General features: G+C 36.1%; 1 protein-coding gene across 1 annotated transcript; it reads right to left on the minus strand.

Moving 5' to 3' along the window:
- Positions 1 to 24,914: 24,914 nt before the first annotated feature.
- LOC113309605 lies at positions 24,915 to 32,665 on the minus strand. The gene is made up of 8 exons (XM_026558057.1): positions 32,169 to 32,665; positions 31,435 to 31,803; positions 31,087 to 31,349; positions 29,593 to 29,734; positions 28,831 to 29,202; positions 28,555 to 28,686; positions 27,536 to 27,664; positions 24,915 to 27,428 (listed from the first exon to the last, which is right to left on the minus strand). The coding sequence occupies exons 1-8, from the start codon at positions 32,310 to 32,312 to the stop codon at positions 25,416 to 25,418; spliced, it is 3,564 nt and encodes a 1,187-aa protein (XP_026413842.1). The 5' UTR covers positions 32,313 to 32,665; the 3' UTR covers positions 24,915 to 25,415.
- Between the last annotated feature and the right edge of the window lie 39,424 nt (positions 32,666 to 72,089).

The raw sequence follows: 72,089 nt of genomic DNA on the forward strand, positions 1-72,089 counted from the left end.
TTAGAAAACTTCTGAGAGTTTGAAGGAACATCTCTTGGCTTCCTCACATTCTTTCTTTTTCTTTTTAAAGTTGGAAGCAATTGAGATTTCTCTTTTTCCTTAGTGATTGATGGCTTAACAATCATATTGACATCTTTTCATCAGAAGACATGATGCTTGGAGTTTCCATGAAAGTACGGTTTTGTGAGAGGAATTCACAATCAAAACTCAACAAGCAGTCTTAAGATATAAAGAGTATCAGAGAAGGAAAAAGGAATATAGGGTTTCGAAACCTTTAAATAGGTTCGTAGACGTTCAACTCACAACTCTATAAAGAGTAGAATTGTCGATAATAACCCTCTTCTTTTGACAAATAGGTTTTTTCCAATATCAACAGTGATATGAAGGAATTCCAAACAACACAAAGCTAGAAAACAAAAAAAAAAAAAATTTAAAGTCTGAGGTGTGCAAGATCTTGTCTCTTTTGAACAGGCACATGAAACAAGATGCACATTACAACACAATCAAGTTGTGCTATGGTGAACAACAATTTGTCCACCATGACCCTTTTGGTTGGAATTCGATGAACCCTGCCTTTCCATATGTTTAGACCATGTTTTCTTCTCTAATGGCCTAGTTCTACCTTTGGAAACTAATCTTTTCGAGGAAGATAAGATCTTACATACCTCAGTTGTTTTCTCCGCGAGTTTAAGCTTCGTGGCTAGACGATCTGCTCTTCGTTGAAGCTTGTTGACATATCTCATCTTGTGTTTTTACTTGAAACACTTCGAAAACTCATGTCCTTTAAAAGAACAATAGGAGCATGTCAACACAAAAGATGATTCAGGCACCTTTGAAATGCAAGCTGCTAGGCACAAGGTAAATCCTGAAACATTAAACGAAGGGTTTCCAACATAGGGTTCAATTGATTCTTCCATCTTGATTGGGCTCTCTTCTAAAAGATTATCAAGATTGATGTATGTATTGCTACAATTATCAAAATCAATATTTTCACATAGAAGAGCAACACTTGATTTTTTGTCTTCATCGGAATCATAGTTGTCAGACATCTCATCAAGTGTTGCAGCAAGACCTTTGTTCCCAGTGTATTTTCTACGATTTGGGCACTCGTTTGCAAAATGACCAAATCCTTTACACTTAAAGCACTGAGGCATATCCTCGTCATCAGTTTCATTTGTGTCCCTGTTTTTAGGAGGAATACAATTATGAGGTTTGACTGATGCTTTAGGATTATCTCTGGAGAACCATTTACTTCTCTTCAATAGAAGATCTCTAAACTGTCTTGTGATTATCGAGACCGATTTGTCAAGATCTTCATCTGATGAATCTGTCTCAGAGTGATCATCTTCAGAGATATACACATTTTTACTTTTGTCAAGTAATTTTGTGTCTTTTAGTGCTTTGAACGCAACATCTTTAGATTTGGATGAATGTTCGTGATCAAATATCTTAAGCTTCCCAGCCAGCGTATTTCTGGAGAGATTATCAAGGTTATTTCCCTCAACGATGGCATGCTTCTTAGAATCGCATCTAGATGGCAGCGATCTGAGAATTTTCATCACAATGTCCTTTTCAGGAATAGTCTTACCCAATGCAAAAGATGCATTAACAATTTCAGACACTTTGTGATTAAACTCATCAAATGAATCTTCATCTGCTATACGAAGGTTTTCCCAATCGAAATTAAGGTTTTGAAGCCTAGCTTCCTTTTCACTGGTATTTCCTTCGAATACGGTTTCTAAGATTTCCCATGCATCTTTAGACTTAGTGCAATTTGACACATGGTGCTGAAGATTTGGGGTAATGGCATGTATGATTGCATTCAAACCGTCGGAGTTTTGCTTCGCAGCAAGTATCTCAGCAGCATCGTATTCGCCAATATTTTTTGGAACATTAACGTTACCTACTGCAACAACGGGAGCATCATAGCCATTAACAACATATACCCATGATTGAAAATCACGTGCTTGAAGAAAAGCTCGCATAACAATTTTCCACCATACGTAATTAGAGCCATCGAAGACTGGTGGTACGTTAATATAGATAGCACCTCTGTCCATAGAGTCAGATCGCTATAACACAGACTTGTAAGGTCTTGAACGTGTTTTCCTGCTCTGATACCAATTGAAAAAGCGAGGGTCTAACAACCACACCCAATATTTCGATTAGCAATCTGTATGGACTAACTCCAATATACTTTCTAGAGAATCAACTACAGTCAGACTCAATCTAGAGAAAAGTATATCGAGGAGCTAATATCTCTCTCTTGATTTATTTTTACTCAAGCAAATAGAAATCTGCGAGTCTTTATCAAATACAAGGATAATAAACTTGGATGGTACCAAAGACCAATATCCAAGGATCAATCAATTTCCAATCAACAACCAAAGGTTGGATTTCACAATTGATCGATACAAACGCACAAATGCAGAAAAAACCCCGGGACCTAGTCCAGATTGAACACATACTGTATTAAGCCGCTACAGACACTAGCCTACTGCAAAATAACTTCGGTCTGGACTGTAGTTGAACCCTAATCAATATCACACTGATTCAAGGTACAGTTGCGCTCCTTACGTCTCTGATCCCAGCAGGATACTACGCACTTGATTCTCTTAGTTGATCTCACCCACAACCAAGAGTTGCTACGACCCAAAGTCGAAGACTTTAATAAACAAATCTGTATCACACAGAAAAGTCTACGATGATAGATAAATCTGTCTCCCACAGATAAACCTAAAAGTTTTGTTCTGTTTTTTGATAAAATCAAGGTGAACATGAACCAATCCATAACCCGGACTTATATTCCCGAAGAACAACCTAGAATTATCAATCAGCTCACAATAATCTAAATCATATGGTAGCGAAACTAGATATTGCGGAATCACAAACGATGAGACGAAGATGTTTGTGATTTCTTTTTATCTTGCCTTATCGGAGATATAATCTCAAGCCAATCTTACAATTGAACTCGTACGATAGAAAATGGCAAGATCAGATCGCTCAACTACAAGAGAAGCAGTTTCGTCTGGCTTCACAATCCCAATGAAGTCTTCAAGTCGTTATCGAATGAAGTGATTGTTAAGGCAAGCCAAATACTAGTTAGTTAACTAGCATTTCTTGTTAAGGAATTCGATTAGACTTGAATAACCGAAACCTCCACTTTGATAAGTCTAAATAAGATCAGAATTAACTTAGTTTCTTTTATCCGGAATCGAATTGGACTAAACAACTCATCCCGTAAACATATTATTTTGTCAAGCCATAAATAATTCATACAAACCAAAACAAATCAACTTGCATAATTATTCACCTCAACCGAAAGCAATTGAAACAACATAAACATTAAAGCACCGCAATTGCACCGTAAATTTTGTAAGCCTCAAATTCGCATCCAACTTCTCCAATATGATTGCATCTTCTTCTTCCAGGGAGAATTGATATCGAAATACCATTATGTTGTCATTCTTATGCAAAACAAAAGAATAACAACAACCAACCTTTACCAGAGAAAGGTTGAAAACCGGTTTTTAACTATTGCAAGCAAAAATTGAAAACCCATGAAACACATATGCTTTTATGCTAAACCAAACCGATTCAACATATTGTGACTTTTAACATATTGTTTCTATCAGAACCCCTCATGATCCTTTCATAAATCCTACCAACATGGGATAGAACTTAATCCTTTGATCCGGAGACATGATCAACCTCTTCCTTTAGCAGTTTCATGACCTTCTTTGGTATCCACTTCCTGGAATTTGTAGATTTCTGATCCTCCTTCCCTTTGTGATGAACTGTTAGAGAATTATTTCAAGAATCCTTTGATCTGTGATGATCATGTTTGTGTGTGTCTTCTTTAGATGGAGTTCTCGTGTTAAGCCTTGGGATGGGGATCGAGCATGATAAACGCCGATAGTCCTTAATTACATGACCTTTGTTTCCACAATAAAAACATCTTCTATCATGATTATAAGATGATGTGAAGATATCTAATGCGAGTAGTTCATCTCTTTATTTCCTGGGAATTCCATGTCCTTTTTATAGACAGGATCCTTCTTTTGAACACCCTTAAGGTTGGCATTCTTCTTTCTTCCTGGAGGATGGTACACTCCAGATTTCTTGGATTTTGGAAGGACGTATCCAACTGACTTTAAGATATTAATGAATACATATCATCCTTTAGCATGTTGACATGTTCGGTGACAGTCTTTATCTCAGTGCCATAAGAGACTTTTAAGACATTGTATTCATTTATTGTTGTTTTTCTTAATAGCTCGGTTTTCTTTTCTTGATCAATACTTTTCTTCAGCTTGGTTTTTAAGAAATTGATCTTTGAGGAGGAACTGATCTTGCAGGATTCTAAGTCCTTTCTCCGAAAGTGATTGTCTATGGACTGAGTCGAGACAATACAACTAATCGGTTCGCACTTCGTGTGATCATCTATGGATACGAGATCGAGACAATACAACAACGAAGTATGTTTACTTGATACAAAGGTTCGGACTTAACCAAACACAATAGGATTGCTTATCAAGTAAATAGGAATTAACGTTTGTGTAATTTACTTTAATTATAATAAAACAATTATAATGCGGAAATACAAAGTAAATGACACAGCAAGATTTTGTTAACTAGGAAAACCGGAAATGCAGAAAAACCCCGGGACCTTGTCCAGAATTGAATACTCTCAGAATTAAGCCGCTATACAAAATAAACCAACTTCGTACAGTTGAGACCAAGCAACTAAACCTATAGTTCACCTAGTTCCGTCTGTATTCCCACACCTCTAACTTATAAATAAGTCACGTACTTGGAACAATTCTTTTGGTTCGTATTCCAGACAATAAAGGAACAACAAATCTGTTTGGTATCAACTCTCTTCAACCAAGTGATATGAGTTGGACAAAGGTTCTTCTGTTTATCTTAACATAAACTCCTTCGTCGGGTTCTTAGATCTATCTTATGTTCAATTACGCAAAGTGATCATAAGATTTTGCAATCAATACCTTTAATCCCAAGGAATCGTATTTATGCCTATCGACTCAACTATTCTATCCAATCTACCACAAGGATAAACCGATTATAGTGAGATCATTTTTTTACCAAAACAAGTATTGTGCACACCAAAGATTTATATAACCAAGTCAGAAATCTTCTATCTCTTCTTTGTCTTCAAATCTTCTTAGATCTTCAATAAACACCTGCACACAACTACTTGAATCTCTTGTGATCAATCACACACAGAACGGAATCTGTTAACAATGGATTATCACAAGATTGTCTTTAGAACTAACAACAGTCTAAAGATCCGTGTCGAAACTTCGAACTAGTTTGAGTGAATCTTATATCAGAAGAGAAGATTCTCAAGCATAAACAAACTAGGTGCAATCAAAGTTCAACCACCGTTAGTCAATCAAATCAATCGAAAACAAAAGATAAACCACAATTATCTAGTTTCCCACCAACGGTACTCGTAGAGCTTCTCAATCCCAAAGAAGTCTTTAAATTGAGCGGCCGTAAGAGATTTCACCTAATTAGGTTACTCTCCTCTCTGAATAGGCGGCTTCACCAGTAACAGTACAACAGAGGAAGTTTACTGTCACGAAGGATTAGTTTGATAGAAATGCAAACTTCAAGTATTTATAGACAAGGAAGTTTGGACACCAAGGAATTTCCAAAACCGAAAAAATTCTCAAGATATTCAGTAATAATCTCCATATTCGATTTTCATAATTCCTGATAATGCTCTGTCCAAAAATATTGATCGAAAATCTCCTTGGAAAATCTTTAACTATCAAATGCACATTACTAATTCTTATTCTCCATATATAATTAAAAATCTTAATTAAAAGATTCTTAACTTATTTAATTTCGATCCTAGGATTTTCTTCCTTCTTAGATGTTAAGGAATATCTTTGAACAATAAAAGATACGCATAAATGCACGTGTTCAAAGTGTGTCGACATTCTTACTTTGTAAGTCCTCTTTCATACTTACACACTTGAAACCGATTTACCACGCTTTCAAACAGGTTTAGAATTGGTTCATCTGACTTTCAAGAGCTATGCGATTGATTAAGAACTCTCAATCACAAATCATGGGTTTAACGGTTCTGCCAAAACAAGTTTCGGTTCTACCTCCATGTGAGTATTGTGCATAGTCACACTAGCTTCCCAAAATTCTATTGACTAGGTACTAGGATCGGTTCCCCATATATATATGGTATCTAATTCATATGTGTTGCACATGTCCATAGGATCGGTTCCTCTTTGCCTAAAAACGTGTTGCACATGTCCATAGGATTGGTTCCCCTTTCTGCTATAAACCTTGCTGCACCCCATACAAGGATCGATTCTCCTTAGTGATGTGTTACACCTCTTACTAGGATCGGTTCCCCTTTACCCAGTATTAGGCCTTACAAACTACACAAACTCGATCATACAATCAGGTGATTACTTAAGATCTGTTTCACTAATAAAAGTCATACCAATACAAAAGTCAGGCCTCATGTGAATAATTTTACCAAGAACACAAATAAGTCATGAGCGGTTATACTAATCACACATATTAGTCGTTCATAAGATATGCAATGAAGAACAATCCCAATAACGCTTGGAGATTTCCTTTTCGATTCACAAACAAAGTTCATGAACTTACTTCCTTAAAACATATGTAAAAACATTGTTTCCTAAGATGAAATCCTCACCTCATACCCATACATAATCACAATTGCATTCAAACGATTATGTCGATGTCTTATCTACAAAGTTTAATGGTAAAGCAATAAACCTCGTATTGCATTCCTTAATGCTATGTTTATCTAGAGTGTTCATGCTTCGCAGTTTTGTTTTCAATATGCACGACTTGAAAGATACGTTAGGGAATGAAACAGTTCAAGTCAAATATCAATAACCTCAAGTGGAAGGATGATGTTGTGGTTATAGCTCCTTACTTCTTCACTTCTTCAAGTCTTCGCAATACTTGTAATGTCTCATATCCTAATACTTTCAAGATAACCTATATGAAGTTGACTCTAGTACATTTAATCAAGCGACTCTTAAAGGAGTTTTGGTTCACTAAAATATGACAACCAAACTTGACATACCAACGCTTGGTGGGTCCAACCGAGCTATGCTCTAACACCTAGAAACAAAATAGATAAGTAGACTACCTTATCAATGTTTTTATTTTTGATGTCAGATGAACCCCGCTTCTTCTTATCAATGATGACTTTTCACTAACCTACACCCCAAATTACACAAAACAAGAAAATTTGAGAAATAGACGTAAAACAATAACAAAATCTAGGTCATCATCCATCATAGTAATAATGCACACAAAACATATACTCGTAGTAGTATTAGGTGCAGAAAGAGACAGAGTAAAAATATGGACATACTACCATCTTTTCTTGTTCTGTTTTAGGTGTTGAATTCCATGACGCCAACTTTCTTTTGTTATCCGCTAACTTTCTGTAAGTAATCTTAAGATGCAAATAAAATATAAGCCAATGAGAGACAAATAAAGATAACTGCAGTACCATAGAGAGAGATGCTTCAAACAAACAAAAAAAGTAATACAGGGAGATAGGAAGAATTCTAATCCACTCACCTTCACCATTACTTTTTTTTCTTGTCAGACATTTTTTCCCTTTCTTTCTTTTCTATTACTTTCTTGATTCTTCGTACTTACTTTTCTTTTCTACTTTATTAGTTAGTTTTTGTATGCTCGTTTCAGACTGAATTCAAAAAAAAAAAATACACGAAAGAAATCAGACTGAATTCAAAAAACAAAGCATGAAAGAAAAAAAAAACAAAGCTAGGTAGTATTTTAATACAACTGACCCACTGACCAACGGTCATCTAGGGGGTCCACCTTATTTTATTTTTGAGAGGAACAAACCTAATTTGGTTAAGCCGTTGCTAGAAATGCTTTTGAGGGCAAAATCGTAGTTGATGTTCCTCTCCAATCCTCGTGGGGCCATTATTTGCACTACATTGTACCCCTATTTGTATTGAATAATTACGGTAGTTGGCATTTTGATTTAACTTCATTAAATTTGTATTGAATAATTTGGCTTACTTTGCTGTTAACTTCATTAAATTTCACTACATGCTTCCAGAGCAAAAAAAAAAAAAAAGAAAAAAACCGTCACCAAACTATAGAAAATAAAACAGCAAACCATAGAAACAAAATAGATAAGTAGACTACCTTATCAATGTTTTTATTTTTGATGTTAGATGAACCCCGCTTCTTCTTATCAATGATGACTTTTTCACTAACCTACACCCCAAATGACACAAAACAAGAAAATTTGAGAAAGAGACGTAAAACAATAACAAAATCTAGGTCATCATCCGTCATAGCAATAATGCACACAAAACATATACTCGTAGTAGTACTAGGTACAGAAAGAGACAGAGTAAAAATATGAACATACTACCATCTTTTTTTGTTCTGCTTTAGGTGTTGAATTCCATGGAGCCCACTTTTTTTTTGTTATCCGCTAACTTTCTGTCAGTAATCTTAAGATGCAAATAAAATATAGGCCAATGAGAGACAAATAAAGATAACTACTGTATCACAGAGAGAGATGCTTCAAACAAACAAAAAATTACTACAAAGAGAGGGAGAATTCTAATCCACTCACCTTCACCATTACTTTTTTTTTCTTGTCCGACATATTTTCCCTTTCTTTCTTTTATATTACTTTCTTGATTCTTCATACTTTCTTTTCTTTTCTACTCTATTAGTTAGTCTTTGTATGCTCGTTTCAGACTGAATTCAAAAAACAAAGCATGAAAGAAAAAAACAAACAAAGCTAAGTAGTATTTTAATACAACTGACCCACTGACTAACAGACATCTAGGTGGGTCCACCTTATTTTATTTTTGAGAGTAACAAACCCTAACTTGGTTAAGCCGTTGCTAGAAATGCTTTTGAGGGCAAAATCGTAGTTGTCGTTCCTCTCCAATCCTCGTGGTGCCATTATTTTCACTACATTGTATCCCTATTTATACTGAATAATTAGGGTAGTTGCGATTTTGATTTTTTTTATTATTTTTCGGAGAAACATTCAACTTTGTTTAAATAGGAATAGTCATAAATCCGTTACAGTAGAGGTAAAAGTGACAATAAATCATAGAAATATAAACATAGAAGCCTCTCCCTGGGTTTTAAAAAAAAAACTAGGAGCTCAAGAATACTCATGACTACATCAAAGACCTAGCAAAACTTAAATTTGATTACACATAATCAATCAATCAGGAAAAACTGAGATCGATATAAAAAACTACACCAAGAGAATTAGTCCAACATCCATAAAATTTCAAAATCAAATCATTTCAATTCTTCTCAGATTCTCACCCATTAAAAATAAAAATTGAGATCAAATTCAAATAATGACGAAACGAAAAACTTTCATCAATAAGATGAAATCGGAAACCATTCTCTATTGCTTCAAAAGAAAAAACAAGAACAAAAACTCTCTCTCTCACACTTTTAGCAGAACCACACAAAAACAAGAATTTGATCAATAATCTTGTGGTTGTAAACCATCTTCTACATGTGTTCTTCTCCTACGCGGGTCTCTCTCATCTGTGTCTGCCGCAAGAATATTTGTTGAACCATTAACTTTTTCTGGACTATTCTCGACTTCTACCGAAGACTTGACTTCAACTTTTGCAAACTCCATCTGATGATATTAATTTAATTGCTATGCCAAAAAAATATGTTTCTACACACCAGAAAATTATGAGAAGAAAAGGAAGTGAAAAAAAATACCAGTTCTTTAGGAACCCGGATCTGATGTTGGAACTCACACATAAGTTGGGTTACATCGCTGTTAACTTCATTATATTTCAGCACACGCTTCCAAAAAGAAAAGGAAAAAAAATCATCACCAAACTATAGAAAATAAAACAGCAAACCCAAACAAAAAAGAAAAAAGATAAGCAGACTACCTTATCAATGTTTTTGTTTTTTGATGTCAGAAGAACTCTGTTGTTTCTTATTAATGACTGTTTCACTAACCTACACCCCAAATGACACAAAACAAGAAAATTTGAGAAAAATACATAAAACAATAACAAAACCTAGGTCATCATCCATCACAGTAATAACGCACACGAAACAGTACTAGGTACAGATAGACAATAGAGGTAAAAGTGATAATAAATCATACAAGAGAAATAAAAATAACACATAATGCAATAGAAATATAGAAACATAGAAGCCTCTCCGTGGGTTAAAAAATATAACTAGGAGCTCAAGAATATGCATGACTACATCAAAGACCTAGCAAAACTTAAATTTGATTACACATGATCAATCAAACAAGAAAAACTGAGATTGATATAAAAAAAACACCAAGAGAATTAGTCCAACATCCATAAAATTTCAAAATCAAATCATGTCATTTCTTCTCCGATTCTCACCCATTAAAAAAAAATTGAGATCAAATCCAAATAATGATGAAACAAAAAACTTTCATCAACGATACGAAATCAGAAACCACTCTCTTTTGCTTCAAAAGAAAAAACAAGAAAAAAAACTCTCTCTCTCACTTTTATCATAACCACACAAAAACAAGAACTTGATCAATAATCTTGCGGTTGTAAACCAACTTATGCACGTGTTCTTCTCCTACGCGGGTCTCTCTCATCTGTGTCTGCCGCAGGAACATTTGTTGAACCATTAACTTTTTCTTAACTATTCTCAACTTCTACCGAAGACTTGACTACAGCTTTCGCAAACTCCACCTGATGATATTAATTTTATTACTATGTCAAAAAATATGTTTGTACACACCAGAAAATAATGAGAAGAAAAGGAAGTGAAAAAACAAATGCTAGTTCTTTGGGATGCCGGATCTGATGTTGGAACTCGTACATAATTTGTCTTACATCGCTGTTAACTTCATTAAATTTCAGCACACGCTTCCAAAAAGAAAGGAAAAAAATCATCACCAAACTATAGAAAATAAAACAGCAAACCCTAACAAAAAAAAAAGATAAGCAGATTACCTTATCAATGTTTTTGTTTTTGATGTCAGAAGAACTTCGTTGTTTATTATTATTGATTGTTTTACTGACCTACATCCCGAATGACACAAAACAAGAAAATTTGAGAAAGAGACATAAAACAATAACAAAATCTAGGTCATCATCCATCACAGTAATAACGCACACGAAACATTACTAGGTACAGAAAGAGACAAGAGTAAAATATGGACATACCTCTCTTTTTTTTGTTCTGCTTTAGATGTCGAAGTCCATGATGCCCTTTTTTTTTGTTATCCGCTAACTTTTTGTCGGTAATCTTAAGATCCAAATAAAATATAGGCCAACGAGAGACAGATAAAGATAACTATAGTGCTAGAGATGCTTCAAAAAAAAAAACTACAGAGAGAGAGGAAGAATTCCAATTCCAATCCACTCACCTTCACCATTATCTTCTTTTTGGCAGACATTTTTAATCTTTTGCTTGGCTTTCTTTCTTTTCCTTTCTGTTCTTTTCTTTAACTTTCTTTTCTTTTAGTCTTGTCTACGTATAATATGACTGAATTAAAAAATCAGAACGTGAAAGAAGAAAAGCGAAGCTAGTAGTATTTAATGCAACTCAATGACAACAACAGTCATCTTGTGTGTGTTTGTGTGTGTGTGTGTGTGGGGGGGGGGGGGGGTTCACTAGCTGCTTCTTTTATTTAATTTTTGGAACCCTAGCTGATGAAGAAAGAAAAAATGACCAACAGTCATGAGTCGCTTTCCGTGTAGAGATATTATTTGTACTACATTGTACCCTTATTTGTATTGAATAATTACGGTATTGAATCCATTACAGTAGAGGTAAAAGTGATAATAAATCATACAATAGAAAGAAAAATAACACATAATTCAATAGAAACAAAAACATAGAAGCCTCTTTGTGGGTTAAAAAATAGAACTAGGAGCTCAAGAATATTCATGACTACATCAAAGACCTAGCAAAACTTAAATTTGATTACACATAATCAATCAATCAGGAAAAACCGAGATCGATATAAAAAACAACACCAAGAGAATTAGTCCAACATCCATAAAATTTCAAAGTCATGTCAATTCTTCTCAGATTCTCACCCATTAAAAACAAAAATTGAGATCAAATCCAAATAATGATGAAATAAAAAACTTTCATCAATGAGATCAAATTAGAAACCACTCTCTGTTGCTTCAAAATAAAATACAAGAAAAAAAAAACTCTCTCTCTCACTTTTAGCAGAACCATACAAAAACAAGAACTTGATCAATAATCTTGTGGTTGCAAACCACTTCTACACGTGTTCTTTTCCCACGCGGGTCTCTCTCATCTGTGTCTGTCACAGGAACATTTGTTGAACCATTAGCTTTTTCTTGACTATTCTAAACTTCTACCGAAGACTTGACTACAGCTTTCGCAAACTCCGCCTGATGATATTAATTTAATTACTATGTCAAAAAAAATATGTTTGTACACACCGGAAAATTATGAGAAGAAAAGGAAGTGAAAAAACAAATACCAGTTCTTTGGGATCCCGGATTTGTTGTTAGAACTCGTACATAATTTGGCTTACATCGCTGTTAACTTCATTAAATTTCAGCACACGCTTCCAAAAAGAAAAGGAAAAAAATCATCACCAAACTATAGAAAATAAAACAGCAAACCCTAACAAATAAAAAAAAAAGAAAAAAAGATAAGTAGACTACCTTATGAATGTTTTTGTTTTTGATGTCATAAGAACTCTGTTGTTTCTTATTAATGACTGTTTAACTAACCTATACCCCGAATGACACAAAACAAGAAAATTTGAGAAAGAGACATAAAACAATAACAAAACCTAGGTCATCATCCATCACAGTAATAAGGCACATGAAACATTACTAGGTACAGATAGAGACAAGAGTAAAATATGGACATACCTCTTTTTTTTGTTCTGCTTTAGATGTCGAAGTCCATGATGCCCATTTCTCTTTGTTGTCCGCTAACTTCTTGTCGGTAATCTTAAGATCCAAATAAAATATAGTCCAATGAGAGACAGATAAAGATAACTACAGTGCTAGAGATGCTTCAGACAAAAACAAAAAAAAAAAATTGCACAGAGAGGATGAATTCCAATTCCAATCCACTCAACTTCACCATTATCTTCTTTTTGTCAGATATTTTTAATCTTTTGCTTGGATTTCTTTCTTTTATTTTCTGTTCTCTTCTTTTACTTTCTTTTCTTTGAGTCTTGTCTGCGTACAATATGACTGAATTCAAAATCAGAACGTGAAAGAAGAAAAGCAAAGCTAGTAGTATTTTAATGCAACTCACTGACTACAACGGTCATCATCGTGGGGGGGGGGGACCACTAGCTGCTTCTTTTATTTAATTTTTGGAACCCTATTTTATGAAGAAATAAACAATGACCAACGGTCATGAGTCGCTTTTCCTTGTGGGGCCATTATTTGCACTACATTATACCCTTAGTTGTATTGAATAATTATGGTATTGAATCCATTACGGTAGAGGTAAAAGTGAAAATAAATCAGACATGGGAAAGAAAAATAACACATAATTCAATAGAAATAGAAACATAGAAGCCTCTCTATGGGTTAAAAATAGAACTAGGAGCTCAAGAATATGCATGACTACATCAAAGACCTAGCAAAACCTAAATTTGATTACACATAATCAATCAATCAGGAAAAACTGAGATCGATATAAAAAACAACAAGAGAAATAGTCCAACATCCATAAAATTTCAAAATCAAATCATGTCAGTTCTTCTCAGATTCTCACCTATTAAAAACAAAATATTGAGATCCAATCCAAATAATGATGAAACAAAAAACTTTCATCAATGAGATGAAATCAGAAACCACTCTCTGTTGCTTCAAAAGAAAAAACAAGAAAAAAAACTCTCTCTCACTTTTAGCAGAACCACACAAAAACAAGAACTTGATCAATAATCTTGTGGTTGTAAACCAACTTCTACATGTGTTCTTCTCCTACGTGGGCCTCTCTCATTTGTGTTTGCCGCAGGAACATTTGTTGAACCATTAACTTCTTGTTGACATTAATTTAATTGCAAACTCCACCTGATGATATTAATTTAATTTCTATGTCAAAAAAATATGTTTGTACGCACCAGAAAATTATGAGAAGAAAAGGAAGTGAAAAAAAATACCAGTTCTTTGGGATCCCGGATCTGATGTTGGAACTCGTACATAATTTGGCTTATATCGTTGCTAACTTCATTAAATTTCAGCACACGCTTCCAAAAAGATAAGGAAAAAAAATCATCACCAAACTATAGAAAATAATACAACAAACCCTAACAAAAAAAAAGATGAGCAGACTACCTGATCAATTTTTTTGTTTTTGATATCAGAAGAACTCCGTTGTTTCTTATTAATTACTGTTTCACTAACCTACACCCCCAAATGACACAAAACAATAAAATTTGAGAAAGAGACATAAAACAATAACAAAACCTAGGTCATCATCCATCACGGTAATAACGCATACGAAACAGTACTAGGTACAGAAAGAGACAAGAGTAAAATATGGACATACCTCTTTTTTTGTTCTGCTTTAGATGTCGAAGTCCATGATGCCCATTTCTTTTTGTTATCCGCTAACTTTCTGTCGGTAATCTTAAGATCCAAATAAAATATTGGCCAATGAGAGACAGATAAAGATAACTACAGTACTAGAGATGCTTCAAACAAAAAAAAAATACCGCAGAGAAAGGAAGAATTTCAATTCTAATCCACTCACCTTCACCATTATCTTCTTTTTGTCAGACATTTTTAATTTTTTGCTTGGATTTCTTTCTTTTCTTTTCAGTTCTTTTCTTTTCTTTTCAGTTCTTTTCTTTTCTTTTAGTTTCTTTTCTTTTAGTCTTTTGAGAAAGGCAAGGCTATTGAGTTTCACAAGAACCATGTTTTCATATCCTGCTACCATGTTGTTGATCATGAAAACAAACTTCCAGTTCAGATGTCATCTCAACTGGTAGGAAATCTTCTTCGAGTTTTTGATGTCGCACGTGAACGACTTGGAATTGCAACAAATAATATTGAATTTCTGAAAAACGAACTGAAGAAAGTAATTGATGAACTTGTCTATGTTCGATCTCTGGTTGTTGGTCATGTCTGATGATTTTCGGTTGCATTCTTCCTAGAAGTTATATTACTTTTTTTCTAGGAAACTTCTTATGAGAATTTATTCTTGTGTTTTAAGAAGGATAACTAGGGTTTGGAATAGCCATTATTGCGAGTACACATAGTTATTTCCAATGATTTTCATCTTGCAATGTTTTTATATTTAATTATTTAAATTCTAAAGTTTATTTGGAAGATAATTTTGCAGTATTAATCTAATGGTTTTATATATTGCAACTTGTTATGGGATATGTGTGTTTGCGTCCGTGAACTACGATTGTCTTATACGTGGTCGAAAGTTAAGTCTTTCATATGTCATTATGCAAATATTGATAAAAGATTGAATGAACTTTTAACAAACAAAAGTTAAGCCTATTGTGTCATTATGCAAATATTGATGGAAGATAGGATGAAAATTTGTTTACAAAGATTAAGTCTATTATATGTCTCTATGCAAATATTGATGACAAATAGAATGAATATTCCGCAGTATTGGTCTTCCCTGATTCACATCTTTGTGTAAATATTGTGCTGCTCCGTAAGTTTTCTTAGTTGAGTATTTCCTATTAAACTAATCATAAGTTCTCTTGTAGTTAATTTAATTGAGTACTTTAGATACACATTCATATTTCATGTGATTTGTTAATGTCGAAAAAAATCCTTCTTTTGTTGTGAAAGTAATGTTGCTTTGTTGTTCTTTCGGGAATGACATTTTATGGGGGGGGGGGGGGGGGGGGGGGGGGTTCTTATTTGAACTTGTGCTTAATTGTCATATCTTTGTGGGGAGTGCGGCTGTGGAATATTATAGGGGTTATCTTATATCTTTATAAACTCCTTGATGAATGCATTTAGCTTCGGATATATGATTGCATCTAAACAAAGTTGATATGTGGTTCTCTTTTGGTCATAAAGCATCTCTATGGAAATTTCATTAGGATCCCACTAGTTTTCGTACCTTTGCCAATTTATATTGACAAAAAAATGGAGAATTAATGTGTAGTTCACACTACAAATACATATGGTTTACGAATCACTATGTAGTGGTTTTCATGTGAGATGAAGTATTGACTAAGGGGGAGCCATACATATCACCATAGTATTGTTGTCAAAGTTGTGATATAATTGAACTTTGATGTTGTGTAATAATATTATGACATTGTATAACAATGATTGAGAGTTATTGTTTTCTCACTGTTATAGCTACGGATCTTCAACAACTATGATGTTGAGTTGAAAACATTTATAACCATTGGAGTACTTGAAAGTGACGAAGATTTCGAGTAATGTTGAAGAACCAAGGAGATCAAGCATTTGGATGACAAGCTACAAAGTTTATTTATTTTGTAATCCATATGTATTGATAGTTTTGTCACTAAAATTGACAAAGGGGGAGATTGTTAGAGCACTGCTCGGTTGAAATCGCAAGCGTTGTTATCTCAAGCTTGTTTGTCAAGTTTAGTTTCCAAAACTATAAGTCTTGATTTCTAGTCTATTTATAGCTAAGTCTCGGATTAGGATAGTAAGTGTAGTTGAGCTTTAGACTTCACGGCGTTCATCGAATGAAGACGAAGAACTACTTAAGGTAACTTGTGGAACTTCATAAACAAAAGGTATATGGAGACTTGAACTCATCTATCACTCAAAAGTATATCTACTTTATCTCCTATTTGAGACAAAAATTCGTATTGCTATATAAACTTCAATTATACACATTTGGTATTTCGAGCCGAGTTTATCTCGCTTATCTATTTCTCGAAATGTGTGTTGGTAAGCTTTTGCTTTAACCAAGTTCATCTTTTAATCTTGATGAAAGTCAAAAGATGATCATGTGAAAATCGCCTTGTAACATCTTACATGATTTGTGTGAGACAGTTATTTGATGTAGACTCGGAATGTTTCGTATTGATCACTTGAAAATTGCTTTGAAGCTAATAGTTTGTATGAGACAGCTATTGTTGTCTTCCAAGAATGTTTCAATGATTGAAATGAGGGTTTAGAACATGTAACCATGTTTGGATATAAACATAGTGTGTATTCACATTTGTGTAAAGTCCAAAACCGGGAACCATTGTATGCGTACCCGTACGCGTACTGTTTGATTGTTGGAAGTCAGGGAACTAAGTATGCGTACCTCTACGCGTACTGGCGGAAGTTCAAGTCCTGTGAATTTCTGCTGGAGTTTGGAAGATTGAAATGGTATGCATACCCGTACTTGTACTGGCGTAACCAAACTCAGTCTAGCTACTTAGTATGCGTACCTGTTTGCATTGTTAAGTAGGTTATGTTCTAAAATCGGTCTATTCATGAAGTAATACATTTATATAATAAGGAAAGAAATCTTTTGCAAACCGTGGCTATAATGTTCATGAAATGATTCATGTGAATCAAAATCGATTTTGCTTCAATTGTGTCTTGTATACTTCTATGAGAATTTAAACAATTGAACAACTCTCTAACTAGTTTCACTTGAGTCATTTGAACTAGTTATGATAAAGATGAATAAGGTTGATATGAAAGTTCTCATATGGCTAACCATTGGTTAACTATTGTTGAACCAACTAAGTGTACACGTTTAGGTACAGTTATCTTTATCTAAATGATGGTACATTTCATTTGTGTATAACAATCTAAGTTCGATCTAACGGTTGAAAGATATTAGCTTGAATCTAATCAGGTTTTCATCTAACAGTGAATATTGAATGCTTTGTTACCAAGGTAACATTGATTGCAAACCCTGATTTGAAGACTATATAAAGGACAACTCTAGAAACTGGGAAACCTAATCCCTACACCTCATGTGTGATACTAGTTTCATAAGCTATAGTCGATTCTCCTTTAATCTTAGTTTTTTCACGAAACCCTGTAGGTTAAAGACTAAAAGACTTCATTGGGATTGTGAAGCCAGACCCAACTATTTTCTCTGTAGTTGCATGATCTGATCTTGTTGTTTCTATCCTGTTTGAGTAATATCTTCTTTAAGATTTGCTCGAGATTTATTCTCCGATAGGCAAGATTAAAAAGTAGTCACAAACATCTCGTTTGTGATTCCACAATATCTTGTTTCGTTAATCGATTAAGATTATTGTGAGTTGATTGATATTTCTAGGTTGTTCTTCAGGAATATAAGTCTGGTATATCAATTGGTTCATGTTCACCTTGATTTATCAAAAGACGGAACAAAACTACCTATCTGTGGGAGACAGATTTATCTATTTAATAGACTTTTCTGTGTGAGACAGATTTGTTTATCAAGTCTTCGACTTTGGGTCGTAGCATCTCTTAGTTGTGGGTGAGATCAGCTAAGGGAATCAAGTGCGCATAATCCGGCGTGATTCAAGAGGCGTAAGGAACACAATTGTACCTTGATCAGTGTGAGATTGATTAGGGCTCAACTATATTCCAGTCTGAAGTTAGCTTGGTAGTAGGCTAGTGTATGTAGTGCTTAATACAATGTGGTGTTCAAACCTGGACTAGGTCCCGGGGTTTTTCTGCATTTACTGTTTCCTCGTTAACAAAATTTCTGGTGTCTGTGTTATTTTTTTCCCGCATTATATTTGTTTATATAATTGAAATATCACAGGTTGTGTGTAAGTTCAATCAAATAGAGAATCCAACCTTTGGTTTTGATTATATTAATTGACACTTGAACATTGGTCTTGGGTATCGTTTAATTGACACTTGAACATTGAGTCTGACTGTCTATTTGATTCTCTTGGAATTATATTAGAATTTGTCCATACAAATTTCTAAGCGAAATATTGGGTGTGGTTGTTAGACCCCTACTTTTTCATGGTTAACTTTTTTAATCCAAATCTTGAAAGATCTAAAACCCGATAAAAGGAGTTTAATCTATTTTTAACAGAAAAACATTTGTTACACTCAACGAAAATTATCTCTACTAATTTCCTGAGATAAAAGAGTGGCCAACAAATAGATTAGTCCTTTACTATTTTGAAGATGATCGAAAGGTTTGAGTTTTTAAAGTTTTCAGAGAGGCTGAAGCAACTTAAGATAGTGGACTCTATCTTAGGATTCACGTGCGTTGGCCAGATTGGTTGTAGGTGCAGGGATAACGGGGAAACTAGGTAACTATGGGTAGTTTATTTGGTCTCAACTATACGAAATTGGTAACGTATTTTTACAGTGGCTTAAATTTGAGAGTATTCAAAATTGGACTAAGTCTCGGGGTTTTTCTGCGTTTGCGGTTTCCTTATTAACAAAATTTTGTTGTGTCATTTACTTTACTTCCGCTTTATAATTGTTTAGTTATAATAAGGTAAATTACTCTTGTACGTTAATCTATAGCACTTGATATTGATCATATAGTAAATCGGTCTTGTACCATAACTATTATCAAGTGATTATCTTGTTGTTGTATTGTCTCGATTTCTTTGTCCATAGACGATCACACAAGGTATAGGACTTATAGGTTGACATCAGAAGGATTGTGGTGTACTTGGTACACTCGTCATTTCAAAAAGAATCTCCGATCTTAAAAATCCCATTAACAGATTAAGACGGGGCATATAAAGAGGAAAGAACGGATTGGTTTCAGGTAACTTCTCTATTTTCTTCTCTTTTAAGACTGTCATTTAGACTAATATCAAGGACTTTTGAGATTCCAAACAAATACTTGAGGAAAAGGATCTTGTTGTTCAGGATAAGCAAAAGGAAGCTTATCACAACTTAACCTAATCTTACTGCCACATGAATTCTCTTGTTTATGTGGAGAATGCATAGTAATTAAAAGGAAGAAATTTCTTTGTAGTAAGCTTTGTCTGTTCTAACTATTAGCACAATGTATACATTTGTAATTCTGACATGAAAGATACATTCTCTCATGAAAGATAAAATCGTGTTTAAATCTTTCAGGTGTCTACACACGACAAGCTTTTCTTGGCAGATCGCATCTTGCACCCTTGTTCATACCACTCGGTTACGAACCGTAACTAGTAGGTCCTGGTCTACTAGTCTTTTGTAAAAAAAAACAAGTTAGTCTTTTCTTGGTAAGTTACGGAACTAAACTGACAAATGAGATTTTGACTTCCTTGTTGGACCAAGAACTTATTTTGGCAAAGGACTCTTCTTCTTTTGGTTTGAGACTAGTCTTTCAAAGTATATGTGTACAATTTTGTCTCTTTTAAAAAGACGTGGATGCTTCTTGCATTGAGAATTGCACTAAGGAGGGAGTAAAAGAGAAATGATTTGGAGAAATCATTGAGTTTTATGACTATATGTTCACTATATCTTGCTTCTTTGCTCATGAACATGGGGATTCTAAACCTGTTCATATGTCTGCTAACTTGGTAGGAAATCTTATGAGAGATTTTTTAGTGGTTTGATCAACTATCTACAGCTAAGAAGAATATAGATCTCTTGAAACCAGATTTGACTAAGACTTCTAAAGATCTCGCTTCCTGGAAAACTCTGGTGAATGACTATATCTAATAATTTTTTTCCTTTTTTTTTACTAGTTAACTCCGTTTAGGAAGTTATTCTTATTGTTTAAGGAGAAACACTAGCTTTTGAAGTAGTTCTTCTTATGTGTTACATTAACTATTCCAAATATTATCATCTTGCATGAATCTTCTGTGAAATTTTCATCATCATAGGATATGGTCACAATTGTATTCTAATCACTAGAGTTGGATATCTGAAAACTATTCTTAATTGAGAAGTTGAAGATTGTTCTTGAGAGGTGATAAAGAATTCAGGATACTCATCTAAGTGAGTGCAAGTGTTCAGGATTTGTGAGGTTTGCTAGCTTTGTTTATTGCAAATAGATTTCCAAGTCTTGACCTTTGATCTAAAGGAAAATCAAATAGGCTTATATGTTAGTGGAAGATTGGTATCAAAATTCTTCACTTAGGTTGAAGCAACTCTTAGGATGTAAAGGACGTCATCTAAGGGAAACAATTGCGTAGAGCGTTGCGAGGTTCAAGAGAGGTAAGGAGCGCGACTGTAACTGCATCGCTTGGAGGGTGGGTACGGTCTCAACTATACTCTAGTTTGAAATCTGATGGTAGGCTAGTTTTTGTAGCGGCTTAATATAGTTGGTGTTCAAATCTGGACGAGGTCCCGTGGTTTTTCTGCTGTTGCGATTTCCTCATTAACAAAATTCTTGTGTGTGTGTGCTTTTTACTTTTCCGCATCTTTTGATTGTTAAAAAGTACTACACGGGTTTATACTCGTATCAAAACAAAAAAGTTAGTGGTGTACTTGTACCCTCTCATTTTCAGATGATATCTCAAATGACGGTTCGAGATATTGCATAAGGTTGAAAATAATTATTATGGCTACACAGACGGTATAGCATCCCAAATATGTTTATATCCCCAAAAAAAAAAATTATCACTGCGACATAACAACAACACAGAGGATGGCATATAGATCCCTTTCTTCTTCCTTGGTCTATTTGCAGCTTCAGCTTCGCCTATTTATTTATTTTTCTTTGCCTTCATATAATCCTTCTTTTCTGCTTTGTTCTTCATCAATTTCTTCTTATTATAGATGTTTTAATTCATTTGGTTCTTTGATGAAGATCGATCTACCTCACGAGCCCCTACGACGTCTAGCCCTCAAACTTTTGTCGCTCTTTTGACGAGGTTCCAAACTCTCAACAAAACCAAGATCATGTTTATTCTTCAATCTCCTTTCCTTTTGTTTTCCCTTTTCTCTATAGCATATTCGAATCTGTAGAAAAAAACTAGCAAATTTAAGTAATTTTAGGAATTCTAAGTATATAATCACCAACCAAGATAAATCCACATCCACTGATTAGAACAATTTGCACCTATAACCGGTGGATATATATAGTAAAATCGATCGATTGTGGCTATAAAACACACCATGCAAACGGCCGAAATGAATATTTATTCTCCGATTGATCTCTTGACGTCTAAAAAATCATAGACTTCATAATCGACGAATAAATAGGTTCATATCGGATGATTGTAGCCTAAAAAATAATCAAAATATTGTGCATTTTCTCAATTGTACAATCGGTAAATATGAACTTTTATATCAACGATTAATTTCTCGAAATTTTTTCAAAAAATATAATAGACTTTGTAATCGGCAAATTGAGATAAAATCTAGGAAATTTTGGTATTTCCTTCTACAAAAATCGACCAATATAAGTGTCCACTTATTCCGCTTCCGGTTAAAACCAAAAAACCTAATTTTGATAATTATCAATTTTTGGATACTCGAATAAATCAACAACCTAATCATGAGGATGGGTTGATATAAAAATATTTGATTGTTGTCATTTCTGTTGTTCGATGTGCTCTTAGATGTCGTATTTCTGATTCTGTCGGAGATGTTTTTTTATTTTATTTTCAATTTCTGGAACTAGATTTTGTTCTTTCTACCGAGTCAGTTGACAAAATCCTGGATCAGTTTCATTAAGTTTTTTTATTGGTTTGCTTGGATGGTTTTGACATCATTATTATATTAAATTATTGATCGATGAATTGGTTTTTGAATCCGCGTTCTACAATGGTTGGATTGCAACATAAAATGACGAATAAAAGAAAACTTCACTTTAAATTTTAGGATTAGGTTTTAATTGCGAAGGCAACGTAGTACTTACACTTCATTTTAGACACCTCTATGTCCCCCTCTTTTTAGGGGAACAAAACCAACAATGGGCCTCGAATAATTTTTACAGGCCTCAATCAATGTAGTAAAAGAGGTAAGTAAAAGAGGTAAGTTACGGCTGTTGACAAAAATAAAATTCCTCCCATTTCGTCGAGATAAACTGGACCCCCAAGTTAAATAAGTTTCCCAAAATAAACATTTGAGATGGCCGACTCTTTCTATAGGGAGTCAAGAAGCCTCTTGGTTTAAGGGGTGAGGTGGCAGAGTGACGATGCAAGTGGATATAAGCCAACAGCCGAATTTCCAATCCCGATGTTTCACAATAACATGGTGACAAATAAGACTTGAATAGCAGATTTTAGGTCAGGCATCAATCATGATTAGATAGGGCTCTGGGTTCAAAAATGCTACTAGCACCGCGGGGTGTGCAACGGACGGACGGTTGCGGATTAGGGGTCACCCGCAACCAAACCGTCAAAGTTGCGGATTTGGAAAATCAAACCGTGACCGGCCCAATCACCCGCGGATTTTACATCCGCGGATCCGCGGATTGTGCGGCCCGGTTGCGGATTAACCGCGGATTTTTAATCACAAAAATCATCAAAAAAAGAAGAAGTTATCTTCACAAACAACCACAGTTGTGTCTCATATCCGCCATGTCCATATCAATTCAACACATACAAGCTAAACAATTCAGCCTCAAACAATGAAATAAGCAACAAAGAGACTTACCCAACAATAATCTGTGGCTCCATTTCAAGACAACTCCAACACACACAGCAGACATTTAACATCTTTGTTACAAATCTGGAATTCATCTTATCAAATACAAATAAACGAATAGTTCCACTAAAATCCACGAATCCTAATTTACTGATTTTGGAAAGAACACATGAATAACCCCAATTCCTAAGGAACCAAAATTAAACTTCAAACACTGAAATTAAACAACATACAGACTTACCCAACAATAATCTTCCCTGAATTGATGTTCCACCACCCACTAATGCTGAAATCTAATTCACATCTCCCCTGAGTTTGAAACAGCCTTTGAAGCAACACACCATCATCAACTATTCTCTGATATTAGTCTTCTATTCTTAATCAGTTTCAGAAGCATCACCTTCTTCTTAGATTCTTCCTCAATTCACTACACCCGGCCTTCAGTTTCTTCTTGTCTAACTCCAAATCAATCTTCAATCGGTTTCCAAAACTCTAGTTCTAAAATTAGGGAAGAACATGAAACCCTAACTATCAGATTCTTCACGCATGACTCCATATCATCTAATTAACCTCGACCCGTTCCACAATCAACAAAACCCACTTCTAATCATCTATCTAGAGCGTCAGATTCACTTTCTAAATCATCTCAGAGTTCTTCTCATGGAACCCTAATTTCATTGATTCTTCATCACGATTCCCGGAAGCACCTTCTTCTTCGTAATTCCCTGATACATCAACTCTTCCTCCATCTAAACAACATCACGAATTGAATTTTCTTGAATCTACTCTCAAAATCACTACTCGAGCGAAGAACAGAAGAAAGCAGAGAAGAGAAGAAAGAAAAGAAGAAGAAGGAAAAATGAAGAAGAAAGAAGAGAAAATAAGAGTTTATCCTCTCGCAGCCTCGCTACGTGTAGTCACTCTAATAAGAGGCCCAAGAAGAGTTTGCTATAGGCCCAACTAATTATACTTAGCTAATAAGAGGCCCAAGAAGAAATCGATTGAATCTCTAATTGTCCTACGGTGCGGGTAATCCGCGGTTATCAAATCCCAACCGCAACCGTAACCGCACCGCCTGCGGATTTGAAAATGCATCCGTGTCCGGTCCATAACTCTTGCGGATTGGTTTTCACCCGCAATTTTGCGGACGGATACGGATAAAAACCGCGGTTACGGTTTTTATGCTCAGCCCTAAGCACCGGTGTGCAAGACTATAATAATGCTCAAGTATACAGGGCCCATCAACCACGTTGTAATGCAAAGGTTTCAAAAAATAGAATGTTGTAATACAAAGTTTATAGGCACCACGCACCAGCATATGGCGGAATCAGACTGAACGTCATCCAGACCTCCCTGTTTTTGTTTCACTGTTTCAGAACGAAGCTAACACTATACATCAAAAATTACTTCAGAGACAGTTAAGGGTAACACTAAGACAAGAAAAAAAGAATTAAGAAGAGAACTGGGCTCGAACAGAAATTCTTCAAACATTATGGCACTCGCAATGCAAAACTTGAAACAATATTGGAATGGAATGACAATCAACCAAACAAAGACTATACTCGACTTTTTATATTCTCGAAGAAGATTATTATCAACTGAATTATAAATTCTCTTGCATAACAAAAGTAATGCTGCTGCCTTACAGACTCTTAGTCTACCTTCTTTCAGAAGAATGAAAACCGTGTTCTGTTACTAGCTCCGAACAAGCTGTATTCATCACCAGTAGTCACCTCTTTCCCAGAGCACTCAAACTCAACTCGAGAAGGAATTACTGATGAATTTGAAAAAGTATCACCAACAATCCTTCTTTCAAGTTACCTGAATTCAAATCATCTCCTATTGTGACTGATATGGGCCCACCAAAATGGAACAATGAAAAGTCGTTACCATCTTTATTTGATGCTGCAGAATTTGCATTCTGGCCTAATAATGGTCCTTGACAATTTGGAACTGGCCATGTACACTTACCGACTCCCGTGATTCACCTAGGTGAACATTCTTGGTTTGATCAAGTAAGTTCACACCATTAGCTTTATTAACTACTTGGTATGCTGGAAGCTGGCCTAAGTCGAGTACATTTATGATAGGTTGCATCGCACTATACTGCATGCAGAAGTGTGATGGCCGGTTTTCTGTTAAACCATACCCGAGAGGACTAGGTAAAATGAAGCAACTAGGTTGAGGAAACGACATCAACCCATTGGGAGAAGCCCCCGACCAAGAAGTGGGCCTTTGATGGTAGTATGCCATTGTTGAAGGGGCAGGAAAAACTGGGAAAGATATACCTTGGCTGTGCATCGCAGGAAGCAAGCAATGTGGTACCTGGGAGCTTGCATTGTCCAGGATTCTATCGTTATCACAAGTAGGAACATTTCTTTGAAGCACGTCTCCTTGGAAGTTGCCTAGTGTTATACAGCTGACATCTTGAATCCCAGATGCTATGTTGCTTGCAACAGATCTCCATTCTCCACCACTCGAGCATTTTGGTGCTTCCCTATAATGAGTTGTAGGAGTGTCTCTTCCTTCAGAGTGTTGAGGGCCATTTTCTGAATCTGAAACTACAGATTCCGTATTTTGAGTAAGTGAATAGATCGCACTATCATCTCCCTCGGTAAGACACGATGAACAGCTATCTGAATTTGAGTTGCTGCTAGTCGGTGAACCGGATGTGCCTCTTAAAGAATTATTAGGGGACTCTGCTCCTGAGACAGATCCAGTATGGCAGCCATTATCATCCACGACTGAGCTGATATTTATTGATACCCTCTCCATGTTCTCATGAATCTCCTCCTGATTTTGGTGGTGGTCACTCGTATCACAGATATCATTGGAGGTTATTGAAACTTTGTCTGAAGATTGATCACCTGGTGAGTTAAGAATATTATCAGAGTGTTCACCTGCAATACCGTCATTCCTAGCTTCCTCACATCCAATGACCTTAGAAGTAGATGACCTCAAGGTAATATCAGAGTCTGAGCTGCTTCGAGGGTACCAAACCTTCTTAGTGTGGACGAACTCTCTGTTTGAATGAAATTTGCCAGTAACAATCTTGTTTTTTGGAGTTCTGCAACTGTCAGGCAAGTAAACTCCATTTGTATACTTGCTTTTTCTATACGATGGCACAGATATATCTGACAAAGATTCAGTCTTAGCTTTGGTCTCCCGCTCTGATAAGGCAAGTGAAGAATTATGAGCGTCTTTTGTTCTGTAATCATTTTGAAGGTTACAACCACATGCCTTGAAATCATACCTATCACGAACTCTATAGTTCGAGCAATGAAATTTTTCGCCATACTTGCGGCCAAAATTTCTACCGTCTGACTTCAGGTTACTTCTCGATTGCTTATTGACACCATTGTTACACCTCGATGTTTTTGGCTCAAAGTCATCAACGAAATCCCCACTCTCATCATCAACCATAGATCTGCTTCTGTTATACCATTTATTAGCTGATTCAAATTGATGATCTTTCCTGTATCTAAGTTTGCAGGGAGCAGATTTAGATTGCTCAGTCACAAACAAACCATTATCTTCCCTTGCATGATGCTTTGTGTCAGCAACGTAAGCGGACAGATGTTCAGTGTCAACTTCATCATTTTGTAGCTCTGAAGTTATACTCAAATTTGAATATTGTTCCTCTTGGTTATCTGGAGAAAGCGGCCTGTCTAGCATTATGTCTCCTAATTCACTAAGTGAATCCTCTGAGTTGATATTATTGGATAACTCCTCCTTGGAATCTGGGGATGATCTCTCTAAGGAAATCTCAGTAACGGTGGAAGTTTGTCCCACTTCGACACCTTTCCTTTCTATCTCCTTATCTTTCCCTTTTAATCTCTCTTTTCTTCTAAGTTTTTTCTCTCTATCTTTCGTTTTCCTCCTCTCTTTCCGTTCTTCCTCTTCACGTTTTTCTTTTTCTTCTTCTTCGAGAAGCTGGATCTGTAGAGAGAAGACCACATCAGAATTAACGAAGACCTAATATGGAGTCCAATATCTGTGATGAAGGAAGATTCTAATCGAAAAGCATTACATGGTATCAAAAGTACCTGTTTTTCTAATGTGATAATCTCCTTGCATGCAACATGGATACGCTCTTCCAGCAATTTTAAAGCAAGACAAACAAATATACTGTGGGCATTTTGACGAGCGGTTCCTTCTCTAAAAGCTTTTTCAACCTGAAAACCCACCTCCCAAAATTTAGAATAATACACTTTTTGAGTTTGGAATGTGTATAGGGCAAGAACACAAAATTAATATAAAGATTTATATCAAACAGCCGCCCTTCATTTCACAACCAGATAAAAGAGAAAGCTAACTATTTTATCTTGGGACGATGCCTTAATCTCATTGTTCTATACAACCAAATAGGCTCGACTTATAGTGATTACATTCACCAATTGGGCCACCAAATAAAGGTGAAGTACTCCTTCATTATCCTGGAACATGCCCTTTTTTACTGAGGAGCCAAGATTGCCAAGAAAAGAACACCTGATGATTCTCTACATGGACAAGGGAAAAATTGAATTGAACTCTTACATACACACTATCACTTTTAAGAAAACTAGCGTTATCCAATTGTTAGCAATGGAACTAAATGAATATATGAGAGAAAAAATATTTATGAGCCAAGGGATTTTGTTTGGAAGATGCTTCATCAAAGAAGCCAGCCGTTTATAGATCAGTAAGAAACTTTCTAGAGGCATAAGATCAAAACTCAGATTAGTCGCACTTAGTTGATCCAGAAAACAGCTCCTTGAATTACTTGGCTCCACTAAGGGCTCAAGCATCTTGTTGACCTGTACCTCTATTTGGAGCTGTACAGCTTAACTTCAATAGTCACAAACATTCAATTTTTCCCCAAAAAATGTCCTCATACATGTTGATTGCCTGCTTGGGACATTCTTTGTTAACCCATAACAGAAAGTAAAAATATGGAAATAACGCAAAATTGGCTCATTGGTTAAAGGATTATATGTAATGGATTATCTAAATGCTCAACTTTAATACACCTATACAAGAGATGGAAAAATCATTGAAGTGTCCTTTAATTGACTACCAGGCGTACCTGCTCTTTGAAAATAACGATTGCTGCATCTAGAAGAAATTCTCGAGCAAGTTCGGGACTCTTCGCATGCTTTTGCAGACGGGAGCCTTCTCCATCTAACTCATTTCCATCTTTGTCCATGGAATCATCATCCTGAAGGTTCATTCACATATTTAAAACTGGAAAATACTTTCAATTTCTTTTTGAGGAAAAGAAGCATGATAAACATCTACCTTCAACAAACTAACTAATGGAAGAAAATAAAAATAGTTTAGAGCTCTGCCAACCCAACAGTACCTCTTCTTCTTCAGCTTCTTCAGCTTGCTCGAAAAACCTCCCCATACACTCTCCTTCTGTTATCGTCACAAATCCATCCCCAACTAAAAGCCTGCGATGGACACATGGTTGACCTTTCAATGCATGGGCTTTCACAGAAAGCTCAGTACAACGACCATCTCGCTTCCAAGCCCTTAATGTAATAAAGCATGCGCTCAGCCCACCAAGATCCAAGCCAGTGACTTGAACACTTCTGTTCATGCCAACATCTTCAAAATCGAGAATGTCGGATTTTCCCTCCCCTGTTCCGACTGCCCATTCAAAATATTTGTATGTCCCAACGGAATCCGTAAATGAGTGACGCCAATCGGCTTGGATTGCGGTATCTGACACCTGAGAACAGTAAACTATTAACTGGTGGATCTCTCTACTATCTAGCTTTTCTTTTATTAGCTAATGGAAGATTGTAAACATTTGAACAAAAGTTTCTCGGATTTCAAGCAAAGAAAAAGAATAAGTTAGTTGGAAGTAGTGACATGATAAGAAATTTATACACTATGGCTAAATGTTCCCCAAGCTTTCTCGTTCAGGTATCTGTACCATGAACTCTAAATGACTACGATAGTTTTTACAGGAACGTGTTACAAAAGATAAATGAAACATACCAATGCAACATCTAAAGGTCAATGGACGTTTCAGAAAACCAGTAGTTTCCTAATATAAGCATATGACCATACAGGAATTCAGACGATAAAGTATGATGCAGAGATGTGGAGGACTCACTTCATAATCAAAGGAAATATCTGCAGCACAAAACCAAATGGTGCAGCGTGTCTCCCTCCGTATGCGCTTTAACTCCTTCAGCTCCTTAAACTCACGAATAACATTTCTTCTGCAATCTCTGCAAAATCTTTTGCTCTCAAACCTGTAACACAACAGAACAATAATTCTGGCTTAGTGATGATAGAGGTCTACAGAACGACGCATGGGGGTAGACCAGATACCGCAGAATGTATACAGAACTATTCCACCACTCATGCTGAGCAGTTTCAATGTGCTATAAGAACTTGCAAACACTGGTATAGCAAGGTTCATCCAACTAGAAAAACTATTTTTTTCCTTTGATTCTGTGAAGGGTATGCATTAAATGTGAGACAACAAAAAGATTTCCTGTTTGTAAATCGTAAAAATTGTCTTGATTAAACTCTTTATAGCATCATATTGTCTAGTTAATTCTCCTCATATTCAGTTAGCCAGAATTTTCTGTGACGTTTTACAATTTTAGAAAAGAAATTATGTTTCAGCAATCCTAGCCGAAAGTCCAAACAATGGGCCCCGATTATATATTTTTTGCTTCCCCAAGAAGACACCCAATTTCAACTTGATGCATAATGGATAGGTGCTGGATAATGAGAAGCGTTCCAATTCATATTTAAAATGCTTTCTTCAAAAAACCAGCATTTGCACATTTCTAAGGGTTACTTTACAAATAATTCCCCTTAGAAATAACTAGATCTGATACAGTCTTCTAAAATCTATAATGACGTAAGAACTGTGATTCCTGGAATGGAAAACCAAAAATTCTATCTCAGCGCTAGTTTTTGTTTGTTTTGTTGGACGACATTTCAGCATTAGTTTTAATAATGTGCAGTTTTCCCATACAGAAGCAGTTGCAGAACAACTATCATATGTATTTTCTGATAGTACAGTGCCTCCCCTCCGTGAACATAAAATAACTATTAATGGAGGCCAACTTTAAGCATGTAATGTAACACGCTGGAGTACTGCTCTACACCTAACAGATAAGATTTAAGGTACCTAAGAAAAGAGGAAGAAAAACAAAGCAAATCTACATAGGCAACTGCTCGGGATAATGATCACTAGACCCTTCATTTGAAGTTTCGAAAGCATGCACCAAACAGATTGCTAATTCTTGACAACTGCTAATGTACCTGACATATCAAAACTCGAAGTCCCAGCAACTCATGGCCTTTACCAGCCTCTGACTAAAAACTACAACGTCACCACATTGTGCTTATACATTGTGCTTTACAGCAAATGAGCGCTGCATATCTAAAGAAGAAAAACTATTGACCTGTTCCCATCTATCTACATTTGAATAGGTTAACGACGTGGAGGCAAGAAAATCATTTTTCTGCTTGTAAATACAAAAAAAATCTTTGATATAATGGCAATTACAAATTCCTATTCACTATAAAGTTACTTCAGCAGCATAAAAGTGAAGTAAACCGTATTTAAGCAAAAATAGAAATGCACCTGTACATAAGCCTTTCAATAAAATCCTCTTCCTTCATTCGTAGAAGAGACAACTGAGTTTCATCTCCCAGTGCTGACCAGAAACCAAGCAGCGTATCACAAGAGAGCCTGGCAGTGTGGAGAGCACATGCTTCCCTTGTCCCATGACCTCTCCCATAACTAGTCATTCCCCCTTGGCTTATCCATCCCCGGCCATCCCCACCACAAGCGTCAGGGTAACGTAATTTACGCTGTGACTCCCTCTTTCGTGCGCCATCAAAGACCTGATTACAAAATGGGAAGAATACTTCACACCAACACGGTCGAGACAGGAACACGAGAAATAACAAAAATGTTGATCAAACTCACATTTTGGAGTGCCTTTAAAGACTTTGCATCTAAAAAGCAGTCTAAAAGCGTCAATATCCCGTCCCGAGTTGCGGCAAGACCTCCCCAAGGATGGATAATAGGATCTTCAATGTCATCTTGACAGCTCAACTCTGTTGTATTCATACTACAACCATTTCTTAGGGTTCCAGGTCTACCTGTATGAATATGCATACCGGCTCCATTTTCATGCTGCAAAGACTTTCCATACATGACAATGTGCGAAAAACCTTCAAGCAACAACCCATTACATCTAGAGCAGTAAAGGTTCTTACGAGCTTGCTCGAAAAGGGTTTGTTTATCGATTCTCAGAAGTTCTTTTCGTGCGCGTGATGGCAACTCATTCCAAAACTACACAACCAAAAAATATCAGTAAATTTAACTCATTGTGTATACTAAATAGACAATTACACAATCAAATACAATAACCCAAACTGAAATGTACAACACTTCCATTTCAATTACTTGATGTTCTCATTCTGTTTCACTTACTGATCTAACTAGTTTACAATGAGCCTTTAAAAGCAATATCTAGTCTTCTACTCATACAAATTGGATCTATAAACAACAATACTTAATCAGTTTCATAAAACAATAAGACTGATTATCTAAGTGTTAAATCAAATCAAAGAATTAATGATTCTATACCTTAATTATATACTAAACTAACTAGATTATCAAACAATGACCAAATTCAGAATAATCTAACGCCTTACCTTTTGAAGCTGATCAAAGGTAATTTCATTCCGATGCTTAGACCAGATTCCATATTCAGAAACATGTCCAGATGAACATGAAGATGAATATTGCAGCGAACAATCTTCGCTTAATTCAGCATTTTTTTGTGGTAATCCAGGCATATCTAATAAGGTTTATCTAATTACAAAAGATCCGTTTTTTCAATCCTTTCATTTCTCTTTTATCTTAAATCTCTTCGCCAAAATCCAGTATGGATCGAATTAACAAATAAACGAAAACCTACTTGATTATTATTCAATTAAAAGAATAATAATAATCGGAATTGATGATTTAAAATTTATTGATAATAAGAATGAAATTAATCAGAAGATAAATCTGGTAATTATGTGATTGAAATCTGAAGATGAATAAATTATCAGATTGAATTTTAGAAAAGAAAAGAAGAAAATAAAAGTGAAAGAAAAATCGAAGATATTGGGGTCAGAAAGAGGAGGCGACGAGGAGGGATTTTGTGTAGATTTGGTGATTTGTTTGTATTTGTATCAGTGTGAAAAACAAAATTAAACGAGATTAATTTTAGTTTTTAACTATGGTAACAAAATTAAATCCAGTCAAAATCACAAACCATGCCATATAATAATAACAAATGTGTTTATGTGAACACCGTTACCCATAATAACGCCACCATTCAAAGGGATAATAGTAACAGTTCCTGTTGTCGGCGACTTTTAACAATTTTCTTCCTTTTTATCTTCTAAAGACAAAAATACACAAAATTATCGAAATTGAAGATTTTTTTTTCCTGAAAAAATAAAACGATTTTGTTCCAAATTTAGAAATATCATATCAAAATAAAACTAAACAAGATTTTGTATCCGTGCTACGCCCGGGCAGTTTCTCACACTTGGTTCACCAATTTAATCTGCAACTACAAACTACAAATACTATGCATCAATGCCTCTTTCTTTGAACCATATTTTTTATTTGGTAAAACTCGGTTTCGTCCCGTTCCGATATGATTTGGTAAAGCTCGGCTTTGCCCAAATCAGCATTTGATTTGGTAAAGCTCGGCTTCGCGTCGCCCTATTTGGTAAAGCTCGGCTTCGCCTCGCCCCAGTCCCGATTTGAACTTGCGGTACAGGAACTGGCAGTAGATGAACTTGGGTGTTGAAGACCAAATGTTCTGAAAATTTGATTTGGTGTTATTAATTAAATGAGAACATTTCTTCAATTAAGAGGTGTTAAAATCAAATAAAAACAAATAAAGGAAGTGACGGTGCAGATAGATTAATAGTCCAAAAACTGCAATAATATTAATTAGATTCAATGAAATGTTGTCTGAAGTTAGGCGTTGCATATGGAGCAATCAAACTCGCCATTACAGCACGTTACTGTTTGGTAAAACTTTAGCTTTCTTTACAAAGCATCTTTGTAGTTACATAGGATAGCATCTATATATGTATATATGTGTAACATGCTGAACAGGTTGGTGAGCCATCGTTTCAGGAACATTGAGATTTTAAACCATTATTTTTTCAGTGTGGCTTTTAGTAGTTACTGCACAAACTCGTTGCTCAAAGAATCCACCTGCTGCTAATAACACTTCCTACAAAAGTTGTTGTACAGGAATTTATTTAAATACACAACCAAATTAGTCAGACAACATTAACTTGGTTCACTTTAACAACAACATATTATGAAAAGAAGCTAATATTTGAGGTTTGTGCTTACTGTTGCTCCAGAGAATCGAATTGCTGGTAATCCTTGGTCTCGCTAATGTTTAGCACTGGTGGAGGATGGAAAAATCTCAGGCTTACCCAGTTAACCATTCGCTTTCTTTACAACTTACTCTAGCTGATGAGTTTCTTTGCAGCCAGTTCCCATATCATCAGTAAAATTAGACCATAAAATTGTTGTTGCACACTCCAGAAAAAGAATAAAATCTTGAAAATGAGTTTGTCGGACTATAAAAGTTATACCTTCATTATGGCTTCTTTCAAATATATGCTTTCCTGGTTATCGAACAACGGTAATTCTCTTTGCGCCCAATGTATTACATCTTAGCTTTCTTTTCAGATTTTCAGAACCAAAGTGACTCAAAACCATGTTCATGTAATGACAGTAAACCTCATTCATGGATCAGTATGGAAGCTAATATGTAATTTGACTTCCCAAATCTAAAGATAGAGAAAACCAATATTTTTAGGCACTACATACCAAGTCTACCCTACCATCATTAGAACTGACTTTGCATAAAGCTGAATCAATTTTCTTCTTGGAATCACAGTAAGCATCAACAATTTAAGAAATATAAACGTAAATCATGTGATTCGTATAAAAGAAATTGGGGACCAGGTAGAAGGAATAATTACCTTGTTGGTAATCTATGAAACATGGATGCAGGAAAAGGCTTGCTGGCTATTCCAGCATCATTCCACTATCCATCTCATCATCATTTACTGTCTTAATTTCATTTGTTTTCCCCTGCGGACGAAGTGAACGAATATATTAAACCCAATTAAGCTTATGGCCTATAAAAGTATACACACATAAAATATAAATAACAATCAGATATCAAACCTCAAGCACGGAACTGAACCCATTAAAGTTTTGCGAAATCAGATATCCTTATAACTTTTATGGTTCTATTTTCTTCCTTCTTGAATACTATGATTCATCTCCTTCACTCTCTTGTCGTGCACACTGTCAATTCTTAAACATTCATTATTGCTGGCAATAAAAAATAACAAAAAAAAATCAGTAACGAAAAAAGCTAAACGATGTTGAAAACAAAAATCTCAAGGAAATTGAATATAAAAATCTGAAACTTTCAATTATATCAATACAAATAAGAAAAATGTTGCAATATCAATAATCCAAATAAAACATTTCAGTTTAGGTATATGATATGCTTACTGTTTTTGGCACTTGCAACAATCTGTCGGGACTCTTGTTCTGCACTCAGTAACATTTGTACACTAAAGTATCCATTGCAATTTACTGATGTAATTTTCTCTGAACAGTGCATGAATCAGAAGGAATACATTCCCATACATAAACACTTCAGAAGTAAACCATACATATTGGAAGGTATTGCAATCCTCACTTACAGTGACATCCAGTAAGATCTTTATATACACCGGTGAATAAATAATGTCTTCACATACAATTGCTTATACATACCATGGAAAGTATTAGAAACCATGGACTTGTAATGCTTCTCAACCCTGTCCAAGCAAAAAAAAAAATCGTACCTGCAAAATAAAACAAATGGGTTAGGGTTTATTGATTCAGAGAAACAAAAAGACAGAACGAAAAAGTTTCAGGCTTACCAACTGCAAAAATCGTTCGCCTTTTTTACTTTGTATTGAAATCCCCAGACCTAAGAAAACAAACTCAGGTATTGATCATAAAAAATGCAATTTTTATATCTTAAATCCGCTAATTAACCACAACCCACCACTTCAAATCAAGCATTCAGGTATATTATCTAGAAAAATGAAAGAGATGTGAAAGTATAACCAAAATTAGGGTTTACGTATTTAGTGTTCCTGAGGTTTTTATTTCAGTGTTTAGAATCATCATATCCGGAAGCCATATCAAAATCTGTAAAAGAAACCATTAATAATAATATAAAAAAAACGATGATGAATTAAAAGGAGAGAAGTAGAACATGGAGAGGAGAGGAAGAAGGCTGCAGAGAGAAAAAAAACCACTGAACATATATTACGCCTACTGCCCCCATTTGTGGTATCCACTGTCTAATGGCACAAAAACTATCGATCTAGCATGGTCTTTCACTTCAAAACAGACTGGGAACCTACATTAAACATATCATGTTTGTTTAAACATTAAAATAATTTGACATAAGGAACTACATCACCTTGGAGTATTAATCGTGTTCTTAATTTGGAGCATTAACTTTTGCCTTTGTGTTATACAATTTCTTAAATATATATTCATAATTAGTTTTGTCCACTCCTCCTGTGAACGTCACAGTCTCAGCAGCAAGCCCAATCATCGTACTCATACTGACAATCAAAAATAGACTTAATTAATCATTTGGGTCCAAGTGAACACATAATTCGCATAATTGGATTCTCATCGAAGTAACAAATGTGTTGGCATCATTTGGGTCAAAGTGAACACGTAATTCGCTTCTCATCCAAGTAACAAATGTGTTAGCAGTTTCTCAAGGAGCTTTTGGTAAACAAATGTATACCATATACCTTCTTTTCGGCCAAGAGATTAGTGTAACATTACTGCCGTCGTTTTGAGTTTCGAATATACCTGCTTTTCTGCCAAGAAATTATCACTGTAACATTTTGGGACTGCCACTGCTTTGAGTTTCAAATAGAAGGCCTCGACATCCAGTATCATCTATTCTTTGGATGGTATGAAATTCAATCAGTCAAAACACCTGCCAAATATGGGGAAAGATAGAGCCTGGTTCCAATGAAAAACAGAGTTAATGTATAAGTACTGAGACTGCAATAATACCAACCAAGGTATCCCGATAAAAAAAAATCCTGCATCCAACATAGACGGGAAAATATGCTTGTATGCAAACGGATCCTGCACTTGTACTAATTCAAATTAGCATTCAAAAATCAATCAAAGCAAATGGTATTGTTTCATAGAATGGCATGTCGTCAGTTATCTAAAGAATCAGCCATCAAAGTGTAAAGTCTCAAATTTATTATACTTGTAACTGGTTTAGTCTTACTATTTAATCTTACTATCCTACAAATATCCTATAAATTAAACCACCTAAACAGATTGGAACTAACCACTGTAATTTTGTGTCAAGCTTAAGGGATGTCATTGGGTCGAATCCAGATCCATAAAGAAGAATCACGGGGCATCTAACGAATGCAAATGAGGGGGACTCACCAGGTTGAATTTCAAGTGATGTCTGTCTATACAGATCTCCAAATCAATTGAAGGCCACATAACATATAAAAGATCTCCAATCGGGCTTACTTTACCACTCTATACAGAATTTAGAATTGAAAAACTGAAAAGCAGAGAAGTAAAGAGAAAAATGATATACCTTAAAAGACATATCTTCAATGAAGCAACACACCAATGACCTAATATTGAAAACAAAGAAACAACCAAAAATTACTCATATTATATCACCAAAATAAAATTAGGGATTAAATGTTGGATAAAATAAATCAGGGTTCTTTTTGAAACCTACCCCAAAAACGAAAATCAGAGATATCATCAGGAATTCTTCAAATTTCGCTTCAAAGACCTGGCGAAGAGATTGCAGTCGAACCAAAAAAAAAAACCTCACCTAATTCTTAAAGAAACTTAAATTGAGCCTAATACATCTAATTATACTTCAATCAAGAGCAAACCCATCATAATTTGATCAAATTATAAACCCATCTAATTATACAGAGTTAATTAAAGAAACCATAAATTACCTGGTTTTGTGATTCTTCATCAGAATGGTCCCCTAACTTCAATTTATAACAGCAACGGGTTTTTCTTCTTCTTTCTTCTCTCGTCGAAGATGTAGAGACGATTTTTGGGTACGGCTTAAGAGATTTGGATCGCGATAAGGTTGTTATTCTTCGGCTTCTCTATGTTTTCGTTTTCGATTTTTTTTTCACGGATATAAATAAATAAAAAAAATTCTTTATTTTGTGAGAAAAAGCCTTGTTTTTCTCTTCTTTAAGGAAAAGTGAAACGGAGCAATTATGTTTGAGGGTGAGGGTCACCGTTCAACGTGGAGCCTAAGGAGCTTAGGATTTTAAAGGAGTTAGATACATATAAGATAGTTAAACTATTTTCTTACTCAAAATTAAGTTAAAAAATTAAATTCGAACTCGAACTCTAATTAGATTCGATTATTTGCTAATTTGTTGTTGATTTTTGGATGTCATCACGTCCTAGTCATACTCATGGACGTATTAAACTCATTATAGTTTTATTATCATTATCATCATCACGGTCACCGCGGTGGCTAAGTGTCACGATTTAAAAACGCGCTGCAAATTTTCTTAAGCCATTAACCGACAATAAAGTGGTTTTATGCGGAATTATATGAGTCATAAGTGTTTTGGCTTTATAAGTTTGCACTACCAAGTACAACCAGCAACAATCCTTGCAAGACTAAATATTTTCTCTTTTCAACTCTTGACACTTCCCAAACAGTGCAAGAAGGTTTCCCATGCTAGTGTTTCACGAAATTAAGGAACCTCCAGAATAACAAATTCCAAAGCTATGGAAATTGAATCCATTTCATTGCATAAAGGGGAAGATAACAATTTTGCCGAAAAAGGGACTTTACAAGTTTATTCAATCAAACTAAAGGTAACTTTCAATCTGCTAACGAGGGGTTCTTCTACCAAAACTAAGACTACTACACTTGTTTTTCTTCTAACCTATTTACAGTGCTAGAGCAGTGCCAAAATCGTGCGGAACCAAATACACATGCCTATGGACAGGCAGTTCCTATAACCTCCAATATGCTTTTCAATTGCTATGTTTCTTTGTTGTCCTCCAATTGATACTACACCTGTACTTGATTATTAAACTTGCCAAACAAAGGTTATAAACCTAGTTTATAAACGTTCTAGTCCATCTCCAAACTCTACTACATGTGTAATGTGCATAACTAATCAGTAACTTTCGGCCTGAGCTATTCTTGCACCATAGTTGGTCTAGCCATGCAATTTACTCGCTTGAACATTATCATATGAGTAAATTCACGCCATTCCAAGCCTTAGTCTGTTGCTTGGCTCATCTCATATGGTTTGTGCATCACTCGCATTCTTTTGACCGAGAAATATGCAACAATAGCGTGTTTGGCATTGCTATTGTTGCGCATGCATTCCCAAGGCCCTGGTTAAGCCTTAGGTCAATTCCTAAGTCATTTCCTAACTTGTGTCGCAACTTTAATTCATTCCTTGAGTTGGGCCAACTCAAAATTCTTAGACATGCATCATTACAGTATCGCATGATGCATATGTCAAATGACACTGATTGTCTTTAACTATGAAGCTTCATTTGTCGACCACTGACTATCCAGTGTAGCGATATCGTTGCGCTTTACTGACTATACCATTCATAGACATTTCCCATTGTTTTGTTTTATACATAACTGTGTACCCCGTCAGAAAACCACTATGTTTTTGAATTTTTAGCAACTTGTTGGTACTATGAACGTCCTTGACAATCTTATGCTTAGTACCAGTGTTTCCACCTAGATTTATTGCCTTGCCGTTGATCTTACAAATTCAAGCTTCTTTGTTAAATCACCGACTACGCTTCATTTCTACTCAAGCCATACACCAATGCTCAAGCACAAACTCAGAAATTTGTTGTAGTTCTTTTATCTTGATATGCATCAACTTCTTCCAAATCATTTCGTACCTAAGGGTACACGAACGATGATTTCATATCACTCTGATATGTACTTTAGCGTACTGCCTTCTTCTTTTCGACTGTCTATTGCATATTACAACACACAAATACTTATTGGTAGACCTTTTTTTTCCTTTTCAATCATCTTAAAGAATCTTTTATTTTGAGACTATCCACACTAGCAACTTACGAGCCAAAGAACTATCATTTTTGTATTCTTTGCTTACTTGCCGAGATCAAAATGACCGAAATGTATAACTAAAGTCATTTTGTCATGACTAACTTGTTTATAACAGAAATTTGGACCATGCCTTTCTTTACTGTTCTTTTTGCCGCGCCTTCAAAATCGATAGGCTTCGTTATCCTTTTAAACATATACGTAGTATCTCTTTGGAAAACCATGTGTTTATTCTGAAGTTGTGAGTTGCACCGAACTTGTATTGACTCGTACCTCCACCGATAATGTCCCCACTTAGCCACTGCGGTTATTAGGCAATGTGGGGTTTAACTGGCATTACTGCGGTCATCCAGTAGTAACTTCTTGGGAGGTCACTCATCCCTGGATTACTCCCTCCCGAGATCGCTTATCTGTAGAGTTTTCTACCAACTTTGGAGCCAATTATGCTGAAAAGGTTTCGGTGTTAAGAAAGGACAAACCATTACATATATTTAATTCGGCGAACCCTACCAGCCGGATGTGGGTATTATAATACCACCACCTTAAATTGGATCCGTCCTCGACTTAGGAATATATTAAATCTCGGATCTCCGGCGTTCCCTGTCCCTCATGAAACAAGCACCTAAAGCAACCCGTCCAGCGTACCTTCCCATCATCTGCAGGTGAACTGTCATCGGCTCTGATACCATTTGTAATGACCCCGAACCTCCACCGATATTGCCCCCACTTAGCCACTGCAGTTATCTGGCAGTGTGAGGTTTTCAACGGGCATTGCTGCAGTCATTCAGCAGCAACTTCCCAGGAGGTCACTCATCCCTGGATTACTCCTCCCCGAACATGCTTAACTGCAGAGTTTTCTGCCACTCTGGAGCCATTTGTGCTGAAAAGACATCGGCATAATGTAGACGTGCATTGACTTTTGTGAGACTAGTATTTGGCATAACATCCCAGCATACTCCTCCACCCGAGCACAAGCGAACAGTCCCTAGTTATATCCCAACTAACAACGATATTATTCCCACTTACCCACTGCGGTTATCCAGCAGTGTGGTTTTTTTTAATGGCACTACAACGGTTATCCAGCATCAGATTCCCGAAAGGTCACCCTTCCTGTGACTACTCCCGGCCGAGCACGCTTAACGGAGAAGTTTTTCTCACAACTCAATCAAGTGTACCCATTATGCCTCGTTGTTAGGAAAGGGTAAACCATTACGCATATGCCATTCGGCCAACCACTGCCGAATATCGGGGTATTACAATACCACCACCTTAAATTGGAGCCATCCTCGACTCTGAAATATATACAAGCCCATATATTTGACGTTCCCTGCCCCTCATGAAACCAGTATCCGACCTATCCCGTCCAGCGTACTCTCTCGCCCTCAACAGGTGACACGCCGACGGCTCTGGTACCATTCTTAATGACCCTTACTTGCACTGATATTGTCCCCACTTAGGCATTGTGGTTATCTGGCAGTGTGGAGTTTTTAACGGGCATCACTGCGGTCATCCAGCAGCAACTTCCCGGGAGGTCACCCATTCCTGGGTTACTCCCTCTCGAGAACGCTTAACTGTAGAGTTTTATGCCAACTCCGGAGCCAATTATGTTGAAAAGGCCTCGGTATTTAGAAAGGACAAACCATTACCTATATTTCATTCGGCGAACCCTACCACCCGAATCAGGTATTACATAACTAATCAGTTCAATATACTTATTAACACTCCTTGATGTGTCTCTAAGTACTTATGCACCCAATATGCTTTTGTACTTTCATACGACTATGAAAAAGCGAGGGTATAACAACCACACCCAATAATTCGTTCGGCAATCTGTATGGACTAAACTCCAATTTAATTCTGAGAGCACCAACTTAAAAGTGAGACTCAATCAAGAAATATATCAAAGAGTTTTATCTCTCTTTCTCAATACAATCAACAAATCAAAATCCGTGATCCTGATTGATATGAGAAATAACTTGGATGGTACCAAATACCAATGCCAAGTGTAAATCAAGTTTTATCCAACAACCAAGGTCGGATTCATCAACTGACTGAACTACGCACAACCTGTGATATTTCAATTATATAAACAAATACATTGCGGAAAAGAAATAACACAGACACCAAAAAAAAATTAACGAGGAAACCGCATATGCAGAAAAACCCCGGGACCTAGTCCAACTTTGAACACCACACCGTATTAAGCCGCTACAAACACTATCCTACTACAAGTTAACTTCGGACTGGAATTTAGTTGAGTCCTAACCAAGTCTCACACCGATTAAGGTACAGTCGCGTTCTTTACACCTCTAGATCCACGTCGGATTCGGGGCACTCGATTCCCTTAGATGATCTCACCCACAACTAATAGTTTCTACGACCCAAAGTCGAAGACTTATAAACAAATTTATCTCCCACAAATATGTCTATCCTTTATTCTTTTTGTTCCGTCTTTGATACAAAGATCAAGGCGAAAAAGAACCAACTAATACCCTAGACTTATACAGAGCAGCCTAGAAATATCAATCACCTCACAATAACCTAACTGATTAACAGAAGAAGGTATTGCAGAATCACAAGAGTCTGAGACGAAAAACTGTTGTGATTACTTTTTATATCTTACATATCGGAGATAAATATCGAGTAAATCTTAGAGAAGATAAAACTAAATACGATAGAATAAGTAAGATCATAATATGCACTACAGAGAAAATAGTTGGATCTGGCTTCACGAATCCCAAATGAAGTCTTCAAGTCGTTAACCTAACAATGGTTTGGGAAAAACCTAGGTTAAAGGAGAATCGACTCTAGTTTGCAACTAGGACACAATAAAGTGTCGGGATTAGGTTTTTCCATTTGCTAGAGTTCTCCCTTATATAGCCTTTCCAATCAGGTTTTCTTACACAAGATAGCTTAGTAACAAAGCATTCAATATTCACCGTTAGATGAACTCATGATTTAATATTCAAGCTAGGTCTGCTTAGAAATTGAGCAATCAATCTCCACTGGTAGATGGTATTATCTTGTTACCCACAAATGAAATATACTTATATTTATATATGAGTGACCGTACCTAAACGTGTATGTTGGGTTGTCTCAATAACAGTTAACCGAAGTTAGACATATGAACACTTTTGACTTAGTCGTATTCATCTAACACTTCTAGATCAAATATGATGATCAATCAATCATGATAGAAAAACAGATGAATCTAATTGTGTTTCAAATAGAGTTGTTCAATTATTCACTATCTCATAGAAATATTCATGAACAAATTGAAACGAAACCGAATTGATTCGTAATCGTACAAAGTACTTATACAAGAATCAATTAATGAACATTAAGCCACGGTTTGCAAACTTAATTTGCTCTCCTTAAATCATAAATGTTTTAGTTCATAAGAATCATATGTAACCGATTCTAAAACTTAACCACTGTGTTCGAAAACTAGGTACGCGAACAACATCTCTGGACCTTGGCTTAATCAAGACGTTCGCAAACCCGGTTCGCGAACAACCGTTCCGGAGCCAACTCAGGTAAATCCGTTCGCATACTAGGTACGCAAACAAGAGTTCCGGACCTTCTCAGGTAAATCCGATCGCATACTAGGTACGCAAACAAGAGTTCCAGACCTGAATCATCACAATAAAGTTCACATATTGGATATGCATACTGTGTTGTATCCAGACATGGGGAATTTTTCTAAACTCTCATTTCAATCATTGAAACATCCTTAGAAGACGACAGTGGTAATATCACACATACCATTAGCTTTAAGTAATTTTCAAGTGATCGAATGATCAATACGAAACTTCCCAAGCTAACATCAAATGACTGTCTCACACAAATCATATAAGATGTTCAAGGTAATTTTCACATGATCATATTTTGACTTAATATTGAGTTTCCAAAAAATTAATTGTTTCCAACTAAACTCGTCAGGAATACGATGAACATAGCTAAAGCAAAAAGCTTCCAACATGTATTTCGAGAAACAGATAAGCGAGATAAACTCGGCTCAAAATATCAAATGTGTATATGTAAAAGTATACATAGCTATACGACCTAGTATCATTAGAAGATATAATAGAATAGACTCCTGAGTGATAGATAAGTTTCAGTCTCCACATACCTTTTGTTGATGAAGTTCCTCCAATATCCTCAAGAGATCTTCTTCTTCAATTGGTGAACGTCGTGAAGTCTAAAGCTCAACTACACATTCTATACTAATCCGAGACATAGTTATAAGTAGAATAGAAATCAAGTACATGGTTTTGATCAACTAAACTTGACAAACAAGCTTGAGATAGCAACGCTTGCGATTTCGAGCCAGCATTGCTCTAACAGATTACCCAACAACAATATGCCATTAAACTCATTTACCTTTGCTTATTTTCAGTACCATATGTTGCGTATTTTTGGCATAATATGATGATAGCTCTTCCCGAATGAACCAGATTTACTTTAAAGTAAAATAATCAAGAAGTTTTACTTTAAACACCTTTCATTCATTTAGTTATTCGTACACAAGAATCATACACATAAATCCGAGGTCCAAACATTATCTCAAACTAATAACAAATCAAAGCCTACTTCTGTTTTTTCAGGACCTAAGAGAACAGCAGCACCAAACTTCAAACTTCAACAATAACAAGGTAAAACAAATAGTGATTTTACTAACTTCAGCAAACTAGTTAGGCTTAGGTGAAGCTTCCATAGCATTGCAACTCCCCCATTCATACTTTCATAATTAATAATTTTAGGGTATGCTTAGATCCATCAAAGGAATTCCAAATTCCTTGTACATATCAACACGAGCTTCTTCAAAAGTACGCTTTGGCGCGTACTCACTAGCACGGCCTTTATCAGTTCTCATATTATACGGACTCACATTCTTAAACCCCTTGAAAAAACATGGATCCTTAAAGTCTTTGATGAATATTCCACTCGGTTGAGGCATCACCATTTCTTGTGTTGTTAAAAAAAAAATTCCCTAGAATCATCTAAAAGTCATTGAAATGTGTAACCATCACATCAATTGTTCCTCCATATTCACCAACGGTAACATTTGCTATTGTCACTCCCTTGACAGGTTTGGAAATGTCATTTACCATCTTTATACAATGATTGGCCTTATAAACTCCGAGACCGAGATACCCTGCCAATGCCAAGCTCATAACAGCAAGCGATGCACCATTATCCCCCACAACCTGTGATTATGATACCAACTTTCACGAAGACCAAACCAGCACCAATAAAGCATTCTTGTGTTGTTTGTTTCTATACAACAATATTGCATAGTTGAATCGGATTGACATGATGTACTTCCTCAGTTTCATCTCTCTCCTCAGTGAACAGTGTAGACAAATTTTCTCTCTTAGGACCATCTCGAGCCATATGAGGGTCGTTTTACAAAAGCATCCGCTAGTCATATTCTTCGCAAATGTGTCGCGTCATCCTTTGGTATGTGCTTATCCTTCATCTCCGAGTCTTTCTTGTAATCATTACGCGTCTGGCATTTCTTATCCTTGCCCTTTTTCACATTAGTTGAGGTATTAACTGTTAGAGCATTGCTAGGTCGAACTCGCATGCGTCGCTATCTCAAGCATGTTTATCAATGTTAGTGATCAAAATTATATGTCTTGATTTCTAGTATACTTATGACTAAGTTTCGGTCTAGGATAGTTAGGAATAGCTCCAGACTCCATGGCGATTATCTTACCAAGACGAAGAACTACTCAAGGATCCAGTGGAACTTCATCCGACCAAAAGGTATGTGGAGACTTGAACTCATCTGTCACTCAAAAGTCTATCTACTCTATCTCCTACTCTTAAGACAAAAGTCGTATAAGTATGATAGTTTTCATACATATACATTTGCTATTTCGAGTCGAGTTTACTCGCCTATCTTTTTCTCGAAATATATGTTGGTAAGCTTTTGCTTTAACCATTTTCATCTTTACCCGTGACGAAAGTCATGATGAAGTTTCAATCTTGAAAATAGCTTTGATGACGATAGTCGATGCTTTATGTCTAACGACTATTATAACATTATAGAAGAATGTTTCAATGGTTGAAATGTAGAGTTGAGATTACTTAACCAACTACGAATATAAGAATATATAGTGTGTTCGCACATTAGTGTATAAATCCATGTACCAGAAACCAGGTGTGTGCATATGTGTGCATACGGTATTGGTGAAGGAGACGGGTTAGGTACGCGTACCCGTACGCGTATTGGCGGAACTTTTCCTCCCAAAAAATTCTGCTGAGTTTGGAGTTTATGAACTCATGAACCAGTCACCTTAGGTACGCGTACCCGTACGCGTAGTGGCGGAACTTTTCTACCCGAAAAAGTCTGCTGAGTTTGGAAACTAAAAGCCAACTCAAATCCGGTAGCTAAGGTACGCATACCCGTACGTGTACCCAAGCTGGTTATATTTCTCAAATCGGTAGTTTCATGAACTTAAACAATAAATCAATAAGGAATGCAATCTTTGCAAACCGTGGCTATATTGTTCATGAATTGATTCAAATGAATCAAACCGATTTTTTTTCAATTGTGTATATGTATAAAGATCTAAGCAATTGAATAACTCTTGAACTAGTTCTTATGAGTCATTTGAACTAGTTATGAGAAAGATGAATACAGTTAATATGAAAGTGCTCGTATGGCTAACCATTAATTAACTATTTGTGAACCAACTAAGTGTACACGTTTAGGTATGGTCACTCAAACCTAAATGAATACATTTTATTTTTGTGTGACAAGCTAAGTTTCGATCTAACGGTTGAAAGATATTAGCTTGGATAAATCAGGTTTTTCATCTAACGGTGAATATTGGATGCTTTGTTACCAAGGTAACTTGGATTGCAAACCCTAATTTGAAAACTATATAAAGGAGACATCTAACAATTGGAAAAACTAATCCCCACACCTCATGTGTGATACTAGTTGGTTCGCTAGAGTCGATTCTCCTTTAACCGTAGGTTTCTTCTCGAGACCCTGTCGTTTAACGACTTGAAGACTTCATTGGGATTGTGAAGCCAGACGAAACTACTTCTCTTGTAGTTGAGCGGTCTGATCTTTCCATTTTCTATCGTACGAGTTCAATTGTAAGATTGGCTTCAGATTATATCTCCGATAGGGCAAGATAAAAAGAAATCACAAACATCTTTGTCTCATCGTTTGTGATTCCGCAATATCTAGTTTCGATACCATACGATTTAGATTATTGTGAGGTGATTGATAATTCTAGGCTGTTTTTCGGGAATATAAGTCCGGGTTATCGATTAGTTCTTGTTCACCTTGATTTTATCAAAACACAGAACAAAACTTTTAGGTTTATCTGTGGGAGACAGATTTATCTATCATCATAGACTTTTCTGTGTGATACATATTTTTTTTATTAAAGTCTTCGACTTTGGGTCGTAGCAACTCTTGGTTGTGGGTGAGATCAGCTAAGGGAATCAAGTGCATAGTATCCTGCTGGGATCAGAGACGTAAGGAGCGCAACTGTACCTTGAATCAGTGTGATATTGATTAGGGTTCAACTACAGTCCAGACCGAAGTTAGTTTGTAGTACGCTAGTGTCTGTAGCGGCTTAATATAGTGTGGTGTTCAATCTGGACTAGGTCCCGGGGTTTTTCTGCATTTGCGGTTTCCTCGTTAACAAAATTTCTGGTGTCTGTGTTATTTCTATTCCGCATTATATTTTGTTGTATAATTGAAATATCACAGGTTGTGCGTTTGTATCGATCAATAGTGAAATCCAACCTTTGGTTGTTGATTGGATATTTTGTGTTATTTCTATTCCGCGTTATATTTTGTTGTATAATTGAAATATCACAGGTTGTGCGTTTGTATCGATCAATAGTGAAATCCAACCTTTGGTTGTTGATTGGATATTGATTGATCCTTGGATATTGGTCTTTGGTACCATCCAAGTTTATTCCTTGTATTTGATAAAGACTCGCAGATTTCTATTTGCTTGAGTAAAGATCAAATCAAGAGAAGAGATATTTACTCCTCGATATACTTTTACCTAGATTGAGTCTGACTGTCTAGTTGATTCTCTAGAAAGTATATTGGAGTTAGTCCATACAGATTTCTAATCGAAATATTGGGTGTGGTTGTTAGACCCCCGCTTTTTCATTAACTGTCCGATAATCTGCAAAATCGTATACAATGGATATAAATGAAGGTAGGTGTTTGACACCTTGCCTTCGCGCTTCAGCTTATGCCGACGATTGTAGACCAAAAGTAAAGTTAAACAACTTGTTTTCCTCTGACATATTGCATATGTCAAGTATCATGTACCAGAATTCCTTTACTTAGTCTCGGGTTGTACCAGTATGTCTCAACTTACGTAAGCTCTCTCGTTCTAACCAAGTAGCATTGCTCGACAAGAAATTATTATCCAATTCTTCTTTTATGGATGGCCAAGTCATGACCATAAGACGACCTGCAGATAACTCATCATTTGTCCTTTTTTTCCATCAAAGCTTAGCATCACAATCAGATACATGATAACGAGGGTAATTTTCTGATCTCCCGCAGTTCTAGCAGCCTTGAAGTTTTGTTCTATATCCCATAAAAAATTCTCAATCTCTTTGGCATCTCTTGCACCAGAAAATGCTCTTGGCTCAGAGACTTTCATCTTCGCAAAATCCCACCACCGGCAGTGGTGTTAGTCATTCTCACCGTTTTTCTCAACACGCATATCTTTGCACTGAGTCATTGAACGAATATGTAAACATGGTCTTTGCAGCACCAATATTTCTTCCAAATCAGTAAGCTTTCTGGTCGCGACTTGACTAGATTCAAGCATCTCGCAGCATAATTGTCTAATGCTTGATTCGATTGACTAGAGTTGCATTGACATTCGCATCATACGGGTGTCGTACCTCTTCGCCAACTCTATCTTCCAAGTCTGATAATCGGTCCATCAATGTTTCAATTTAAATTTTCATGCTAGTCATTTTGAACCAGTAGTTTAAGCGACCAAAATGAGAGAAAATCTTCTAAAAAGAGAATAAAATAAAGCAACTTTGATCTGATACCCAATCGTCACGAGTTAAAAATGACTTTGCAAATTTTCTTAAGCCAATAATCGGCAACATGGTAGTTCTATGCGCAATTATATGAGCCACAAGTACTTTAGCCTTATAAGATTCACCCTTGAAGACTGAAGATCGACGAAGACATTTGGAGAACTTCTGTATCAGGTATGTGAAGACTGGACAATTCTATTTTACTCATTATACCATTATTCTATTTATTGATCCTATGTCGTATGGCTTATAGTAGATTCATAATATGAAGTTTCAAGTCAAGCTTGTCTCGTGAAAAAACTCGAAATATGATTTAACGATTAGATGTTCAAAGGTCCTTAACAATATTAGTTCTATGAATTAATTTGTGGATCAATTGAAAATTGCCCATGCAAATGGTTATATCACTTGGGAATGTTTCAAACATCACAAGAGAGAAATATGTACTTACTGAAATTTCTACTCAGGGTAGGTTGGCGAACCATTTCGCAAACCATGGATATCTAAGATATATAAATAGATGAAGGTTGGCGAACTATGGTGAACTGATTTTATAAGTTAGATAAATTGGCTAGCAGTCATCGAACCTGGTTCACGAACCGTGGTCAACTGAGTTCGGTAATCTAGTAGGGTTATCGAACCCGGTTCACGAACCGTAGCACCCTGACTCGTGAACAAGCCCTATAGTTGGAAAACCGTTGTACCAATTATCCCGATAATGTTTACAAGATGCTTAAACACATATTATTTTAATATGTTTAGCATTGCTAGAACTCTCTCAAACACTTCTAAAAATTCTTTCTTAGTTATTTAAATGGACATCAAATAACTTTCAGTTCTTTGGCTAACTTTCCAAATCGAACGGTCATTGTACACGGTTCAGAAACAGAACCTATGTGTATAGTCTTCCATTGTAGTTTGAAGACCTAATTTGTTTGCTTGACTCTTAAGTTATCTTAGCTTGAATTTTAAGCTAACTCCGGTCTTTGAAAACTATACATAGAGCATCTCTGTGAACTGGGAAATTTAATCCCTAACACCTTGTGTCCTAGTTGATTATAGAGTCGCCTCAATTGACCTTTTAGGTCTACACTAAAAAGACTTTGTTTCGGGATTCGTGAAGCCAGGTATGATTATCTTTACCTTGATAGTTCTTGATCTTAATCTTTCTTTTTTGTTATTGAGGTTTTCGTAATCTCTTTCGGGAAAGATAGATAGTAATCGCAACGTTCTCTTCGTCTCAGAATTTGTGATTCCTCAAGATAGATATCTAAAGACTGATCTTATTTGATCTTTCGGCGATTGTTTTTCAGAGGTGGTTAAGAATCTAGGCTGCTCTTCGTGAGTCGTAAGTTCCAGATTTGTGAAGTTTGCTAGCTTGTCTATTGGAAACAGATTTTCACACCTTGATGTTTGATCTAAACGGAAATCAAATAATTAAGCTTATATGTTAGAGGTAGATTGGTTTCAAAAGTCTTCATTTTGGCTGGAGAAACTCTTAGACTGTAAAGGACGTCATCTAAGGGAAACAAGTGCGTAGAATTTTGTAAGGTTCAAGAGATGTAAAGAGAGCGACTGTAACTGAATCGCTTGGAGGGCTGATTCGATCTCAACTATATTCCAGTCTGACGTTTGATAGTAAGCTATTTGTAATGACCCAACCCTTCCACTGATACTGTCCCCACTTAGCCATTGCGGTTATCAGTAGTGTGGGGTTTTCAGCGGGCATCGCTGCGATCATCCGGCAGCAACTTCCCGAGAGGTCACCCATCCCTGGATTTCTCCCGCCCGAGCACGCTTAACTACAGAGTTTTCTGCCAACTCTGGAGCCAATTGTGCTGAAAATTCCTCGGTGATAGGCAAACACAAATCACTACTTATATTCTATTCGGCCAACCACTGCCGAATATCGGGGTATTACAATACCACCACCTTAAATTGGATTCGTCATCGACACCAGAATATATCTGCAATCCCAGATCTCCGACGTTCCCTGCCACTCTTGAGAAGCACATGGACCAACCCCGTCCAGCGTACCTTCACACCCTCAGCAGGCGACCCGTCGTCGGCTCTGATACCATTTGTAATGACCCAACCCTTCCATCGTCATTGTCACCACTTATCCACTGCGGTTATCCAGCAGTGTGGGGTTTTCAATGGGCATCGCTGAGATCATCCGGCAGCAACTTCCCGAGAGGTCACCCATCCCTGGATTGCTCCCGCCCGAGCGCGCAAAGACTGCAGAGTTTTCTGCCAACTCTGCAGCCAATTGTGCTGAAAAGGCTCGGTGATAGGAAAGGACAAATCACTATTTATATTCTATTCGGCCAACCACTGCCGAATATCGTGGTATTACACTAGTGTCTATAGCGGCATTACAGTATGGTGTTCAATCTGGACGAGGTCCCGGGGTTTTTCTACTATTGCAGTTTCCTCGTTAACAAAATTTTTGGTATCTTGTGTTTTTCCTTTTTCGCATTATATTGTTTATCTTTATAATTGGATTTGTACAGGCTTATACGCATTCAATCTAAGTAGATACCTTCGCTTAATTGTAATCGGTTACGAGACTAGTTTCTTGTAGAATTTGTATCTTGAAAGATAGATAACAAGTTTAATTACTTGGCAGAATTCCGATTGAATTATTTAGATACGACTAGATTGATCTTGGATATTGATTTTTGAGATCATACAAGTACTCTGCTTAACAATCAGGTTCACGGGCCGTGTGTCTATATACATACTGATTGAGTAGAGGTTGAGATATTAACTTTAGATACATATTTTCAAGGATCATTAAGTTGGTCTACTTGTAATTGTATTAAGTTTTGTCTATACTGGATGTCGAACGAAAAAGTTGGATGTATTTGGTATACCATGCGTTTTTACAAGACTTACGATTTTATCTCTTCAACTCTTAAAACTTCTCAAGGGTTTTCATACTAATGTTTCACGAGATTAAGGGAACGACCAAATAATAAATGCCAGAGTTATGCAAACTGAATCCATTTCATTGCATAAAGGGGAATATAATAGTTTTACCCAACAAGAGACTTTACAAGCTTATTCACTCAAACTAAGCTTATCTCTCAATCTGCTAACAAGGGGTTATTTCACCAAAACGAAGACTACTAAACTTATTCTTCTCTAAATCTTCTAACAAGGGGTTATTTCACCAAAACGAAGACTACTAAACTTATTCTTCTCTTAGTCTATTTATAGTGTTTAAGCATTGCCAAAATCGTGTGTAACCAAGTGCACGGGCCTATGGGCAACCATCTGTCCATAGTCATTTCATATAACCTCCAATATGATTTTCAACTACGAAGTTTTTGTGTTGTCCGCCAATTGATGCTACACTTGTCCTTGGTAGTTAAGCTTTCCAAAAAAAAGGGTTAAAAACCTAGTTTATAACCGTTCTAATCCATTTCCAAACTCAACCACGCATATGATGCGCATAACTGATCAATAACCGTCAACCTGAGCCATTTTTGCACCAAGATGGCGTTGTAGTTGGTATGGCCATGCAATTTTTTCGCTTGGGTGTTGTAATATGAGTAAAGTCACTCCATTCCAAGCCTTAGTCTGCTGCTTAGCTCGGCTCATATGGTTTGTGCATCACTCGCATTCTTTTGGCTGAGAGATATGCAACAATAACATGTTTGGCTTTGCCAATGTTGTGCATGTATTTCCAAGGCCTTTTCTAAGCCTTGGGAAAATTCGTAATTCATTTCCTGACTTGTGTCGCGTCCTTAGTTCACTGCGTGAGATGGGATAACTCATAATTCTCGGACATGCATCATTACAACATCGCATGTTACATATGTCAAATGACATTTCTTGTCTTCAGCTATGAGACTTTATTTTATCGGCCAATGCTCTTCATGCTATGTCATTGACTAACCAGTGTAGTCCCATCATTGCGCTTCACTGACTAGACCTGGCATACTTTGATCTTAGCAACTTATTAAGATATGAGAAGTATTTTTTAGGGACACTGATAAAATTGAGAATCGGTAAATAGAAAGTTGGCAATAAGAGTGTATAATGATAACTTTTAAGTTTCATCTGGGTTATAAAATTCTAACTTATGTTTTAACTTTATTTAAGGGGTAGGATCCTTTGACATGGTTATAATGACATAATCTTCACATGGTGGCACCCTTTTTCCTACAAAATCTAAACGACGACGAATTTGAATCTAATATTTTGGTGACATGTTCCTCGTATAAAACTCTACATTCCTACCAAAAATGAGAGTGTTCTGAATTATGAAACGTCATCATCCGCAGATTTTAATTTCAACCGTTAATCTTCAGCGGCTGATATTCAAAATCGTAGATGGTGGTTTTATACATCTCGGAATGCTTTAATTTTTGGTTGGAATGTAAAGACTAATAAGAAGAACATGTAATCAAAAAAATTACCTTCAAATTCATTGTCGGTTGGGATCAGTAGAAAAAATGACGCTAAAATATGAAGATTATGTCAATATAACCATGTCAACGGATCCTACCCCTTTATTTAAATAAATATAGTTTAACAAAATTTATTAAGTTTGTCCAAACACATATATCAATCTTTGAAAGAATCCATATTTTGGGCATACCCCAAAAATTGGGGATACTAACGGTTATATGGGTCTGGATTCTGGCTAAGAAGGTATTTTTTAAATGATAAAAGGATAATATTACCCTTTATACTAATAAAAAGAAAAAGAAATCCTATAATTTAAATCATTATGTATCTTTTAGTATCCCCATCTCTCTTCTATGCCGACTACATCTCTTCTCTTCTTTTCCACCACTTCTTCAATTAATGATGATTCCAAAAAAAAAAATCGTCGATTAATACCTTCGATAAAAATGAAACCGGGAACGAAACAATGTGCTATTTCTTGCCCTGATCCCGAAGCCGTATTTGTGTCTTTAAAGAAAGCGAACCAAAATCTTAAAGATATTGTAAGAAAATAAAAATCAAAAAGAGAAAGAAGAGGACTCAGACGATCAACCTTTCAGTAAAATGGCTCCCATGAGAAGATAATAACTCCCAGTAATTTTCATAGTGTTTTAGGATTTAAATGAAGAATTAGGTATAGTTTTCAGTTACAGAGTAATTGTCGGAATTGATCGATGGATAAATGTTGTAACAATCTTTATTGTTTAGAGTTTGAATACAATGTCCACTGTAACAATCAGTATTATTTTTTGGTTGAATACAATACCGACTCCACTATGAATTTTCTGGGTTTTTTTTTGCATGTTATGAGTCGGCGTCGTATGAATCAATTGAATCTATGCCGACAGAGTTTCAATATCTTTGTTGTGAAATTACACTCTATCGGCATAGTCAATTGAAGTTTCGTCAATGCCGACAGTTTGTTTCCTCAATTGGTACTGTTGTAAAATTTCAATTCAATATCGACTATGGGAAAATATCCCAGTTGTAAAATTTACCATAGTGGCATACTCAAAAACACTTTTACAATGTCGGAAATTGGTATTCTAATGCCGAATGTAGTTATTTTATGCCCGCTCCTACGATAAATCAATGTGGATTACAAGTATGCAATGCATAGTCTGCATGGAAATTGGTATTCTAACGCGGATTGTAGTTATTATATGCCCACTCATAAGATGAATCAATGCGGATTGGGATTGCAAGTATGCAATGCTTAGTCCGCATTCTCAGAAAGAAAAAATACATTCAATGCACGACCGTCAAACAGTCGGCATAAGAGAAATATGTACACTATGCTGACTTATACCCAAAGTATCTGCCCAATATCAAAGGACGGTCGGCATAGTTTTTGAAGATTTACTTAATGTCGATTGTGGAGCCGATAATCGACATTATTTTGTTTCTTCGACCATGCCGACTGTCCCTTGATAAATTGGGGAATACAAAATGTCGGCATAGATAAATGATGAAGGCAATACCGATTTTTAAGAATTGATATTGTCTTCATCATTCAGCTATATCGTCTGTGGGTCTGTAACTTCATTCATATTTTGAATCAAAAAAAAAATCATATTTAACCTCATTCAGAGTAATACATGATTATTCATAGTACTTTATCATTAGTTTCTTCATTTTTTTTGTGTGGCTTTTCACTTGTTCCTTCATTTGAACCTTAATTTAGGGTTTTTTCATGGATGAGATGGGTGGAAGTTTGATTCTCTATAAAAGGTTGCAATTGCTTTATCAGTAAGCACCTTCTTCTTGGTGAGATGAGGATTCCCAGCATCAATTCCTCACTAGAATCTCTCATTTCACTCAAATCTCCCAAAATCGTTCTTCTTCTTCTCTGTATATTCTATGACTAACACTTAAAAAAACAAAATAAAAATCTTAAGTTCAATGTTAACACACTAATCTATTAACTAGTTAAGCTTAACAAACTAATTTAATTAACACCTAATTTATTGAGGATAATTTAGCCATTACCAACATTACTTGGATAATGGGGTTCTCTAAATTAATCCATAACATCTATTTATTTATTTTTTGTGTATCCCCCAATTTGTGGGGGTATCCCATAAATATGGGTTCCTTTGAAACTACAACCTAATAAAAGTGTTGTTTGTAAACGTCTTCACAATCGTTGTAGACATTGGAAAACAACAAGAAAAACTTATATTCGAAAAAAAAAATAACAAAAAACAACTTAGTTATTAAATAAAAAGAGTGGCTTAAGTTTACTTTATTTCATTTTAATATATTTTATTAACCTAAACATGTACACGACCATTAATACATGTTATAACCATCATGACCATAGCCCATGACCTATTTCACAACTCATCTGTCAAACCTTAGCATAACATACATCTCGAGTTTTTTAGAAATAAATTTGTATTTTTCTGCCATATCACTATTCGTTAATAACCATTTTCAAACAAAAAACTATTTTATTAATGTCAAGTACAATGATATGCGAAAAAAGATGCTCCTTTACAAAAGTCATTCTGGCAGAAAAACGAAATTGAAGTCACATACTCGTTATTTGGCACCCAAATGTGTTGCCCATTTTGTCATTGCATCCTCAGGGAAGTTCACTTCTTTGTAAGTGATATGTGGGTACCAATAATTACATGAGTATTTATGAGCTCACTACAAGTGTGTAAAACAGTGACAAGTCCGTAGGTTAGAATATTGTAGATTTTGTATGTAACTTAGCTATTATACTCCTCGTGTAAGTGGAAGGGTTATGAGATAGATGTGTTCAACACACTATCCGAAATAGATAAGTAGGGTAAAATTCACTATGAAAATTAGTGTTTAAAACACTTACGTTTGTTTTTTTGCCACTAGATAAAGAAAAACTTACTTGCGAGGCAAAAAATCAGTGGACTACACATATCCCAGATGGAGGGCTGAGATTCTATTTGGGTTTTATAAACTTTAAGTGGCAAGAAAATTATCCGCTTACATCATAGAAACATATCATTTACCATTGAAAATTATAATGAAATTGATGATTAATTACTTTGATTGATTGATGGCTTGATCCGCAAAATTAAAACACATTTTTCCTGAAGAAAGTAACCAAGGGTTTGGTTGGACGTTTTTCTAATCAAAAACCAAATGCCATATAATCACAAATACGCTTATGTGAACATTGTTACCCAGTAAAAACGCCCAAATTAAAAGGGCCAAATGACATATAATCGTAACAGTTTCCCGACCAGGATGAAAATTTAGTGTAATGTTTGAAAAACGATCGATTCTTTCCTAAAATGCGGCCGTGAAACAGTTTACGGACCATGAAAGTTTTTGGTACACTCTTACAAAGAAACATGATTAAACTAATAAATTACGCTATAACGGTCATTGTTGGTGTTTATTAACATTTTCTTCTTCTTCTTTATCTTTTAATATATACTTTGACTAACATCGATTTTCTGGTCCACAAACATATTTTTTACATAGTAATTAAATATTAGGAGGAATTCGCAAAGGACATGCTCAAGTCTCTAATTGAAGTTGGTAACAGCCCAGAGAAAATGACTGGTCCAACACATGTTGTTGCTGCTGTTGTGGACACAGTTCAGAGGGACCCACGAAGAAGAAGAAGACGACGTGCTGAAGATGATTTCCAAGCACCAAACTATTGATTTCAAATACAAGTTTTGTGGAAGTTTGAGTCTTTTTGTAATAATGGTTCTCCTGGAAGTGTTTTTCCTGTGTTGTGACTCGTGGTGACAGGCAGAGAGAGTTGTTTTGATTTCATTTCAATGATGGATGTTTTCTGTTTCATTGTTTGGATTTTTTCCTGTTAATCTCAATTTTTGTTTCCCGTATTTGTTTCCTAATTATTCCTCTCTCTCTAGTAACCTTTTTTTTTATGTGTCTCATTATTTTATATGGCTGTTAATTATAGGTAAAAGATAGAAGGTCAGCAGAAAATCAAAAGAAAGGTCTTTATGGAAGAACGCAATTCTTAAAAAAAAACAAAAGAATTTCATTTCATTGCAACACGTGGAATGACTTTGATGTCTTATAATATACCAAATTTGGATAATTTCTTTTCCTTTTGAAACAGATTTCTGGTGTAATGTATACAAATTAGTCCAATGCCTCGTTCCACTGATCTAGCCATTTAAATATTACTATTTGATAAATTAACAATAATTTAAATTGATAATACACATACTTTGGTCGGCCAGTAGCGATCATTTAATCTTTTGTATGTGTATTAATTTCTTATAATGGAACTTGTTATACTAATCTTTAAAAAAATCTGAAATTCCAAAGTTATTTATTTCTTCCCATACAAGTCCGATACACCATATTAACTACTTTGCATTCAACGACGGAATAATTCTTTGTGGTATGTTTGTTCTTAAACTCCTTTTAAGGTTCAGTGTTTATAAAATAAAAAATAAAAGAAAAAAAAAATTAAGATATATATCTCTTGAATACAATATGTACGATATCACATTTTATGGGGAAGTTTCTAAATAACAGACGACGAACTCAAAATTGTCATTGAAAATACAAATGAACTATTTAGTTTCCAAATTATTTTGGAGTGAAGAGCATATTGGATCACTACTTTGATTTTTTCGGTTTTTATTTTATATCACAATTTAGGAATAATGTAATAGATATTTATTTTTTTGAAGCATGCAATTATATATTAAAAAGGATTAGGTTACAATTTGGTGTGGATATGTATGGTACCCACATAGTCATGGAAAATAATTTGACTAATACAAATTGGGATTGTATGGTCTCATATGTTGGTTGATATATTTCCCATTTGAATTCCATCCGCCGCATGGTTTCCGTCTCTGTAATTGTGTTGGATATCTGCTTGCGGAATTTGTCACATTCTATTCTTTATTTTGTCAACCATTCCTGAGATGTACCAAGGTGGGGCAGTGGGTGAGGTGATGAATCGAAGGAGGTTTTCCGAGTCCGTTTCGTACAAAACTTTTTGCCATTTCCTTTTTGTTGTCGTTCTGGATGCTAAGAGTAAAGCCCATGTTTCCGCTGTTAAGATAGTTGTAGGGGTGTGCAACAGACGGACGGATGCGGATTAGGGGTCACCCGCGTCCAATCCGTCAAAGTTGCGGATTTGAAAAATCCAACCGTGTTCGGCCCAATCACCCGCGGATTTGACATCCGCGGATTAGCGGATGATACAGGTCGAATGTGGATTAACCGCGGATTTAGTCAAAAAAAAAAAAACTTGTTCTCATTCGGATACTGATGGATTTGCTCCGTTGTGAATTGTCACTGCATTTCCCATCCCGTTTTTTTCTTTCTCACTGGCACTCATTTGATTTATTCTTCACTTCTCTGTTGTCTTCTTATTGTGCTTGGATACGGATCATTTCTCATTTGCATCTATTTGCTTGTTCTCTCACTGAAATAATTTTTTTAAGCACCAACAGTCTGATTCACGAAAAATTGGAACATTTAGCATCATTCAAAATTCTGCTAGATTTATAAATAGTTTCTTTAATACAATCCTGCAGTTCATTATAGAATAAGCTCACAAAAATGCAAAATGTTGAGACCTGTTAGTGAACCAATTGCTAATGGCTCCATTACAGCAATAATATCTGGTCTACACAAGATACAACTACCCATATGAATCTATGAATGATATTTGCACAAACTAGTAACGCCAACTCATTTACACATCTCTAGATCCAGTGATTCATCCTTGCAGTAATAAATTACCAAGATTTTGGGAATCAAAATTAATAGGTGTAAGACATTAACCGATACAATACCGACTTGTTTAGGATTTTTTTACATGGTTAAGCACCCTATAAGAGAAGTCATATTTATAAGTCTTTATGATTAGCCACTTCTTAAAATCCTTTTATTTTTCCCCAACTAAAATTACTTGACCTACGGAGAAACAAAAAGAGGAATAGACGGATCAGGAAAACTCTTGATGATGCTGTTTGGCATGATAGAGTGTCAATGTCAGTTTGGCAACTTGTGCTTCTAAAATTATTTGACCTACGGTGCGGATGAATCCGCGGATTTCAAAGTCCAACTGCAACCAAACCGTTAAAAGTGCGAATTTGAAAATCGCCCCCGTATCCGACCCATAGAGCTTACGGATTGAGTTTCACCCACAATTTTACGGACGGATACGGGTGAAATCCGCGGTTCCGGATTTTTTGCTCACCCCTAGGCAGTTATAATTCTCGGAGGTTGTGCCAACGCCATCACAGTTCATGCTTCCGAATCTCTATAAATGAAATTTGCACTTGCAAATCTTGGATGACCTCTAGCTGCCCCAGCAGTGTTGATATTTATCTAGCTTATGTTTGGGCAGGACTATCATACGGAGATTGTTGATATTGTTTCTATGTTTCCAAAATGGTTAGGGCCCAAGCTCTGAGATACTCTTGTTATTGTTTTAGGGCCCAAGTTAAAAATTTATGTGGAGTTGTTTGCTTTTGTCGGTAAACTAGCTCATTCTTAGACAACCATAAGGTCCAAAATAGAAAACAGAATTACTAGAGCACTGCTCGGTCGAACTCGCAACCGTTGCTATCTCAAGCTTGTTTGTCAAGTTTAGGTGATCAAAACTATAAGTCTTGATTTCTAGTCTACTTATAGCTATGTCTCGGATTAGGATAGAATGTGTAGTTGAGTTTTAGACTTCACGGCGTTCATCGATTGGTGATGAAGATCTACTGAGGAGAGCTTGGAGGAACTTCATTAACAAAAGGTATGTGAAGACTAAAACTTATCACTTAGAAGTATATTCTATTCTATCTCCTAATAAGACTAAGTCGTATAGTTATATAGACTTTTACATTATACACATTTGATATTTTGAGCTGAGTTTAACTCACTTATATCTTTCTCGAAATATGTGTTGGAAAGCTTTTTGCTTTAACTACGTTCATTATTATTCTTGACGAGTTTATTTGGAAAACAATTTATTTGTTGGAAACTAAATAATGAGTCAAAAGATGATCATGTGAAAATTGCCTTGAAACATCTTACATGATTTGATGTGGACTCGGAATGTTTCGTATTGATCATTCGATCACTTGAAAATTACTTATAAGCTAATAGTTCGTGTGAGACAGCTATTGTCGTTTTCTAAGGACGTTTCAATTATTGAAATGAGAGTTTAGAACAAATAACCATTCTCTGGATATAGCACACTATGCATACCAGTATGCAAACTATTGTAATATGATTCGGGTCCGGGAACAAGTTTGCGTACCAGTGTGGGAACGGTTTTAACTGTCAAAGTCCGGGAACCAAGTTTGCATACCAGTATGCGAACGGTTTCACCTAAGTTAGGTCCAGTACGACAGTATGCATACCCGTTTGCAAACTGTCGGACATGACCAAAGTCCGAAACTCTAGTTTGCATTCCCGTTTGCAAACTGAGTTGGTTTAAGTTCTAAAATCGGTTAAGTATGATTTCATACTCATGAACAAATACATTTAATAAACTAAGGAGTGCAATCTTGCAAACCATGGTTAAAATGTTCATGAATTGATTCTCTTGAATCAAATCTGATTTTGTTTCAATTGTGTCTTGTATACTTCTATGAGAATATAAACAATTGAACAACTCTATGAGTAACACAATTAGATTCATTTGATCAAGAAGTGTTAGATGAATCTGGTTAATACAAAAGTGTTCATACTGGAAAAGCATGGGTCTAACAACCTCACCCAATATTTCGATTAGCAATCTGTATGGACTAAATCCAATATACTTTCTAGAGAATCAACTAGACAGTCAGACTCAATATAGATAAAAGTATATCAAAGAGTTAATATCTCAATCTCTCGATTTGATCTTTACTCATGCAAATGGAAATCTGCGAGTCTTTATCAAATACTAGAGAGATAAACTTGGATGGTACCAAAGACCAATATCCAAGTGTCAATCAATTTCAATCAACAACCAAAGGTTGGATATTCTAATTGATTGATCTTAACGCACAACCTGTGATATTTCAATTATATAACAAAATATAATGCGGAATAGAAATAACACAGACACCAGAAATTTTGTTAACGAGGAAACCGCAAATGCAGAAAAACTTCGGGACCTAGTCCAGATTGAACACCACACTGTATTAATCCGCTACAGACACTAGCCTACTACAAACTAACTTCGGTCTGGACTGTAGTTGAACCCTAATCAATATCACACTGCTTCAAGGTACATTTGCGGTCCTTACGTCTCTGATCCCAACAGGATACTACGCACTTGATTCCCTTAGCTGATCTCACCCACAACCAAGAGTTAATACGACCCAAAGTCGAATACTTTAATAAACAATTATGTACAAAAAAGTCTATGATGATAGATAAATCTATCTCCCACAGATAAACCTACGAGTTTTGTTCCGTCTTTTGATAAAATCAAGGTGAACAGGGACCAATTGATAACCCATACTTATATTCCCGAAGAACAGCCTAAAATTATCAATCACCTCACAATAATCTAAATCGTATGGTAGCGAAACTGGATATTGTGGAATCACAAACGATGAGACGAAGAAGTTCGTGATTTCTTTTTTATCTTGCCTTGTCGGAAATATAATCTCAAGTTAATTATTCAGTTGAACTCGTACGATAGAAAATGGCAAGATCAGATCGCTCAACTACAAGAGAAGTAGTTTCGTCTGGCTTCACAATCCCAATGAAGTCTTTCAGTCGTTAACGTACAGGGTCTCGAGAAGAAACCTAAGGTTAAAGGATAACCGAGTCTAGCAAAACCAACTAGTATCACGCATGAGGTGTGGGGATTAGTTTTTTTCAGTTGCTAGATGTCTCCTTTATATAGTTTTCAAATCAGTGTTTGCAATCTTAGTTACCTTGGTAACAAAGCATTCAATATTCACCGTTAGATGAAAAACCTGATTTAACCAAGCTAATATCTTTCAACCGTTAGATCAAAACTTAGCTTTTCACACACAAATGAAATGTATTTCATTTAGGTTTGAGTAACCGTACCTAAACGTGTACACTTAGTTGGTTCACAAATAGTTAACCAATGGTTATCCATATGAGTACTTTCATATTAACTGTATTCATCTTCTTCATATAACTAGTTCAAATGAATCATAAGAACTAGTTGAAGAGTTGTTTAATTGCTTAGGTCTTTATGAGTAGACACAATTGAAATAAAATCGGTTTGATTCATTTGAATCAATTCATGAACAATATAGCCACGGTTTGCAAAGATTGCATTCCTTATTGATTTATTGTTTAAGTTCATGGACTTCCGATTTGAGAAATATAACCAGCTTGGGTACGCGTACGGGTACGTGTACCATAGAACTACCGGATTTGAGTTTAGAAACTCAGCAGAAATTTTCGGTCGAAAACTTTCGTGGGTACGCGTACGGGTATGCGTACCTAGGGTGACTGGTTTAACAGTTTGCAAACTTACAAACTCAGTAGAAATTTTCGGTTCAAAAACTTCCGCTGGTACGCGTACGGGTATGCATACCCAATTTGTTTCCTTCACCAATATCGTATGCACACACTTGGTTTCCGGCACATGGATTTATACACTAATGTGCGAACACACTATATATGCTTATATTCATAGTTGGTTACGTAATCTCAACTCTACATTTCAATCATTGAAACATTCTTCTATAATGTTATAATAGCCGTTATTCACAATTATCGTCATCAAAGTTATTTTCAAGATTGAACGTCATCATGACTTTCGTCACGGGTTAAGATGAAAAGTGGTTAAAGCGAAAGCTTACCAACACATATTTCGAGAAAAAGATAGGCGAGTAAACTCGGCTCGAAATAGCAAATGTGTATGTATGAAAACTATCATACTTATACAACTTTGTCTCAAGAGTAGGAGATAGAGTAGATAGACTTTTGAGTGATAGATAAGTTCAAGTCTCCACATACCTTTTAGTCGGACGAAGTTCCACTAGTTCCTTGAGTAGTTATTCTTCTTCGTAAGATGATCGCCATGGAGTCTAGAGCTCAACTACACTAAATTGTCTTAAACCGAGACTTAGCTATAAGTAGTCTAGAAATCAAGACATATAGTTTTGACAACCAAACTTGACAAACATGCTTGAGATAGCAACGCATGCGACTTCGACCGAGCAATGCTCTAACAATCTCCCCCTTTGTCAATTTTAGTGGCAAAACCATCAATAAATATGGATTACAAAATAAATATAACTTTGTAGCTTCTCGTCCACATGCTTGATCTCCTTGGTGCTTCAACATTACTCGAAAACTTCATCTTTTCCAAGTACTCCCATGATTCCATAGATGTTCAATTCAGCATCATAGTTGTTGAAGATCCGTAGCCATAACAATGAGAAAACAAAAGCTCTCGATCATTGTTATACAGTGTCATAGTATTATTACACAATATCAAAGTTCTTATATCACAACTTCGACAACAATACTATGGTGATATGTATCACTCCCCCTTAGTCAATACTTTCATCTCAACATGAAAACCACTCCCCCTTACATAATGATCCGTAAAACACGTAAGCCATATGTATTTGTAATGTGAATTACATATTAATTCTCCCCCCTTTTCGTCAATAAAATTGGCAAAGGTACGAAAACGGGATCCTAATGAAATTTCCACGGAGATGCTTCAAGACCAAAGAAAAGTACATATCAACTTGTTTAGATGTAATCATAAAGCCGAAGCTAAATGCATTCATCGAGGAGTTTATAAAGATACAAGATAACCCCTAAAATATTCCACCGCCGCACTCCCCACAAAGATATGGAAATTAAGCGCAAGTTCAAAAGAACTCTCCCCCGTTTGATGTCATTCCCGAAAGAACAACAAGAGCGACCTTACTTTTTCAAGAAAAGAAGGATTTCTTTGGACACCAAAAACCATAAGGAAATGATTTTGTATCCAAAAATTCTCAATCAAACTAATCACAAGAGAACCCATGATTAATTTAATCGGAATACACAACCAAATTAATCATAAACGAATCTATGATTTGTTTAGTTGGAAATGCTCACATAAGAAGATTTATGGAGCCGCACAGTATATACATAAAATATGGGTCAGGGAAGATCAATACTACATAATATACAAAGATTCATTGTATCTTCATCACTATTTGCATAACGACATATAATAGACATAATCTTTGTAAACAAAAGATTTTAACCTATCTTCCATCAAAGAATTGACATAATAGGCTTAACTTTTGTTTGTCAATAGTTCATCGATACTGTATCAATACATGCATATCGACATACGAAATAGATAACTTTTGACAATGTATGGGACAATAATAGTTCACGGACGCAAACACACATATCCCATAACATATTGCAATGTATAAAACCATAAAGATTAATACTGCAAAAATCATCTTCCAAATCACTTTAGAATTTAATTAAATAAATCTAAAAACATTGCAAGATGAAAACGTTGGACATAGATATGTGTACTCACAATAATGGCTATTCCAATCCCTAGTTATCCTTCTTAAACAAAAACAAGAATAAAATTATCTTAAGAAGTTTTACTAGACATTAAGATCTTTGAAAAATTCCTTATTGTCCCCAAACTCCTTGTCGTGAACAACCATTGGTACGTATGGTTCACGGAGGAAGGAGTCAATACCAATAAACCGTCTTGGATGATGATGTCGAACCAGGGACTTCTGAATTTTTAACGATCTTAAGACACAAGCCTTTATTTGTTAAATCTCTTTTCTTGCGAGCTTCAACTCTTCAAGAACATCAGAAAACTTCTGAGAATTAGAAGGAACTGCTCCTGGCTTCCTCAAATTCCTTTTTTTTTTCTTTTCAAAGTTGGAGACAAAGGAGATTTCTCTTTTTCCTTGGTGTTTGATGGATTAACAATCATATTGATATCTTTTCCATCAGAATACATGATGCTTGGAGTACCCTTATGCAACCGGTTTTTGTGAGAGGAATTCACAATCTCAACAAGCAGTCTTAAGATATAAAGAGTATCCGAGAAGGAAAAAGGAATGTAGGGTTTCGAAACCTTTAAACAGGTTCATACACGTCCAACTCACAACCCTATAAAGAGTATAATTGTCGATAATAACCTTATTCTTTTGGCAAAACGGTCCTTTCCAATATCAACAGTGATATGGAGGAATTCCAAAAACCAAACAACACAAAGCTAAAAACAAAACTAAATTTTTAAAGCCTGTGGTGTGCAAGATCTTGTCTCTTTTGAACAGGCACATGAGACAAGATGCACATGACAACACAATCAAGTTGTGCTGTGGTGAACAACAATTTGTCCACCATGACCCTTTTGGTTGGAATTCATGGAACCCTGCCTTTCCTTATGTTTAGACCATGTTTTCTTCTCTAGTGGTCTAAATCTATCTTTGGAAACTAATTTCTTCGATGAAGATAAGATCTGACATACCTCAGCTGTTTTCTCCGCTAATTTAAGCTTGGTAGCTAGACGATCTGCTCTTCGTTAAAGCTTGTTGACATATCTCATCTTGTGTTTGTACTTGAAACACTTTGAAAGTTCATGACCCTTGAAAGAACAATAGTAGCATGTCAACGCATAAGATGATTCAGGCGCCTGTGAAGTGCAAGCTGCTAGGCACAAAGTAGATCCTAAAACATTAAACATAGAGTTTCCATAAGAAGGGTCAATTGATTCTTCCATCTTGATTGAGTTCTCTTCTAAATGATTATCAAGATTGATGTATGTATTTCTACAATTATCAAAATCAATATTTTCACATAGAAGAGCAACACTTGATTTTTCATCTTCATCAAAATCATAATTGTCAGAAATTTCATCAAGTGTCGCAGCAAGACCTTTGTTCCCAGTGTATTTTCTACGATTTGGGCATTCGTTTGCAAAATGACCAAAACCCTTACACTTAAAGCACTGAGGCATATCCTCGTCATCAGTTTCATCAGCGTCCCTGTTTTTAGGAGGAATACAATTATGAGGTTTGACTGATGCCTTTGGCTTATCTCTGGAGAACCGTTTACTTCTCTTAAATAGAAAATCCCTAAACTGTCTTGTGATCATCGAGACTTATTTGTCAAGATCTTCATCTGATAAATCCGTCTCAGAGTGATCATCTTCAGAGATATACACATTTTTACTCTTATCAAGTAATTTTGTGTTTTTTAGTGCTTTGAACGCCACATCCTTGGATTTGGACGAGTGTTCATGATCAAAGATCTTTAGCTTCCCAACCAGAGTATTTATGGAGAGAGTATCAAGCTTATTTCCTTCAACGATGGCATGCTTCTTAGAATCGTATCTAGATGGCAGCGATCTGAGAATTTTCATCACAATGCCCTTTTCAGAAATAGTCTTACCCAATGCAAAAGATGCATTAACAATTTCAGACACTTTGTGATTAAAGTCATCAAATGAATCTTCAGCTGCCATACGAAGGTTTTCCCAATCGGAATTTAGGTTTTGAAGCCTGACTTCCTTTTCACTGGTATTTCCTTCAAATACGGTTTCTAAGATATCCCACGCATCTTTACACCTAGTGCAATTTGACACATGGTGCTGAAGATTTGGGGTAATGGAATGTATGATGGCACCCAAACCGTCGGAGTTTTGCTTTGCATCAAGTATCTCAGCAACATAATATTCTCCAATATTCTTTGGAACAGTAGCGTTACCTATTGCCATAACGGGAGCATCATAGCCATTAACTACATATACCCATGATTGAAAATCACGTGCTTGAAGAAAAGCTCGCATAGCAATTTTCCACCATGAGTAGTTGGAGCCATCGAAGACTGGTGGTATGTTAATAGAGACAACACCTTTGTCCATAGAGTCATATCGCTACAAACATAGACTTTTGAGGTCTTAAACGTGTTTGCCTGCTCTGATACCAATTGAAAAAGCGGGGGTCTAACAACCTCACCCAATATTTCGATTAACAATTTGTATGGACTAACTCCAGTATACTTTCTAGAGATTCAACTAGACAGTCAGACTCAATCTAGATAAAATTAAATCAAAGAGTTAATATCTCAATCTCTCGATTTGATCTTTACTCAAGCAAATGGAAATCTGCGAGTCTTTATCAAATACTAGAGAAATAAACTTGGATGGTACCAAAGACCAATATCCAAGTGTCAATCAATTCAAAATCAACAACCAAAGGTTGGATATTCTAATTGATTGATCTTAACGCACAACCTGTGATATTTCAATTATATAACAAAATATAATGCGGAATAGAAATAACACAGACACCAGAAATTTTGTTAACGAGGAAACCGCAAATGCAGAAAAACCCCGGTACCTAGTCCAGATTGAACACCACACTATATTAAGCCGCTACAGACACTAGCCTACTACAAACTAACTTCGGAATGAACTGTAGTGGAACCCTAATCAATATCACACTGATTCAAGGTACAGTTGTGCTCCTTACGTCTCTGATCCCTGCAGGATACTACGCACTTGATTCCCTTAGCTGATATCACCCACACTAAAAGTTTCTATGAACCAAAGTCGAATACTTTAATAAAAAAATCTGTATCACACAGAAAAGTCTATGTGATGATAGATAAATCTGTCTCCCACAGATAAACCTATGTGGGAGACAGATTTGTTTATAAAGTCTTTGACTTTGGATCGTAGCAACTCTTGGTTGTGGGTGAGATCAGCTAAGGGAATCAAGTGCGTACAGTCCTGCTGGGATTCCGAGGCGTAAGGAACGCGACTATACCTTAATCGATGTCAGACTTGGTTAGGGCTTGTTGATGGTGGATTTTCGACAAAGGTCAAAATCGTAAAATCATGATACTGCATGTTTCTAACCCGGATTCAGGAACGCATGTGACGATTCATATTTTACGATTAGTAAACCGTTTCACGATCTCTGATCGAGTTCCTCTCGGAGACATGATGAATATGATTCTCGAAAGGCCTCCCACTAGCCGAGCGTTCAATGTTGCGCATTTCATCATGACCTATATGTAGAATAACATGATTGGGCGGTCCTCCTACATAATTGTTTGTTGAGAGGGCTTAATGCCTTCAGGACGTCGGCGACACTTGTTGTTCCTTGACTACATAGAGAGATCCGCCTCTACATAGAAGAACGATTGGGCGGTCCTCCTACATGATTTTCTGTTGAGAGGGCTTAACGCCTTCAGGACGTCGGCGACACTCGTTGTTCCCTGACTATGTAGAGAGGCTCAACGTCACCAGAATGATAAGGAAGTACCAGACTTTCGTTTACCTATTGAAGAGGTGATCGAGTTATTGGAAGTCTGGATCCAAGATGGTGCGATCAACTTACCTCCTGTCATTAGAGAGCCGACAGATGAGGAAGTGGAGAATCCGCGTTACTGTCACTTTCATAGGTATGTCAGTCATCCGACCAGTGATTGCAGAACCTTGAAGCGCATATTCAAGGAAAAACCCGATTCAGGAGAACTGGGGACTGAAGGAATCCACAAGAATCCTCTCCCAATCAGAACTTTTGCAATCTCTGAACAACCAGTCAAAGAAGCAGTTTAATCATTAGTCGAGCATGCCTGCGAATTGCTTTATCTGTCAAAGGCTCAAAGGGAGGACATGTTCACGGATCTGAAGCATGTAGTGTCTGGGAAACGTTTATCTATCCCGGAAGTACTCCCTGAACCTCCAGCCACTGACAAGGAGATGTATGACTGGGGACTGCTCACCACAATACATCCCATATGAAATGAATTCAGAAGAGTGCTAATCGATGTTGGCACAACTATCAATAGTATCCCTTTGAAGACTCTCAGAGCTGCAGGCACATGCTCCTGTCCCAGTCAGAGATCACGAAGGAATATCCAGAGATGCATATGGTTACATCATCCTCAGAATGAAGGTCGGGGCAACCTGGTCAGAAACCAAGTTTCACATAATCAGAGAAGATCCAGGATATGACATGATCCTTGGACGAACATGGATTCATGCTGAAAAGGTAATTACAACACCTTCAATTACAAATTTCTCTGTTGAAGAAACCTCCGACTCAGAAGAAATAGAGGACAATCCATCATTCGAGCATCTAGAGAAAGTTCAAGCCCTGATAGGACTTACACAAAAACCTGAAGAGAGCGCACATGAATTTTTCAAAATATTCCGTACTCAGGCAAGTCTTATTCCCCCTCATGCGTCCATATTATCAACTTTCAAATATGCTACCTTGGTCTGGGGACTCAATTTTACTCATAACCAAGCTATCACCAAACGTTATGAGTGGTTAGTCTCGCCCCAGAAATATTTCACCAAGTGGTTGGACGCAGAGCCTCTCCGAATCCAGCGTCTTACTGACACGGTCATTGCTAGAATAATGACCGAGCACGATAATCAATATCCTAGGTACCCTCCCTTGCGTGAGGGTCCACATGTGTTGCAGGATTGGAAAGCTTCACCAACATGGAATCCCACTGTACGAGGAATTCCGAACCAGCAGAAAATATTCATGGAACGAGCAACCAAACCTAACAAGTTTCACGAAGGAGATTTAGTTCTCAAGGAAACTAAGCGCAATCTCCATTCCACAAGGAGATCTAACTGGGAATGGCGTTTTATGATTGTTATGTCAGCAGTTGGAGGATATTACAAATTGGCTGATATGAAGGGCAAGACAAGTGTGCCAGTGATTCACGAAAATTGGCTAAAGGATTTTGACGCATGAAATATTCAGCGTCCCAAGGCATTTTGTGTTCAAGTCATGAACTCTCGAAGCACCTAACGTTTTCATTTTAGGATTTTCTTTCACATGTATTTTCAATTTCTCCAGGAGTTTGCAATTCTTGCATTCAGTATTTGAATTCAACAATTTATCAAAGTTCTTTATTTTAAGAAAAATTTCTATCAAATCCAAAAAGAAAATCCTCAATCACTCACTTATTCAAAACCAATCAAAAAATCAAAACCAAAATAAAACCTCACATCTCTCAGAAGTTCAAGGTTCAAGAGATTATGGAAAGAAAAACTAAAGGAAACCGCAAAAGTAAGATTTCTGCTTCTCTGCATTCTCCAAGACTTGCAAGGCCGCTTTCTCCAATTCCAGCTTTTCAGTCAATTTAACAATCTTAGCCATTTTCTCCACCAAGGTATATTATTCTCTACTGCGTCCTTAATGGTGTTGATCCTTTGACGAAGCCACTTCAAGTTGAAGCCAAGTTCTTCAGATTTCTTCAATTTGTACTCCCAATCAAAGAGTACATCTTGAGTGACAGTACTTCTAGCCCTGGTCCGTATATCATCTATGACACGCAAAATATTTCCTACTTGCATTGTCAAGAAGTAACAGAGTTTGCGGTCTCTCTCAATGACGATGTGACCATACATCTTCCATAGATTCTCGTACATATCAGCATACCCTTTGGGAACTCTAAATCCACAAACTGATGTGTGATATGGGAGCGACTCACCGAATGGACGATCACAAATAACCCCTGCATTAGGGTATTCATGCACTATTATGCGGTTCTCAATTATTGGAGCAGCTTCAGCAATTGTGGGAGCAGTTTCTTGGGCAGTTTCTTCCATTATGGGTCCAGTTGCTTATATCTCTGAAGTAACGATGATTTGAGATTTATTCTCCTCGACAACTTCAGTAGCAATATTCTTATGACATTGAGGTGCAGACATGGTAACATCATTAACTCGATTCACCATATGGTTTGAATCATCATTCGCTCCATTATTCTCAACTTCGGCATTTGGTACCTAATACGAAGATTACATAATATTAGAGCAATTCAAGCATGGGAACCAAAGCCAATCATAAAATCCAAAATTTAAGTGAACTAACACTATCTAAGTTCTTTATTATACATTCAAGACATGAGCAAATAGTGTAGAAGTCGTAAAACACGTTTTTCAACAAGCTCGTCTGAAGAGATTTTATACTGCCCTGTATAAGAAGACAAACTGGGATCAATTGGTAAGGAATATAAGGTTTAGTCATATACCATTCTCTTCACATGGATGTTTTCTACAACATATCAAAATTTCATAGCAATTGGATAAACGAGTAAAGAGTTGTGGCCAAAACATTGGACTACATGCCAGATGAAAAATTCCTGAAGGTCTCCTGGAAGTTTACTGTTTCACTGATTTCGACCCCTAAATGTGCTCGAAACTCAAAAAGCTTCTGCGCTAAAGATTTGAAATCTCCTGGGCATAAGAATACATGGGTAGATCGCGAAAATTCGACATCGGATGAAGATTTTTATGGCGGTTTTACTAAAAGGTTGAGTTCTGAAATTTTCTGATGACGTATTTCACTAGAAATTTTCATTCATTCGTATGGATTCTCATTCATTCATTCAAAAATCAGCAATATTATACTTCTATGGAGAGAATATGATATGGAATTGCTTGAGGGGTTACCAAGTCATTCGAAGGATTAATATGGTCGGCGTTAACACTGGGAGCACCATTACCGCCATTTGGTCCCGATTCTTGAAGGTTTTCTTTCTCACTACTATTTGAAGACGAATGAACCGAATGACCGTGTTGATCTTCCACAACAATGTTATCCTGGATATATCCATAACAATCATTATTATTTTATTCAATAAGTATCATGATTAATTATACGAAGGAATACTTACATCAACTTCATCTGCATCGCTGGATTCGTGAGTTGTGGACTGAGCAAAACGGAGACCGTCAATGTTTGATGAAGCAAAATTCTGGAATAACAATAAATGTTGGTTTTATGATCCTAATTATGCGGGCAAAGAAAAGGTCATGGTAGAAGAGGTATTGAAAACTTACCAAAGAAGCGACTGGGGATTGCACATTATTCGGTATCATCTTATAATTCGTCTTACTTCTGTTTTCTCCACCCTGGGGACTTTCTTG

This window comes from Papaver somniferum, chromosome 9 (assembly GCF_003573695.1).
Source record: "Papaver somniferum cultivar HN1 chromosome 9, ASM357369v1, whole genome shotgun sequence".
Classification (NCBI taxonomy): domain Eukaryota; kingdom Viridiplantae; phylum Streptophyta; class Magnoliopsida; order Ranunculales; family Papaveraceae; genus Papaver; species Papaver somniferum.

What these genes read in the sequence shown, in the direction of transcription:
- LOC113309605 (XM_026558057.1), bottom strand. Translation starts at nt 32,312, where the DNA reads ATGCCTGGATTACCACAAAAAAATGCTGAATTAAGCGAAGATTGTTCG. An exon ending in ATATTTCCTTTGATTATGAA is followed by an intron (nt 29,203 to 29,592) that starts GTGAGTCCTCCA and finishes TACTGTTCTCAG; the next exon opens with GTGTCAGATACCGCAATCCA. An exon ending in TTATCACATTAGAAAAACAG is followed by an intron (nt 27,429 to 27,535) that starts GTACTTTTGATA and finishes TTCTCTCTACAG; the next exon opens with ATCCAGCTTCTCGAAGAAGA.